General features: G+C 41.8%; 2 protein-coding genes across 2 annotated transcripts; both read left to right on the top strand.

Annotated features, from left to right (window-relative positions):
* Positions 1-5375: 5375 nt before the first annotated feature.
* Positions 5376-26169, top strand: kcnk9 (potassium channel, subfamily K, member 9). Its single transcript, XM_068747194.1, has 2 exons — positions 5376-5970; positions 25289-26169. Exons 1-2 carry the CDS (start codon positions 5376-5378, stop codon positions 26167-26169), a joined length of 1476 nt encoding a protein of 491 aa, XP_068603295.1.
* Positions 26170-40575: 14406 nt separating this feature from the next.
* Positions 40576-71383, top strand: col22a1 (collagen, type XXII, alpha 1). The gene is made up of 64 exons (XM_068747350.1): positions 40576-40666; positions 40750-41316; positions 43683-43763; positions 47061-47172; positions 47687-47810; positions 47912-48187; positions 48356-48436; positions 48990-49106; positions 49210-49254; positions 49359-49421; positions 49656-49694; positions 51139-51192; positions 51295-51348; positions 51428-51481; positions 52480-52533; positions 52619-52663; positions 54296-54349; positions 54458-54511; positions 55028-55063; positions 56037-56066; positions 57021-57074; positions 57193-57246; positions 58705-58758; positions 59262-59315; positions 59432-59485; positions 59622-59675; positions 59928-59981; positions 60117-60161; positions 60337-60399; positions 60625-60678; positions 60837-60878; positions 61014-61046; positions 61180-61233; positions 61547-61600; positions 61682-61735; positions 61831-61884; positions 61986-62039; positions 62251-62355; positions 63391-63435; positions 63935-64012; positions 64097-64132; positions 64211-64264; positions 64568-64612; positions 64925-64960; positions 65051-65164; positions 65416-65469; positions 65726-65779; positions 65914-65967; positions 66113-66166; positions 66339-66392; positions 66484-66537; positions 66642-66695; positions 66785-66829; positions 68578-68631; positions 68840-68893; positions 69014-69067; positions 69698-69769; positions 69852-69887; positions 69970-70014; positions 70183-70362; positions 70567-70633; positions 70720-70902; positions 71028-71105; positions 71190-71383. The coding sequence occupies exons 1-64, from the start codon at positions 40576-40578 to the stop codon at positions 71381-71383; spliced, it is 4869 nt and encodes a 1622-aa protein (XP_068603451.1).
* The last annotated feature ends 706 nt before the right edge of the window (positions 71384-72089 follow it).

Below are 72089 nucleotides of genomic sequence, written 5' to 3'. Positions count from 1 at the left end.
TCTTCTGTCATCTTCAGAGCAGCTTCAGATGCGGGTCAAATCAGCCTAAGCAGGAATTCAGCATGGCATTCGGCGCATCGCCACATATCACGTCTCACACTCATCAGCATTCCAAACAGAAGGCTCTGCTTTTGGGGTTGAAATGAGATTTCTTGTCAGAAAACACAAACTGCATTAGTAGCCACCATTAACTTGTAGCAACGCTGTAATTCCGATTGTAATCATCTAAACAATCGTCCATCAACATCTGCTCCTGCATTCCCCCTGCTTTCCCGCCTGATATTGTGTTTTTACAAGAGGGGAGAAAATTAGATATTTGAGCGCAAACAAGAGCCTTTCATTTAGTGGCAAAGAAATCCCCCTGGAGCCATCCTGGAGACGGTAGAGTGTCTCGGTCGGCAATAAAAAAAAAAACATTCATGGAAATGAATCTAAAAGAAGTCAAGCATCTGATCAAGCTTGAATTTTTTATGTGGTTTTTCATGTACTATGTCAGATTCCTGGTTGGTGTTTCTGGTATCAGTGCTGCAGAATGTGGCTGCAACATAAGGATTAAAAAAAAAAAACATTTAGAAAGGCAGATGAGGAAATAGACTGGTCTTGATATTATATTTTTCAAAGTCAGTATTTTTTTTTAATCCAAATATATTATTGTGACAAAAAAACTATTTATTTTCTTACTGATATTATCAGACAAAAATTAAACCTTAATCAATGAGCTTTAGCATTCAAGAACCGGGCATCAATGTTATTTTATGTTTGCTGAGGTCAATCATTAAATATTTGCATAGATATTTAAAGGATAGTAAGAAGAACTTGTTTTCTTGGGATATGTGAAAAGAAAATGACCTGATATGGTAGCTACACACTGAAACAACAAATCCAAAGAAAAGCTAACCTGACCAAAACAAATAAAAAAAAGCCTGCACTGTCGAGCAGCTTACAATCTAACGGTCCTACAGCCGGAAGGACCCAGAAACAGACTGAGGGGATAAAGTGGAATTAGGCTTATTGAATAGGCAGAGTGTGTCCTGGACCTGGAGATAAATGAGAAGCAAGCAGGTGATGGGTGACCTGGTGGAGATATGGCGCAGCAGCAAGGCCTGCAGGAAGACGTTTGGACCTGGAGCAGAGGGGATGCAAAGTTCAACAAATGTCAAAGCTCCAGTGGACAGCAAGGAAGTTTAAAGTCGGTCTGACGCAGGTAAACTGAATAATCTGATGAGGAGGAGCTTCAAACACTTCACTCGGACAAGATGAGGAGGAGATGATGCAGTCAGGAGGAGGAGTGGAGTAGATCAGGACCTCCACACCCAGAAATGAATAACAAATCACAGACAGGCGTGACACAAATGCTGGAATACATGGGAGGAGTCCAGGGCCATGTCATGAAGAGCCTAATACTGCATGGGCATTGATTATTATGGTGATGGTTCTCATTTTATAGGCAGAAAGATGAGTTGTATTTTACCAGGAGATGCTTTTTGGAGGCGCTGCTGACAGCCTGCTCCACGTGGTGAAGGCGTTGCGAGTGCTTCTGCTGCTCGTCTACCAGCGACAGCAAAGTCGAGTGCTGGTCATTTTTGACTGGAGGCGTGTTGTCGTAACAACACCGCAACATGTCACTGAGAGTTTGACAACGATCCTTGAATAAAACATCTCCCTGGCAACTTTCAAGCATCCTGGAAGGAAGAGGCGACACGTTCCAGTTTTGCTTTGTGCCTCAGGGACTCGGAGAAAACAGCCAGTTTAGAATCAGACACTCTCGTCAGCTGTAAAGTCGAGCGGCTTCCAGCTGTTACCGTTGTGGTTGTCACGTGTTGTCAGCTCGTTACCGGGACTCACTCTTTCAGTTCACTTCTTCTCCCATGATTGCTGATACCATAAGTGGCATGATGAGGGCTTCCACTGCCATTTACTGCTTGGCCCAGCAGCAGCTTAACCGTACTCTCACAGATCATTTGCCTTGGAAAGATGGACTTCAAATTTGGACAGATGTTAGATTTGGGATGGATATGAAATTAGAGTTGGCGCCAACCTCCAAATGTTGGAATTGCCTTATTTGGACATTATTATTGGACAGTTAGCAGATGTTGGGTTCTGGTCGCTGCGCCTCATTAGCACGGGATAATAGGGAGATGTTGTGTTCTGGTTACTTCATCACTATTTTATTTTGTATATCAAATTGACGTTGGTATCAGAGATTGGCTTGTTGTGGAATTCACCAACTGACTTTCATCCCACCAATCCGTCTCGTCAAGAACACGATCGCCATGGAGACAGTTGCAATTACTAAACTTTTCTCTCTGAGTTTCTCTATAAATGCATGAGGACTTCTGTGGGCGGGCTGAGCAGGGACTTGAGATGTGAGAAAGGGGAGCTATAAATAGAGAGGCTCCATACCGAGACGCTGTTTGTTAGTGGAACGCTTTAGACTCGTAAATGGCTCTAGATATGAAACACTGTGGCTGATGCGGTGGCAACTGCATGTGCTCATCTTATTATTGACATCAGCTCCTTCCTGTTTGTGTTTATATTTGTACACGAGCGTGCGTTCATGGATGAGATGGACAATTTGTTGTGTTACACTTCAGATCTGACACGTGCGGCAGGAATGAGGGATCCATAACGTCACTGTTGGAAAACTTTTAAAAGCTCAAATGAAAATCAGTGAAATTATGACATAGCACTTTTATGTTTGCTTCTCTAATCGGTAATTTCTCTGCAGATGAACATTGTTTAAATAGCCCAATTAAAATCCTGTTTTTGAGCGAATATATTTGCATGCTTTCATGTTTTTACTCCAGTGCATTTTGTGTTTTATCCAACTTCTGACTTTTCTTTTTCTCGCTTCTTAAAAAAAATACAGTGAAAATTAAACAAAAACATCCATTTGTCTTTTGAGAAGATTTTTCAAAAGCATGAAAAATTACAAGGATAAAAATAAAAAACAGTCTCTTTTTAGCTAGAATTGGTACAAATATGAATAGAAGTTAAATTCTAGGCACACATGTCCCTATGTGTGCCTGAAGCCGTGGGCCTTCACACAATTTTGTTATGTTAGCATAATGATAATAAAACTCTTGAATCTTGAATGCAGCGTTGTATGATTGTTTAAGCCTATTTCCTTAATGCTCATATGCTTTGGCCACCTCCGGGTTGGGTTGTGATCTCTGCTGCCAGTATTTTGCGGGAGAAATGTTTGGGAACCCCTAAGGTGTGTTTTCATGGTGTCCTGCTGCCTCTGAATAATATTAAGAGAATGTTTTGGATCCTTCTTCCTTGATAATAATTTCTAGGTTTGACACAGACTCTAAATCGTAATACTAATTAAAGCAAAGAGACATTAGAGACTAAAACCTCCCCAGACCATCCCTGTTTGTAGCTGTCTGTCAAAACACTTGATCTTCATCAATATGGCACGGATATTCAGACGACCGTGAATGAGGACAGAATCAATCTTGATTAAACAAAATTAGATTTATTCTTGAAAATATGATGAGTTGTGAAGGCTGCTTGAGCTGCTCGTGCCGTCTCTGGTTATTGCAGCACGACTTTTCAAATCTTTAAAATTCCTGTCTGTCCCCTGTTGATGCCAGAAGGTAAATTCAGCTGTCAAGATCATGTCTCAGTTGTGTAACAGCCGTCTTGCTGCTGCAGGGGTTTGACTGCCTTGCTCAAGAGCACCTTCAGGCTGACACTCTGTTGAGGGACACGTGTCTCGTATTCAAAGCTCCGTCCTGTCAGTCACACAAAAGAGAAAAGACTTCCACCTCTTTCTTTTCCGCAGGGTGGATTCAGCTCTTATTAGGGGCCTGGGGCAGAATAGAACCGTGGGTCCCCCATTGACCCCCCTCTCCTCCCATTTCTCCCATTCTATGCATATAAATTACTTATAAAAACTTGATCGAGAACTGATTAATTCAGAAAATGTACTTCAGTACATTGCATTAATATATATATATTTAAACTAACTTTTAGGACTTGTGTTTGGTGTGAAGATTAAAGCGGTGACCCCCTCAACATCTGGCTGGGCACTTTTCTAGCATGTGATACACGTTCTCTCCTTTTTTTCATCTTCTATCAGTGAATTCATGAAATTCATATAAGCGCAGAAAAAAAGAGAACTAAAGGAGAAGGATTTCTATTTTTTCAACGTGAACCCGGATACTCTGCCTCCTTTTAGTCTCTCTCTCTCTCTCTCTCTGTTTCTCTCTCTCTGTGTGCGCGCGCCCAATTACTTGGATACATCGCGCGCAGCAGTGCGTCAGTCTGTCAGCACCATGGACAGCGCAGAAGCATTCTGTTCAGACAAACACGGATCGAAGCGCTGATTTCCCGCTGTCCTGAATGTCAAACACGCGGATGAGACCCATCTGACGCCCCATGAACCCTCTTTGGTCATACAGTGGGTGGGGGTAGGGGGGGGGGGCGGTTTGGGGTTATAATAGTCAGTCAGATTTTTGTCCAAAAGAGCGCAGACACTCAGACCAGTATTTGTAGAATTCGTGACACTTCGTGAAAAAGGAAAACACAGCGCGTAGAAGCAACGCCCACAGATTAGAGTCTGGAGTGCGCAGACGTATCGTGTGGAGCCTCCAGAATTCATGCAGTTCGTGACACGCAGAGGGGCCCCCGCACTACGAGAGACAACCAATGTCTTTCCCAAAAAAATCAGTTTAAAGTGATCAGCAGACATCGAGTTGGACGGTGCGCAACAGAGCATGTGTTCCACTCGGGACGGCGCGCGCTATAGCTTTTTCCGAATTGTGTTCATTCTTGCTCCAAAGTAACCCCCCCCCCTCCCGCTCTGCGTTTCCTTCAACAGATGTGTGGAAACTATCCGCGCTGACGGGACCTGGATGATCCGCTGCGCGTTTGGAATATGATTTAGTACAAGGAGCGGTGAGGCAACAGGAACAAAACTATACTGCAAATGGAAACAGAAGTGTGAAGTGTTTGCATTGAGGATTGCGCACCGACCGGAGACATTCATCAACTTCCTTTGTGTCCTCCGTGACCCTCCAGCCCAAACGACGACTCGGCGCATTTCCGAGGAGGACATCGTCTCTTCGTGGGGCGCATTTGAAGATTTTACAGAAATCGGATTATTTTCGCGAGTAATGGCTGTTAAAAATAACCCGAATGCTCATTAGGTGACGCGATGAACAGGTTGGTGTTGTGATCAAACTTCGAGGCACGCGCGCGGGAAGATGCTCAGAGATGAGACGATTTGAATCACAGCATCAAAGAAAAGAAAGGAACCTTTCCGTCGGGCGCTCGTTTATTTGGCTGGAAGAGTTGAATCGGATCGGGACAGTTCACTTGAGGAAGGAGAACAGAGACCAACAGGCGATCTTGGCAGCAGCTTGTTGATGGCACTGCGCACCGGGAGGACTTGGCTTGGGCAGGTCTTGCGCAGGGTCTTTCGCCTACAGGGCTTGTGGACCAGGCGATCGAGCAGTCTCTTGTGTCTCTCCGCAAACCAGGAGCAGGATCTGGGCTTCTGTCACCGTCAGGTGGGGGACTTCCACCGGTGCTCTTACTCCAGCGTCCACCTCGACCACCGACACCGGAGCGCACCTTTCTGCGCCTCCGCCTGTCCACACGGATTTCCTCACGCTTGTAGCGCCTTTCCGGGGAATCCGAGGGGACATGAGCCCCTCGGTCGCCGGTTCCTGTTGGCCATGAAGCGGCAAAACGTGCGGACCTTGTCCCTGATCATTTGCACGTTCACATACCTGCTAGTCGGGGCCGCGGTCTTTGACGCCCTGGAGTCCGACTTCGAGATGCGGGAAAAAGAGCAGCTGGAAGCCGAGGAGAAGCGTCTCCAGGGGAAATACAACATTAGCGAGGCTGACTACCGAAAGCTGGAGACCATCATCATGGAGGCAGAGCCTCACAGAGCCGGGGTGCAATGGAAATTCGCAGGGTCATTTTATTTTGCCATCACGGTGATCACAACCATAGGTAAGTCCCGGTATAACCGAGCCGCGTTAATCAGTGCAGGCGCGTCTCACTGTCTCTGGATTATCACTTTTGCGCAACAGGACAGTTGACATTTGCATTCAAACAGAAAGTGTTTACGCAACATGTTGCAGCGCTCCAAAGTGATCAAGAGAGTCAAGTCCTGCTCAGACGGACATCCGGTCAAGTGACGCGAGGATTTAGGCTTTTCCATTTGACTTATAGGCGACGTGATGTCAAAGCGACCATGCAGGAGCCTCCAGACGCGCAGCTCTCACTCGCTTGTGATTGAACTTTGGCGATGCGTCATCGAACAGCACGACATATTAGTTTAGGGTGTTGGACGTGAAGTTGTACCCTGGAACAAGAAAGTGGGGGGGGGGGGGGGGGCGTGCTGACTGCGGCGGGGATCGGAGGGGAGACGTTGAGGGTTTCAGCGGTGGTGCTGAAAGGATAGCTTTAATCTGTCACCGGGTTGAGCTGCCGGGAGGAGCAGAGATGAGTTCCTGAGATCTGACCCTGGTTTACTGTGACATAAATGCAGCATCTGTTCCTTCAGTTTTTTTAGCTCGTGCGTGGCGAGTTGTCACGAAGCAATGCGCTCAAATGAGCTGCAAGTAAATACCAATATACTTTACTTCAAAAAGGAGAAAAGAAACCGAAGAAACTGGCCTCAATGAAAAGTAAACACGATCACTCCACTTTTCATAAACGCATAAAACGTGCCCCCCCCCCCCCTCCCCGACACCAGTTTGATGCTATTTGTGATGCGTCACAAGCATGTATTTCAAGATGTGAACGATTTCTCATCCAAATATGAAACCACCTTTTTTTTCCTCTCGCTCTCTCTCTCTCTCTCATGCTCCTTGAAGCGAAGGGAATCGGGTCAGATTTATTTGAAGCAATTCAAATGCGTGTGTGGAAAAAAAAAAAAAAAAAAGCCCCGATGAGTTCCTCGAACTTTTACGCAGCGGCCACGGACACGCGCGCTTCCTCCATTGTGGAAGTCAAACAGTGTTTATTGATGCCGCGGATTTCTAGACTGGGATAAATACTATAACGAGACTGTCGTCAAGTTCGTGCGTCCAGCATTTAAAAAAGAGCGATTGCGCACTGGAGCCACTGCTGCTGTTTCTGGGCTGGGTCTCCGCTTTTGTCCGCTTTGTCGCATTATCTGACACTTATAACACAAATTAATAATTTGTTAATCCCAAATTTCCCTTTGGGATTAATAAAGAATTCTGAAGTAAGAAGCGTTCAGGGGACATTTAGACTTTGCCTGTCAAATGTTCTGCAGCGACCCGCGTTGGGCTGCCTGCTTTCATGCATTATGCAAACAAGAATGGCCTAAAGATTAGAGCTGCACGGAAACGTTCTCATCTCAGTGACGACATTTAATTGGTCGCTGTAATCAAAAAACAACCCAGGAACATAAAGTCAATCTTTTTTTTTTTCTTCTTGCTGATTGTAAATGGAAAGTCATTTTGACTCGCACGCAAGAACCTGAACATCCTGCAAGCAGAAACATGCCGAGGACGCAGGGAGCATTAGAGCGCTCATATTGTTCGAGCTCTCAGTCGGATCGTGTGATGTGACGACGGCAATTAAACCGGATGAGTTTCTGAGAGGGTCGCGCTTCTAATAATTACAGCAATGCATGTAACAAATTACACTCATACTTCACTGCCAGATCTGTGCAGTTGATTGAAATCATGGGTTCTTATTTTATGTTCTTATTTATCACTATCATGTCCTATATTTTTGTATCTACAGTGCTCATGTTTTTAATAATTCATTTTAGACATCTAAAACAGGCCGAGGAAGAAGGAATGGATTAAAGATGGACTTTTCATGAGATCTGCATACGTAAATATTTTTAAACTACACATGGCAGTAAAATGTGGTAGTTCATCTTGTGCTAACTTTACTTTTGATAGCTCTACTTTACTGAATGCATATATTATGTTCATGCCTCTGACTGATCTCACTGCAGGTTTGGACAGATGGAATTTCCTCACTGCCTCAGGTCCATGAAGTTAAGACAATCACAGGAAAAAGTCTCTGCATCAATTTGATATATTTTCTGTGATTTGCCCAACTAGTCAGTCTTCATAAGGCAGACCTATTTTATCTGGCACTCCAATAGGTTGAATCAAAGCTTTAAGAAGAATTGTATGCAGCCAGTATTGGACGCAGCCAGCCATGTCTTCAGGTGGTGCGACTTTGATTTGGGCTCAATGATTGGAAGACTGTAATACATTATTCAATACACAGTGAGATTTAGAACCTGTTGATGCCCAAGAAGGAAATTCTCCTCTCAGAAATAATGAAACGAGATTAACTTCACCCTATCAATGGATTTTCATATGGTTCATTCCAGTACAAGACCTGAAAGTATCTTTGTGCAAAAAAAAAAAAAGTGAAACTCCGCTGCAAAGATAAGGGGACAATTTAGATGGTGTCAACCATGAGCTGTTTGTGGAAACTAATTAAATTTATCATCATGCAGGACTGCAAAATGGCACAAAGATGTCTATTAAGATACAGTATGTGTTTCACGTTCCCTGCTTGATGCACTTGTTTGCAATGAGATGAATCACAAGGGACCAAATGTTCCTGGAAGGTATAGCGGGCGGATCACAGCTTCTGGAAGAAACACGGGTTTGTTCGCTAAATGTTTGGCGAGCCGTAGTTTATTTTTTTGCAAAATATGGAAATCTATTGTTACAGTTAATTTGACATTATGATGCATTCGCATGATAAAGTAGCTAACCATATAAAAACCAGGAAAATAGAACATGAGGCCTTGCACTTTCTCTCAATGTCTGAATAATATGAAGCAATGCACTCAGTCTTTGTCTTTATACAACAGCAACATGTGTTTACTGCTAGCCATGCCATCCAAGTTGAGTGATCACAGTCAGGGATTTAAATATAAACACACGCCTCCACGAAAGGAGCTGCCACTAAAATATGAACTTGCATGTGGTTGAAGTAATAATAATAAATAACAGAAAAAAAATAAATATTAGGCTTAACAGTAATAGCAGTGAGAGTAGGACACATATCAGTGATTGTGTGTTATTGAAATGATGAAAAAAGCAGCATGAAAAAAAAAGATGGAATTGCAGGCTTGCATTTTAAATTTAGGATCTGCTCACTTTCTCATGGAGGATTAGAACGAGCTATAATCTGCAGCTGAGGGCCTCACCTGATTTTCCTTTATTGACAATTGGCTCAGTCATATCTCCAGTGGCCAGATGCTCATCATCATTATCATCATGTTTCCATAAACTCCCCTGCAAAAAAAAAAAAACAGAGCCTGAAACCGGAGCTCAGCTGCTCACACACGTCAGACCAGCTGTCACGAGGGGCCCAGGGTGGGCGCCCTGATTAGGCCATAAGTGCCTTCGCTACCACCCCTCCATCCAGGCTGACCCTCCAGGTTGACTATTTATCCCTGTGACTAATTGCACCGAATGTGACACTTAGTGATGACAGCATGTGGTGAGCGCAAGGTGTCCTTAGCTCTGCTCGGAGAGAGACAAGCGCCGCAGCATGAAGCGCATATACAGCTACCTTTCTCACAGGGTCCAGTTGCTCATGTTGCCAGGAGACTAAGGACAGCTTAAAAGGGGAAAGTCGTCTCTGCTAAATGTCTGGAAATATCAACATGTGTATGTACAGTAGACAGACATTTAAAGGCATGACTAGAATTGGATTTCTGAATACTGGGACCAGTGACGTTTGTCTATAAACATGTGATTTGAATTTGTCTCCAGTTTGCCTCTAAATTAGCATTAGGGATGTTTATTGCAGGTGAGCAGCACGGAAGGATGGACAGACAGACAAACAAACACTGGCAAAACCTTAACCTTCTTGTCAGAGGTAATAAAATGTAGACATGCACACTGTCCTTGCAGACTCAGCAGCAAACTTCTCGTGAGATCATAGGGGCTGACTGGGGGTGATGCTGACACAAAAGCTTCGGACAGCAGTATTTTTGATAGAATTCTGGAAGGATCTCCAGGCACGCATTGGTTGTGCAGGTAGATTTTCTTATCACGGAGAAGGATTTGGCCATTATTTCGCCACTATTTTACAGCGTTCTAGTCTAAATTACATTCTGGTTTCCTCAACCTCAGAGTGGTTGATGATTCGGACCCGTGTGGCTGTTCATTAGAAGACTTGTTTGTCTCCAGCAGCATTTGAATTGAAAGTGTTTTTACTTTCCGATTCAGCGCTTTAATGAAGGAGCAATGATAAAAACATCAAGCGGGATTATTTCCTGAATCAGTGAACATTCCTTTTGTTACGACACTGCCGTTAGATTACCTGAAGGCATCCAGCAGCATCAATCAATGATGAGCAGAGTGCTGCGGTTTTGTTCACTTGAGATTCTTTTTTCGCTGCCCTGAATTTGAGAGATCAAATCTGTGTTGTGAATGAACATCGCGGTGACGTGCAAGCGATCCATTTCAAGCAACAAAGTTGTTGCATCAACTGACTGCTGCTTATTGAAAAAGGATTCCTAGTTGCACCTTGTAGCCAGGAGATTATATTCACTTTGCTCAAGTGTCCTGCTGGGTGCTTGATGGACGTCTCCACATAAGGTCGATGGGAATGGGTTCCTGCTGTGTCGATGCTCTCTGTGGGAGTCACTGTTTATGTAGCTGGCTGGTCTATTTTCTCTTCTCTTAGGGAAAGCTGCGCTCCCGGTGTCCCTCGCTACTCCGCAGTTTGCCCCAGTGGCTTTTTCTTTAAAAAGAAAACAGCTAAAATTTGTCCTAAAGCGATATATCCGGTGAAGAACTATTGACTTTACAAATGCAAATCATTTTACTCATCATAAGAGGAAGGACTCAGGCTGTTGGGTTATCCTGTGACAGAGACGGGTGCACATGCAGCGATGGGGTGAAATAATAATCATGTTTTTACACAGCAGCCAAGATAAGCCACAAATCTCACCTAGAGAGAGGATTTTCTTTCTTTTTTTTTTTTTACAGCTACTGGAATGAACTCTCAACCTTTTGGCAGAACATGCATTTTTAAATCCTGTTGTGCTCCTATCAAGTACATTTGATTCCTGGCTCAACTCCTGTCAGCCAAAGAGATATCTACATCTAAACAGCAACTAGCTCGAGGCCGAGGTGTTCAAAAATCCTATCACCACAACCAGAGATGAGGCAGGAGCTAGAAAATGTAGGTAATCTGATACAGACATACAAATGAAATTGGAGTTTTTTAGTTTTAAACTATTCTCCATGACTCCAGAGGTGCTGATTTGACCTTTCTGCACTGTGACTGATTTTATGGATCTCAACACCAGCACCCTCTGGAGTGTCTTACCGTCTGCATGATGTGAGAAGCTTCTATCTCGGGAAAGTAAATGTGTCTGAATAGCAACAGGCTTTTCTCTCACCCTGTGAGTCTCTGAGAGGATTCAAGCAGCGGTGAACGGTTGTTCCACTCCAGCACAGACAGAGCAGTGTAGAGTTGTGATGACGGCGGTCTCATCGAGCATCAAGTGGGCCGATGTGAGTGAGGAGATTGGCCAGGAAGCTGCTGCCTGATGAACTGTAAGGCCTCTTTATGTGTTGGGCAGGGGGATCTGCATCTGGTAGTGGGGTTTCATACTGGCAGCACCCTGAGAAAGAAAATCGAGGCGTGACAGGAGTGAAAGCGATTGTGGGAGAAATCCTCAATAAATGCAGGGTTTGCTGTTATAGAATTAAAAGGAGGACAAACATGGTCTATTGCATCTGCAAGAGGTTCACGTGGAAGCCACAGTCTGCATCCTCGCTCTGCTGAAAAACCTCCTGGTTACAAATGGACAGTGGAATGCAAGAACAGCACGGGAGTTTGCTGTCCTGATACAATGCACTGCACAGAAACAGTGACTCAGTGCTGCAGGTTTACTGCTGTACCTATCTATGTATCTATTCCACAGTAACGTGAAGATCTGATGTGAGATCATGTGACGGGGCTTAGATGTTACTTATTGTACCCACCGGTATAGCTAAACTTATTTTAATGAGAGAAAGTGGCAAAAAGAAAATGTTCAAAATGTTGAATGACATAACTTCAATTGGTTTTGATGATCTGTCTCAACCACTTGTGTGTCCAGTCTGCTTGTCTTCCTTGGCTTGTTGGACCTGGAGGTAGTGATGTCATCATTCTGGCAGCAGGTGACAATTGTCCTGTTCCAGTTTCATTCAGTCCCATACAGACCACAACACCACAAATTCAGTAAACAACTAATGAAATAAATGCAACACCCTTTATTCCATCTCTCAAAATACTCAACCTGTTTAAGCAACTATTTTTAAAAAAACAATTAAGAAGATGTTTAAGATAATGAGACAATTTGACACATTATTATTATTATTATATAGTAATATAAATCTACATGTTTGTGCCTGAATAGATTTGGACATACCTTAGCAGCATAGCTTGAATTAGAGAACAACCAGTGCGTGGTGGGTTTTAACACACAAAACAAAGGCGTTAGTTACCAACAGTTACCAACCCCTTCCTCCGGTCTTGCTGAGGTAATCGCCTCTTGTCTCTTGCTCTGTAACATCATCCGCCTCGGATCAATCTTGTCATCTAACTGCTAGTAAGAATGGAAATAGGTTCGTAAAAATGTCAGACTATTCTTTTGGCTAAAGTGTAGCTGCTGTGCTCCTTCAGTGTCGAACCTGAATGCACTTTGATCTGATTCTAGCAGCAGTCTGGGAATCCAATTGGCTCTATACAGCACAAGCTCTGACTTTTGCCTGACGTCATCTTTTGGGCGCGAGTTGAATTTTTATCCAGTCAGGCTGTGAGTCAGCACGACCCAGTGTCCAGCGGCCAGAAGTGTTCCCCCTTGCAGCTCAAGCACAATGTAGTGATTTGCTTTTCTTTTATTGTTTTGTTCATACAAGGCTTCTGGAGATGCTTATTTCCCCCCCGTGGACATGTTCCCTCCCCTTGTTCATTAACATCCAGGGCATTGTGTGCCATTTGAGTACAGAGAGAGAGAGCAAATGACAATGCTAATCCATTACAACCACTTGCTGTTGATTCTCTCCGGCTGGACCATGACAATCATCTTCCATCCGTAGCTCTGCACTGAAATGGACTCCCACACTCCTTATCACGACCACTTTTCTCCCATCTGTGGAAAGAGTGGGAGTGTGTGTGGTCTCCTATATGAGTTATTGCCGTGGAACAGCAGCATGAAATCAGTGTCAGTGTGTGGTCTGCTAGCATTTGATACACCAGTATTATCTCTGATACTAAATGCAGTACCCACTGGAGGGTGGAAAGCAAATTCTGTGGATAATTCAGTGACGGTAGAATTACACAGGCTGGAAAAACCAGTCACACGTATGAGGACGACAATCGTCACAGCATCACCTTCAGCGGCATTTCTGAGGACTTGTTTTTGCTCTGCATTGTCTTTAATTCATAGAGAATGAAATTGAATATCAGAGAACTGAATTGTTACCATGAAACACAACATTTTGCGGTTGCGTGGTCGCTGCAGAGCTATGTGCGAAGAATCTGTGCTACTTAGAGTAATTCATTCTAATAGAAATATTAACTAATCTCAAGTCACTGGATTTCTAATCTCATGCTAAATGAATTGCCATGAAAGGGCCGTTGTGGGACGCAGTAAAGTGGAAACCAGGGCCTCCAGTTTGCAGGCTCTTCTGTCCGGCTGTCTTCAGAGGTCATGTGAGGAACGGGTGGCAGCATGGTGCTAAAGGGCGGTCTGCTGATCATTATTAAAGGCTGTGGGCCAACATCATCGCAAACCTGCTGGGACTATTGCACATACATCGCTGTCTTGAAAACAAAATGACCCCTCAGTCCACAGTGACCCTGTAACTACAGCAAAAGACACTCCTGTTACAAGTCGGTTGCAGACAGGCAGCAGGGCCACACCAGGCCAAGTAGTGTCAGTTTCTCGGAGGAGGTGATTTTTGTCAGAGCAGTGTTGAGTGCCTGTTGCTTAGCAGCACTCAGTGGCTGTATTTCCCAACACTGGGCAATGAGCTTCATTAGGTGAAGGCTAACAGGGGATATGCAGTGACACCAGGGACATCTCCGAGTCCTGCCAGGAGGAGGCTGCAGGATGTGAATATGACGCGACTTTAAATAGTTGAAGACATCAGCGTGTTTATGAGTGGAGGGGACTGTGATGGCAACGCAGGGCTGCAGCTGCTGCAGAAGGCATCGAGTGTAATATTTGCCTCAGAGGTTTAAATTGTCACTTTTATACGAAGCGCTTGGAGATTATACTTTGAAATTAATGGCAGTTATCACAACTGAACAGAGCTTAATGCTGATGCTGCGCTCCAGGCTGTCTCCTGTTCTCTACAGTTGTTCTTCTGGTAGAACATTACAATACAGGCCATACTGCATGTCACATAGTCATGTTTAAACCTTGATGAACACTCTTTTGCAAAGAATGCAATCCTTTTAATTATAATTTTTTTTAATTTAGGCTTAGCCTGATCGCGACAAAACTTGTAACTTTGTCTTTGCAGAACCGAACCAAAAGGAAAATGAGTCATATTGAAATAAACTAATATGAGATGAAATAAGCAGAAAAGGTGTGCAGGAATAACACAATTCTTCGACAAAATGATCCAATACCAAATTGGTCCTATTTAAGCTGAGGATGGAATGAGGAGCGGGATACACTTTGAGAAAAGACAGTACTACGTTTGTGGATATAATCATAAGGGCTAGCACGGAACAGGGGAAAACGTAAGACCTATTAAATGTTTTATTCATTAGTTTACACCTTTAAAACTAGTCATCTTTTACCAACTCATCCTTGCGTTTGGCTCCCCGCTGTGAAAGTCGTAGAACCACTTGAGCGTGGTGTGACAGCTCAGCATCTCGTACTGAACTCCTCTAGTCCAGTTAATCACTGGAGCGACTGTAGTAGCACACTAACAGTGACGGAGCAGGGACACACATAGACACACACACACACGCACACACACACACAGAGAGACGGGGGGAGCTTCAAAGACCGCTCGCAGCATGCATCTAAAGGAAAAAACACTGAAACATCCCTTCACATGAAATATAGAATTATAATTTGCCGCGAAGGTTGCAGGAGCACGAGTCGCCTTTGTTAAGACTCATTTTCCCTGACTGCAGTGTTTTCACCATTGTGCTGATGTGAAAAAAGGAAGATTGAAGAGCTTGGCTAAAATAACTATCTGATAAAGTGCTGGGTGACTCGTTGTTTGTTGGTTGTTCTCAGGTGATAGCGGGATTTTCATTTTCCTTGTGAAAGTATGTGTAACTGACTAAATGTATATGAGGGAGACATATATAATGTAGGGTGGCTTCCTATGTAGAATGACCGTTTTCTATGATCCTGCACAAGTAAAACTCCTGAACCTAAAGCATGTTCCATTAGGTGCATACATAGTCCAAAAACCTGAAATCCTGCAGCTGCACATTATGAATGAATACTTCTAAACTCCCAAAATATGAACGTGTATAAGAATCAGTTCAGACTGCATTGAAAACGTAGCATCACTGTTTGAGGTTCTGGTAACTAGTTTAAGCAGAGATTACGAGTCATACTGGTTCATCAGATACGTTCTGGGTGACTTGAATGAATGGTGAAAGATGTGTTCATATATTTATTTTACATTAGAAAATTAAAAACTGCATGGATAGTACACAGGAAATAACAGCATAGATAAAAATGGACGTTCAACAGGGAAAGACACCTGAACGACGTAAAGATAATTGTTAATTGCAGCACATGATATGTGACAATTAATCTGTCAGAATGTCTTTCTGGCTTAGACTGCTTGCTTGGGATTTCAAAGCATCAGTCCTGAGCAGCAGTGAGATAAATCCCACTGTGGAGTCCAGATACTGGCGGCGGCTGATGACTCTGCTGAGACTGAAGCGGCTGATGATATGAAGTGGGGGAATCTGCAAAGACTGGGTGGTGATGGGGAGGTGGATAGGACTCACAACGGCAGCATGAATGAAATACAGATAGCGAGTGGATGGTAATTTAAAAGACAGCAGCAAGGCGATAGACTAACAATAAGTGTGTGTCATTGCATAGATGGGACCAGTTATCTGAATTGACAGGCCCAGACAATGACAGCAGGAAATTAAAACTGAGTATGCATGACAGGTGTGAATGACAGGATAGTAGGGAGAAATAACATGCGGCGCTACAGTCTTCTTGTCAAGAACAAAACAGGAGCTAAAAAGATTCAACAATGGGTTAATTAGCAAAGTACAAAGATAGAATTTCCTAATTTAGGCCTTAATCTTCTGTCTTCTGCATTTCAAATGCTTTTAAAGTGAATTTTGTGATTTATTTTGGAAAATAAAGTCATTCAGGAAACATTAAAATTATATTTTGAAAGCTTCCCGTATGGAAACCGACTCAGAATGGATGGTGAGGTCACCAGTCTCGTAACGACAGCAGTGACACACTCCAAATGATCAAACGCAATGTCATCTGACATCCCTGACGCTGAATGCAAAAACAAAGACACGGACTTACAGAAGACTGACAATGCCTTTCTTTGTAGCGTCATTGTCCAGACCTGGACTCGGGTGAGGTTCACCTGGAATCATTGTTTCCTTGTTTGACCTCTACATATTTGGCCACTGATCATGTTCAACAAGCATAAAGCTATTCTTAAGACATTGTCTGCCTCCCTTCCAATGTTACTTACGTAGACTAGCGCTGGCTGCCTCTGGCTGCCTTGACTCATCCGTCTACCCAGCTCCCCACCTCCTTCATGTCTGCCATCTCATTACCATACTTGGCGATGGCATCTCTTGCCTTGTGCTTTCCGTGAGTCCCCATATCGCAATGATGCGTGACTTGTTGGCTTCTGTTCCGTTCTAGCCTTAGGGGGGTTGTTTGCTGCTCTTCCTGCCGGATCCTGCACCGCTGTTCAAATTCATCAGGGAGCACATAAGAGAAAAGAAAGTCTCATAAAATAAGAATGCGTGTCCATTCCTAGAATACATGCATGTACACCGTCTGATGCTAGCTTCATTGAGAGGTTTAGGATAGACAGGTGTTGCTTGTGAGGTGGATTTCATTACTGGCATATGCTTTTTATGTACCTTAGGATGGAAGGAATCTGGAATTCTGCGAGGAGCCACAGCTTCCAGCTTCCACTGAGGATTACCAGTTTGTGTGTTTAGACAGCTCAGCTTCTAGCTCAGAGTTCCTTTTTTAAACTATCTACCTTGCTCCTGATGGAGTTTACATTTGAAGCTGCAGCATCCTCTATGTAAACTGACTCTGTAAGGATCCACTTGTCTTACTTACCCACCTTTAATCCACTGTCCAGAAAATGATAAAGAGAATAAAGAAATTAAGATGTAAAAACTGAAAATATAGACATTTACTTGACAAATGTCCACAAAAACAGAACATTTTAGCAGTTTTGACCTCAAGGTTTTGGTTTCGCAGCCAGCAGTGTTGCCACCTTGTTTTCAGTCTCTTTTTGCACTCTCATTTTCAACCTCGACTGGAAGCTGTTTTGAGTGGAAAGTCTCTGACAAACCTGCTTCCCACTGGGCACCAAACGGCAGTCAAACAAAGCCAGCAAATGGATAGACACTGGAGCATTTAGCAATTAAATGATATTTGCCTCAGCTGATGGAAAAGAGAGAGTTAAAAAAATAGAAGGAATATTGGACCTGCAATCAATAAATCTGATGGATGTGACAAAAGGTGATCACGTCTGGTTTGTTTTTTTGTTTACAGGCTGTTGATTTTCCCCAAGTGGCCAAAAAATATGCTAATGCTTTGTTGACTCTTCTGCTAATCTCTTTTTCTTTCCAATTAGCCATAATCCCCTAGATTCACACAAGCAAGATTATTTGCATAAATTTAAAGTTTCACCATAAAAGTTGCCGATCAAATATTCTATAAATGTTCTCCGTCATTCTTTTTATCAAATGAAACCTATTTAAACAAAGCCGGACACCTTCTGCTTGTGTTGTGTGTAAACATGACAGTGAAACATTCACCGTTCATTTCACTGTGACTTTTTCGGAGCTTTTGTGCTGGATGGGAGCGCAGACACGATTCAATTCACCGTATCTTTTATTTATTCATTTGTTCGTTTTCTTGAAGACGAGACAATCAGCAATTGTCTCGCCTTCGGCCGCTCATCCGACTCCGGGTACCGGGTATACGCTGGAGCCTGTCCCAGCTGACATCGCCGGGAGGCGGGGTACACCCTGGATAAAGTGCCAGTTTATGGCAGGGCCACAAAGTGAGACATTTATTCAATTGTATTACTTTGACTCTTGATTGTTCTAAAGAAATGATAATGCTAGTAATGTTATTAAAATTCCTGCTTGAACCGGGGAATTTTCCTCTTGAATTAAAAAAAGAAGCAAACTTTAATTAGAATTATTACCCTCGCCGAAGAGGAGGCGAGGGTATTGCAATTGGATGCGTTTGTTTGTTTGTCTGTCTGTCTGTCTGTCTGTTTGTTTGTCTGTCCGAGTGCATAAGTCAAAAACTAGTAACCCAATCAACTTGAAAATTTTACACAAGCAAGGTTCTGTCCGTGGCTCGGTCCTCCCCGAGAATGGCGTTGATCCGGATCTGGATCCAGATTCTAGAATTATTTTTACATCTGGAATCGTGCCTGTGCTGTAAACTGCCACTTTAAGAGGGAGGGACACGAATGGCATGATGGGAAAAAGAGTCCAGAAGGAGTCTTGTAGTACGTTCCGGAGCAGCAAGCTAGAGCAGGTTTGGCCCCTCTGATCCGGAAGCCCTGTTTACTGTCTCACAAGATCCAATAGTCTATTGGAGGCGAGGGTCTGCAATCTCTGATTGTCGTTTTCTAGTTAGAATTATTTCTGTGTTGGAGTAGAGCGTCTATGAAACGGCATGCTGATTTTGAGGTTAAACTTCTCTTTGTTACGCTGTGTGATTTATCTCTGTGTAAGAGCATTGAGCTCTTACAATGTGAATCTTTGTTGGAAACACCTTTTTGTCCGTGTAGAATTGCATATTGGACATTTAACCACAGAGTTGCAATAGAAGCCTGGCAGCTGAAAGGCCACAGCCATTATGGTACAATAACAAAGTAGAATTGCGGGTACACTTTCAGAAGACACCGGTTCCCTTGCCTGTAGTAGGTGACCATGGTGCCGCCGCCACCCAGACGTATTAAGCCTTCGTTGGTGACGCGGTGGAGCCTTAGGAGAGAGCTGAACAAAGTGTTCTCACCTCAGTGCTCCCTGCTTGTCTTGACCTTCATTAAAATGCCATGTCCTCTCACAATTAATGCCTTCATAATAATATGGGGGAAATTAACCTGCGGCTCAAACACGCGAAAGGTGTCAGTTTAAGCAACTGCTTGGCACTTGTGGAGTTTGTGTCTCGTAATGAGGGACTTCCGCGGTGCCACGGATAACAATTCATACATGTATACAATAAAAACACAACCGTAGGTATCCTCTAACTCCTCTGAATTTACAATTCATTCCCTCTATCTCATAAAATATTTGCTCTTATTTCATGTTCTGTGTAACAATCTGTTTCAAATTTCATAACATTTAGAAGCATGGAGGAAGTAGCTCTGAGCAGATCATCAAAAAGGAATATAACCACCATCTTTCTCAGCCAGGTGATGCCACAAGGTTGAGATTACTCACTGTAAAGAGTGAAATGATGAACACTCATGTCAGGAGCCAGCGCTGAGGAGGAAGAGGAAAGTGACAGGCTTCCTTTGTGGTGAAGCAAGATTCCACTCTGATGTGTGGCATAATCAATTACTACAAATCTGAATCACCTCAGCTGTAACCTCAAGTGTTATTTTAATACGTTCAACCAACATTTCAACCAACAGAATTAATGCCTTAGTTTCAAATATTCAAGACTCCTAATAATCTTTGGTAATAAGAAAATAAGTTGAGCCAATCAATGCTTTTACATTTTTATAGGAACCAGTTCCCGGTTCCAGCAAAGCACCAGATCGATTATGCAACTTGGTATTTGTCAGTCCAACCAATGAACTTAGAGCAACTTCGCTGTGTTTGTTCATCAATCTTGTTTCGAACCACCGCAGGCTGCGCTGGGACACCAGCTGCGAGCTTCCCGGCCAGCACCAAATGTCTGACAGACAATGCCAAAGCTGCTTTGTGTTTGCTGGATGCATAAATAAGCGACTGCCAGTTCAGCCCTTACCTTTCATAACCAACATAAATTCATAAAAACACACGTTAGCTGATTAAATGAACATACCTTCTGAATGCCCTTTATCCTACTGGCAGTGGGGTGCTACACAAATGCGTCCCCTCCCAAAAACATTTATCATTTGTGCTTTTCTCTCATGTTTGAGTGGAGTCCATGAGAAAACAATGCTTATATTCTATAACCTTTCAATTTGATTGGATTCTTCAGTTATAGCCTTAAGGTGTTTTAATGGATGACGAGATGCCGTCAGATATCTGGATTATTTTAAGGTGTGGCCTCTTGGTAATTCTTCAAACCATTACAAGACTCTGATAGACACTGCTATTAATATAGGATGAAAATGCTTATGATATGACATGATATCATGATAAAAAGAAATGGATTCGGGAGACAAGCTGCATCATTTCAGACTTGGAATAACAATAGAAAACCCTTGACTTAACAAAACAAGCAGTGCAGCATTGCTCCAACATCATAGCATGTTTGCAATAGAATACTGCGTAACACACAGCAGCCTCTGTAGTGTGATTGTTCCGGCATCTTGTGCTGTCTCCAGAGCTCGAGCATGTGTTTGAGGCAGCTGCTAACTGCTACTAACTGCTTTTTAAATAATTTATTTGGGAATTGCAAACATAGCACACTGTGGAAACATCACACCTCATGTCCTGTCCTATCATTACAAGTCATAATAAAGGGAGCTAGAGGCAAACATCGGGGTTTGTGAATAGAAGGTTTGCTACATTTGATGTAAACTTGGAAAAGTTTACCCCAAGTGGAACCTTTTTTCTTTTTAAGATTTGTGAAAATAATGGCCATTTCCAGCAGTTACACTGATGAAACTGCCCAAATCTATGTTGGTGAGGTTTTCATTTATGCAGAGGAATATCTCAAGAGCATTTGATTAATGTTAATGAATTAATTCTCACACACTGTCTTTTTTTATCCTATCTTTCCCACTGTATTCACTGTATCCATTCCTCTGTTGTGATCCCTAATGTCTCATCTACAATGTTTCATTCAAATTTTAGCCTCAGTTTCTGCTGCAGTTCGGCATTTTGGTTACACGATCGCTGCATGTCAAGCCTTCCAAAACAAGCAGACTCTTCTCTACTGTCCAATTATTTTGTGGAGTGAATTTTGAATTTAATTCCACCAAACGTCTTCCTGGGCATGAATACAAAGTTTTAATTCATTTTATAAAATCCATGTGGAGGATTTTTTTCTAGTGCTTTATTTCAGCTCATCAGAAACTCTCACTTTTACACACCCTCGTGCTTCTCATCCAGATGCCTTCCCTTCAGTCCGTGGCCAACGAGCCAAACCCTTCTAACTCATGCTTAATGTGAACCAGCACCTTTGGTGAGTTTTAGCAAAAACAGTTACCAAATATGGTTTGGTTTGGGAGAGGATTAGTGTGAGTTTGCTTTCACACGGGACACAAACTCTTGTGAATGTGACCCACGCGGGTAAATTCTGTGTCTGCTTGAGACGCTGGGCGGATGAATGTCTTCTATACTTGTTGTGTTGTAATTACTGAAGCTCTATACACTACCAATTTACACTTTTAATCTCTCTTCGATCCACATGACTCTTTCTATGGTGACCTTTGTTCAGATAACTCTTACTTTCATTTATTCAACTTTATAAAGTAACTCCCCAAATGAGCAGCCATCAAGCAGACCTGTAATTGAAGCGATCGGTGCCAGAAGCCACTGCATCAATTTGGCCCATAATGCTGTACCTTTCAGTTCACATTAAGCCACACGGAAAATGACATTTGATTTATTTTCGAACACACAGGAATCCCAGCTGACCTTCTCGTTAGCAGGAACCCTGCAGCCAGTGCCACTCCCGAATGTCTTTGCATTAACAGCGGTCAAATTGTCTTATTGTTTATTTGGTTTCAACCTCCTAAAATATTAAGATGCACCGAAGCAGGCCAAAGTGAATTTGTGCTCAAAATAATTTGGGCAAATCTTTACATCATCTCAATTAGTGCATTGCGGCGCTCCCCTCTGCTGCACACACTCTTTGTGCTCCTGGCAGATAAGACCGATGTAGTTAGGAAACAATTGCCCTGCAGCTTGCCGGAGAACACAGACTGGAACATGTCACATGTCTTCTTCCCCTTCAGGATGTCTGCTTGAAGGGTTCAGAACACAAGCTTCCATTTTCAAAATGTCTCATCATGCAATATTTGAGTGCCGGCCTCTTTGTTCTACTTTTATCATTCATTAAAGAGTACGATTCTCTTTCCGCTGCACAATGCAAATGTGGAGCACATGGATTCACCTGTGTACACATAAGCACAAAAGTGTCTGTGTACTACAGGAGTGTGTGTGGCATAGCGAATATGTCTGTTCCCAAGACAACAGATAATAGTCATTACTACAGGACAAACAGATTACACAGCGCGGTACTGTCCGAGAAGACCAAACATCAACTCAATGCTTTGATAAACTAGTGTGGAAAAATAAATAACTTGTGAGCCTCATGATTTTTTTTTTTTTAATCTAATCACATCTAAGTATTGCCTGTGATGTGAAATGTTTTAGAACGTGAGCAGCAGAGGCTTGTAACTAAAAGAAATAGCGGCAATTACAGGAAACTGTCATCAGCTCCTCCATCATTGCGCATTCATGATTAACAGTAGCCAAGCGGATGCTATTTATTGCACAAATGTCTCAATTACTTTTACAAGTAGTAACTCATGCAAAAATAAATGACTTATCAATGATAATATTTCAGTGTTGAACATGTTAAATAATAAATGATCATCAATGTTAAATCATCCTCTTCAGATCATCTGCTTGAAAGCTGAGGTAATCTGCACAGTTGAATTGTAGCACACATTAAATCAAAGTTGTAATTTCTTCACAGCTGCCTCTGTGATTCATTATGTCCTAATTACTCTACAAGAACAAATTTAAGCAAAAATAATCAATATCAATTAATTGGTTAATCTTTAGGGAAGGAGGGAAGAAGACAGATGTCTGGGTGGAATACAACTCTGTCTTTAGAAATAATTAGAAATGACTAATATTTTAGGGCATTTTTGATGCATCTTTAACAACATATTGTGATTTTTCAACAGCAGCAAAAAGGCTTTTTAAATATTTTTCCTCTGCATATTGTAGATTACAGCTAATTCTATAGGAACAGAAAAGTAATGTTTTATAGCTATGGTCTTTTTTTTTCTTTGCTATTCACAGGTCACCATCAAATTTGATGCGAAACACATTCCCATTTGCAGTCAGCACAAAAGTTAATATTTTTAAAAATAAATTGCCTTTTAAATTTGTCCTGCAGCCAGTTGAGTGATTGATCTATAGGTAGCGATGACGTGTTCTATATGGGCAATGCAGAATCTTTATAGAGAGCTAAACATGATGCTGACATGCTTTGGGATCTGATGTGTGCTGATTATGGGAAGAAGCAAATTAAATGTAAATCAGTTAATCAAGTGAGTGAACGGAGACAGGCAAAGGTTATTACATTTTTTTGATGAAATGATTGTAAGGGGACATGACTGATAGTTCAGCATCGATCCATCCAGTCCATTCTTCCCAGAGGTGAACCATCATTGAAATGGCTCTGAAAAGTCTGCAGGTGTGTGTTGCGTATCAAATTGCATGCTATTGGACTTAGTTTTGTTCGGTGCAAGTCTGTTATTATAAAGCCCTCAGCTCAGTATGTGCTATCTGTACTAGTAAATGTAGCTGAGAGAGTTAAAACAATAACTGCTTTATAGAAATGACACAGAGAAAAACATAACCATAGCTGCTGTGGTCCGCCTGATAAAACAGCCGAGCTGCTGGGGTCACCTGTGGTCTATTGTGGGGCCGCTGTACACTAGGTAGCAGCAAAGGAACACTTATTGGACACCCTTTAACTGTTGAAGAGTTTCAGGGCTGGGCTTTGCTCACTAATGAAACAACAAACCGTGGAATAGAGTGGAATGGATTTTGCCCTGAATTGGAGTCATTTCACAGTGTGAGGTTCTTATTCACAGTCTGTTCATTCGAGACAATAAATAGTTTGGGGAGGAGAAGCGTGTAGGGAGGCAAACCCATCCATCCATACATCTATTTTCTTGTAGATGAGATGATCGTTTCAACTGCAGCCACTTCGCCGCCTTGTGGGTCACGGGTTTTGCTGTAGTGTCACCTATCCCAGCTGGCTATGGGCAGCAGGCGGGGTACATCGATAGCGCATTGCGGGGCCCCACAGAGAAGATGGGACAACCACTCACACCTATGGGCAATTTGGAGTGATCAATTCACCTGAATTGCTTGTTTTTGGAGAAACTGGAGAACTCAGAGAAAATGTTTGATGAGAACAATTGCCCTGGAATGCAAAATTCACCTTTGAGAGCACAAATCAACGAATATCTTTCAAATAATTGGTGAAAAAATCCTTGACAAATATTTGTTTTAGGTGGTTATTGGAGTGATTAAAATGCTAATTCATGGTGAGTGTTTTTACACTGATTTAGACCTTGAATAGAGTTACTAGCTGTGGTAGAATAGCTATAATCAACATGGCATTCAGACCTGAATAAGCAAGAGCAGCTTCATTCATATTGTCATTTCTGGGCTGTAAATCTCCAGAAAAGTATATCAAATCTTTTTAAATGACTTTTGGAAATGAAAACAAAATAATGGATGAAGCCCATTAATAGACCCGTAGGCTGATTTTCCAAAATGTCATTATGTGACTCAGCAGCTTGGGATCTGAAGCTAAAGTTTAATTAAACTAAAAGCTTCACTGGCTCCATCATGATGCCTTTTTAGACCATCCCCCAAACTCTTAGACATCTCCGGAAAGTGACTATTTGGCCGATCTTTCAGATCAAGTAAGATAAATTGAGGCAACACATTTTTGTGACATACAACTACTCCATACCCATTTTTGGCAGCGCTCGCTGATTCTCAAGGGTCTTTCTTGTTTCATCATTGTTGTAAGCAACAACATATGCTCATGATGCTGCCACTAATTCACAAACATCCTGGTCTGGGTTTTTGTAAAGAGGCCAGACTTTGGTTCAATATTCCTGCCGCACTAATTTCCAATGTCTGTCTGCTCTTTTCACAGGCTATGGCCACGCAGCTCCTGGAACTGATGCAGGGAAAGCCTTTTGCATGTTTTATGCTGTCCTCGGAATCCCTTTGACTCTCGTCATGTTTCAAAGTCTCGGCGAGAGGATGAACACTTTTGTCAAGTACCTCCTAAAACGTATAAAGAAGTGCTGTGGCATGAACATCACCGATGTGTCCATGGAGAACATGGTAACTGTAGGATTCTTCTCCTGTGTTGGAACGCTGTGCATCGGGGCGGCTGCCTTTTCCCATTATGAGGACTGGAGTTTTTTCCAATCGTATTATTACTGCTTCATCACCTTAACAACTATAGGCTTCGGGGACTTTGTGGCCCTTCAAAAGAACAAAGCCCTTCAGAAGAAGCCTGTATATGTGGCCTTTAGCTTCATGTACATCCTGGTGGGCCTGACGGTCATCGGGGCCTTCCTCAACCTGGTGGTGCTACGCTTCCTGACAATGAACAGCGAGGACGAGCGCCGGGACGCTGAAGAACGGGCCTCGCTAGCTGGCAACCGGAACAGCATGATCATCCATATCCAGGACGAATCGCTGCCGCGGGGCCGGCGGCGACGGGGGCCGTACCAAGCCGAGGTGACTGATTTGCAGTCAGTGTGCTCCTGTATGCACTACCACTCGCATGACTTCAGCTCTGGGGGAGGGATGGGGGGCCTGGGCTGTGCCTTCTCCCATCAGAATTCCTTCAGCTCGCAGCTGAATCCGAATCAATACTTTCACTCGGTTTCCTACAGGATTGAGGAGATCTCGCCCAGCACCTTGAAAAACAGCTTCTTCCCTTCGCCCATCAGCTCGGTGTCTCCGGGCCTCCATAGCTTCACAGACAGTCACCAGCTCATGAGGAGAAGGAAATCCATTTAACCCCAACCTAGACAGGACAAAAGAATCTCCATCTTTTATACACAAGGTCAAACGTTTTCAATGCTGCTCCTTACCAAATCTTATTTCAGCACCTTTTCCTCTTTTTAGTGGCGTGTATTATAGCAAGTATTCTTCAGAACTGACGGATATTACGCAGAGGGGCAAATTTGGACACAATGGAATGCAAAGCATGAAGCATGGATGTCTATTTTTTCAAGATATTGCGCCATTTACACAAACAATAAGAGAAGTCCTTATTTCATATTTACAATACAAAGTTGATATATTCACTTTGGTTACATACTAAATGATGCACACTTGGGGGGAAATGCTATTTTTCCAAAAAAAGGGAGTATGCTCATTTCACCTTGAAAACAAACGTTTACCGCTCTGTACGATTCTATTGCCTCACTGCAAACAGAGATCTTAAAACGACTTGAAGCATCAGGTATTCTTGTCTATAAGCAATCATAGGTTCCAATGGTTTTGCCACACACCAAGCCGAACAATTGCTGCCAACGTTAGCATGTGCATTAGATTTTATTTTATGAGCGTGCCATTATCTTTTTGTCAAACATCTGTATGAAGGGCATCTGTGTTCGATTATGAGGATCATGCGGCTGATCATTTCACTGCCGTGCAGAATCCCATCTGGCCACAAAAGCTTTAACATCACCCACAGCCTTTTTTCCACCATGAAAGTTCAAGTTGACCCAAAGGGAAGTCCAACAACTCCTACAAGTAAACCCATTTGTCGGTTTTAGTTTATCATGTGTTCCACACACAATCACATTGAGCATCAGTTGTTGTTATTTTTTTTAAATGTTAAGCATTCATACAGGGATAAGGCAGCATAGTGTCATGGCAATCAAACAAATGTGTGTACATGGAAACAAATGTATATTTTTCTTCCCCTGACTGTGTTTCAGGTGCAACTGAATGTAACGCTACATTTATAAACCAAGCTGGAATCAACAGCACTACATAAATAATTGAGTACAGATTCTGATTTGTGTCTTTGGGGACATTTAGACAGGAAATCAGCATAAACTTTACATAAAACAGCATACATTTTTGACCTGTGGATAAAAGAAAAAAAACCTGATCATTTTCACCACGCTAGAGAAACACAAAAGGGTCTTTCAGCGACAGATTTTTAAAAAAAGGAAGGTTGAGACTGACTGTGTTTTCCCCATATGGATCGACTTTAGTTTTCCCCGTATGGATCAAACTGCAAAAGATGTTGATCCTATAATTCCAATGACGCAAGTCAACGCCATTAATTTGCAAATATCCGAAGTGTAAAACTTGAATTTATGAGCAATGAATAATCCCTCATGAGATTACTTTGCTATAATCGTTTTTAACATACCACTTCATAATAAAGACATGATATAACTTTTATTAAACAGGCTACTGGGTGTGACAGTTAGTTAGCTGGCGAGGGAGCTGGAGCTGCAGGTTGTCAGAAAGCAATCCGACGACTCGGTTAAATAAATTGAGTAATACAAACCGAAACAATATATCTGAGAGGATCAGAAGGTGGATTGTTCCTTTAAGGACTTTTTTTCTCATTTTTCTTTTTACAAAATATCAATTAAATAACTCCTTTTGAATTTATAAACAGTGGGAATTTTAACCAAAGCATATGCAATGCAGTCCTGATTAGTTCATTATGCATGTCTGACCCTCCACATAAACCCTGCTCAGATCTAACCTGCTTGTTTTGATGGAGAACCATGCAGACCCAAACTGACAACTCTTGAGGTTTGAGATGTACTTTGGAGCCATTAGGCAACCTGCTAAATGCATCAACATGGAAGCCAGCAGAAACAGGAGTTAATTTGAGGGGACAGTTTAGAGCTCAGATGCAAAAAATGTCATTGCATCAGTATGATCCTCAAAGTCTCCCTCAAGTATTGGAATAAAACAATGAATGAGGACCACATCTTTGAAAAATAAGGGCAAGACCATTTTTGTGCAATGAGTCTGGAAAGAATCTAAAATTAACGCTAGTCATCTTAAGAGCATTTTGTCTGAAGAAAGATTCACAACAGGAGCTGCTTCTTTTCCAAAGCTTCTCAAACTGTAAATGAATGAATCACAACTTTTGAACAAACAAACACAATTTCAGAAGTGCATCAGTCAACCGATGCAAGGTACACAACACATATAGTGTGAATGACACTGAGATGCATCATCTCAATAAGGCCTGGCCTGTGCCTGGCCCACATATGTACACCAAAAGCCAGATTTCATTGTAGACCACGTTCACACGTAGCCGTTTTTTTTAAAACCGAATATCCTTTCCACTTCGCTTAGATTTTTTTTTAACCCACACAACCTTGTTTAAAAAAAGAAAACTCCATCCATACCTAACCGAATAAGAGCGTTGTTAAACATATTCATAAACATGCCAAACCAATCAGCGGCGTAAAAACGTGGTTCGCACATGTGACGTCAGAGTAGTTTTGGTCCCAGGCAGTGACTTTGAAACCTAAAACTACTACGTTTTTGGAGATATACCCGGCTACGTGTGGACAACATTTTCACAATCATCAAGAATCTAAATCTGGCAGGATTAAAAAGCAAATATTTATAAATGCTTTTTTAAGCTTTACATGTACAGTATATTTAATCAGATATTATTTGTAATAACTGTAGCAAAGTTTCTTGGCATTGGGAGCTACTATATTTCCCTAAGCAAGATTTATCTCGCAATAAAAATAAAAATGTAAATAAAAAAAAACAGTATTTATGGAAACAATAATTCTTACTCCAAATTTCTGGACCTATCTGGAAATGCTACATAGCAATTATTTGCTGGCTGTTTTTTACAGGACTTCCATTATTTTCCCTGGTAGAAGAGCATTCCTTTTTTTTGGCAGTTTGTGAAATGCCATGAATCCTCTTCATCTGTCACAAATCTAACCAGGCGTGGAGTCTGAAATTAACCCTAAAAGCATTATTTCATTATTGGAACTATAAGATTTGTCTAACTTCCCTGTACAATATGTTTATAACAACCTTTGGAATAAGAAGGCCTTTTAGCGGCTGAGATGCATATATGTATTTTTACACAGCAGCATACGTGCCTTGGAGAAACAGTGGTCGGTGTTTCTGTTGACGTGGGTACAGTTAAATACGGTGGCTGAGGATCTGTTTGTGCTTTAGCAAACATAATGGAAGATTATGGAAGTGTGGCTGAGAAGAAAGCAGACAGACCCTTACCCTAGCAACAATGAATCAATACATAATTCTCCGGGTTGCTCCCGCCACCAAAAATATGTGAATTAGGCAAATTGGTTACACTAAATTGCCCATAGGTGTGAGTCTGTGTGTGATTGATTGTCTGCCTGTATGTGGCCCTGTGATGAACTAGCGGTTTGTCCAGTGTGTACCCCGCCTCTTGCCCGTTGACTGCTGGGGTAGGCTCCGGCACATCCCCCCCCCGACCCAGTAATGGACAAAGCGGTTCGGAAAATTAATAAATGAATTTTAATCAAGAATTATGAACAAAAGTGCAAAAAATTAGACTAGAGTTTTAATGTGGTGGAATTATCCATGTTTTGTACTGATATTCACACACAATAAGTGTCATCTGCTTTCCGTTCAGTTCACACTCAAACCTTTCCAAGCTTCATTTTGGGGGAATGTATCAGCCATAATGGATCGGGTTTTTTTTAAAGGCAGCCGCACACAGATGAGCTCGTTTGTTTTTCATGAGATCCAAGTCAGATTGTTTTCCATATCCTTCCCACACAAACACACACACACACACACATATATTACTCAGATGTGTCTGCCATCATGCTACATAACTTATTGATGGTCCTTGACTGAATGTTACTCTATAACACAGGTGGCACAGAGAAACAACAGAGTAACTGCGTGAAATGTTGTTGTTTTTCCTCTTGGTTCCCTGCCACATGGCATTAAATGGCACAAAGGTGAATCCAATCCTGATGGCTCAAAGCTGTCGTTTGAAAAAAAAAGCATTTCTTATGTAGCTGTGCTTGGCTTCACTGCATGTGGCAGTATGCGCAGGCCATCGCTCTGTCAATAGTGCTATGTTTCCTTTGACAGAGACAAAACTTGCACTACAATCTGTGTAATACAATATAATATAAAGGTTGTGTTCCATAACTACTTGTGAAATATCATTTGCGATAGGTTCTTCTGTGGGTCTGATGAACAAAAAAAAAAAAGCCATGTATCGTAATCCTTACAGGAGATTATTTCCCATCTCATTTGCATCCATGTGGTATGATGGTTTAATTGGTCTCAATTTTAAACTGATGTCAGTAAAGAACACTCCCATAAGCGTTTCCTAACTTTTCAACACAGAGGAGAATGTTTAGAATACAGAAAATAATTACATATTTTTTCGCATTTTGTTTCTCTCCTTGGTGAGTGTGTGTGCATGATTTGGTGTGAGTGTGACTCACTGGGTTCCCATGGCCTGGGTGAAGCCATAACACACTTGAATAAAAATGATGAGCCTCCTTTTGAAATCCTCTGTCTTCTTCTTGGAGGCTAACTTAATTATCCAGCTGCTCCACTGACAACTTATTTATTTACTAATTAGTTGTTATTTGTTAAAAACAGTAACATTGAGGCCTGTGCAATAGCATCACTCCTTCATCGCGTTCTAAAATAGCTGTACGTCATTTTCACAAATGAACTATAGTTTCACCGAACAAACTCAAAGTGCATTTTTGTCATCGTTTCGGCTGAATCAAAGAGAAATCATTTCTGCAGCACATTTTAAAGCAGAAAAGAGGATCAACAGGGCAGACAAAGAAACCCATGCATTTATCCAAGCAGAGTTCAAGAAATCAATGAGCAATATAAAAGCAAACAGAAAATAAATCATCCTGGAGTATTTCATTGACAAATATTCCATTTTCACTAATGTTTCCAGGTTTAAAGTCAATGGTAGATAAGTATGGTTTTCAAGCCAGGACTATCTACTGATGAATACAAACACTCTGAACTAAACACGTTTCAAGAGGAAGATAACCTAAATAAATACCATTCAATGTAAAGTTAAAAACAAGCAATAAACAATAAAAGTGAAGTGAAGTGAAGTATATAATACGCAGTACGTATTATCTAGATAACACTGCAAGTGAACATTCTTAAAATTTAGCGACAGCAAGTCGCTAAATTAGTGAAATTTTGTGTTTCCTTTGTGCAACAAATACTGCACATATTGGGAAATTAGTCTTCTTCAAAAACCAATTCCGGAGCAACCCTGTATCATAGAATACCAGGAATTACACATTATGGCAGAATTTGGCTTAAAAGGAATCTTTGCTGTCCAGATGCCGCCTTCTCCTCTGCGAATGGTCCATGCAGTGCAGCTGGATGATCAGTCGGTGGGAGAATGAGCAGGCAACATCCCTTTTTATCCCTTCCCACACTGCAGTAATTACACTGTCAGCTGTGAACGTCAGGCAACGCAGAAGACGACACAATAAGAACAGTGGCAGAGAGGCGTTAAGGCCATTTCTTAGAGTCAAGCCTGTAATTTTGCATCTTAAATAAAATGTAAGTGCAGCCATGTTGTTCTGCAGGGGGACCATCTTCATACCAACAATATGATGGAGCTTTGCAATAAGCAGTTTCCGACACGATTCCTTTTCTGGTGCCCTAAGTAAACGAGCAAGACAGTGGAAGACGGGAGATTTTCAGCAATGATTGAGTCTGATGAAAAACGGATCTGCCGTAGGAGGCACAACTGCCCACTAATACGAGCCTCATCCATCGCAGGAACACTTTGAAGCCGCCTGTCTCTAAATATGATGAATGAGGCTGACAACGGAATGACGGGCGGACATTTAAAACAAGCAGCTGTCTGAACGTCATTAAGCTCTGCAGATATTTCTGCAGGCAATACACATCACATCATGTTCATATCTGGCCTGTCTGAATATATTTACCCGGACAACTCTCACCCGAGCCTGGACTTGGACACAATTTGATGCAAGTTTAACGGAGAGACTTTCCCCCACCGCCACTGAGATACATCATTTTTTTGTAATCACTTTTATTTATGTAGTTTGAAGGTTTAAAATCATTCTATAACACTGCTCATTGACATATCTCATTTGTGGCTTTGATTCCAGACAATTAAAAAAATATATATAATAATCCAGGATTAATCTCATAATTTTGTTCAAAAATAAGCATTTGAAATATAAATGCATTTCATATGGCAGGCTATAACACTATAAATGTGCTGCTGCAAATTAATGTTCTTAATTCACTTTTGCATGTCTTTGTAAAGGGACACTTTTGACTTGTGCTTGTTTTGGGACATTTGAGGGGTTTCTGAAATTCAGGCTGAGTGAGAATAACTTTCAGTAACATTTCTCCAACTACGTATGAATGCAACACGGCTTGTTGCGATAACTTCTGGCAACATTGTTTTTTACACCAACTGTTCCTGATTATACGCAGAGGAGGTCTGGCACCATCTAGTGGGATATAAATAGTGCTTCTCAGCCCGACTTCATTTTTTGTTAACATTACTTTTATAGCAATATAAAGTAAAGTCACATATGATGAAAACAAACACATGACAACAAGACCTTCCCATGTGCGCACATGCTGTCTACCAAGCTGGGGGCCATCAGAGAAAACTCTGACCCTAATCTACTTACCGGTAATCACATTATGGCTGCTAAAACCCTTGTCCCAGGGGACATGGACCAAACAAACAGGGAGGTCAAGAAGATGAACGACGGTGCTTCGAGAAGTGATTCGCGTAAAATGAAAGCCAGAGATATTTTCTAAATCTGTGAGTATATGATGGCAAAGAAACAAAGACTCGTTTAAAAATGGTTTTACAGCAAGGATTAAAATGCAGCCGGATTGTGCAGCAGCTTGATGTTAAAACTAGACTTCAAGCTGAATATCGATTGGAAAACATTTTTAATCTTTAAATTGTGTCGTGCGCTTTCGCTGAACCAGTTTCAAAACTGCTGTTCAAAGTCAGAATCTTGGCTACCAGTGGAGGATATATACGTACGTGTAAGTGAAGACACAATAGTCATAATGCCAGACAATGTATTTACACCCTAAGAAGCCTGTGATCCTTTACCGATGGCTCACTCATTTGAAATTCGCAATTAAGTCTGCAGTTCTAAATGTTAGCAAGATATGAGTTTCTCCATTTATCGAAAGCTGTGGTAGAAATAAACCAGCTGTTAATAAAAGGGCAGTTGTTCAGATGCTGCAAGTATCGTCAAATAATCTCTGGCAGGGCCTTTGTGAGGAATTAAAGAACCCTAAAGCCTTGATACAATATGTCATTTTACAAAGAAATGCTCAAATTAAACATTTCGATATAGACTGTCTATATTGTAAATTGTTAAACTGTCATGGTTTAGCGTACAGCATTTAAAAGATGGAATAGGTTCCAACAAGATACCTGGTCATTTTAGTTCTGATTTTTATGAGTCACCGATGTCTCCTTTGTTCAGGCGCCTCCACAGCGGCAAGAAATGTTGACCGCCCGACTTAAAAATACCATGTTGCATCTGAATGGTCAAAACCCCAGACTGGCAGCTAAAAATGGCTGCAATTCAGAACCACCTGGCCTCCATCTCTCAGCTACACATGGAAAAGAGGCAGCGGGTCGCCCTTCGGCCTGCTCACTGACCCAGGAGGGCGTGGCACAGTCGGACTTGCTGCTCAAGCCACCCGGGCCTCACCTGGAGAGGGAGCCTGGGAGTCAGCGAGTCCGACGCCCTCTGACGCTCGCTCCCCTGGAGCTGTCAGAGGAAGTGAGAGAGGCTCAGAGACAAAAATTGAAGTTCATACAGCAAGATGCCAAACCGGCCTCCTGTAAGCCAGATGGGACAGTGAATGAGGGCGGTACAAAGATGGCGAATTCCTGTGCGAGACAGAGACCATTGAAAGCAACAGTACACCCTTTGGCTTCTGCAGAACTACTCAAAGCCCAACGCAAATCCTCAAGACCTCAGCTGACACCGTCCAAACCCACAGATTCGAACAGGGACTCCCATCGAGAGGTGGTGTGTCGAGGCACTCCAGCTCCTTTGTGCGGCCGGCCTGCCCCTCCTTTCATTTCTCCCACCGCATCTGCTGCCGAGAGTGTACGTCAAGACCCCAGCACCCTCCAGCAGGAGATGGGGAAGAGACGATTGAGGCTGAGGAGAGCACAATGCCTAGAAGTGGAGGCGAGCCGTCGCAAGGTGTCCGAGGCAAAGGGGGGGGGGGGCAGTAATATACTGGGAAAGGCATCAAGAAGCCACTGCAGCCTCCCTGGAGTATGGAAATATAATAAAGACAAGCCATCACAACCAGCCAGCAGTCTGTAAGATGCATTTGGAATGGACGGTCGGCTGAAGGTGGAAGCAGTGAGCGTCTCCCAAATGGTGTTAAACCAATTGCTTCTAATTTGAGATTAAAAAGAAAAAAAAAAGCCTTGGTCACAAAGTATGATTACGCATCCCTTCTTGAACGCATCCAACTGTAATTAAATAGGATCTTCCAGAACATTACGAAATGTTTTTGCACTCACAAATGTACTTGTTTCACAAAGAAACCCACCAGAAGCATGCTTCAGTCCCAAGATGGAGCTTAATTTGTATTAAACAAGGATACAGGGGCATTTTTCTTTCTCAGCAGGTGTAAAATATGTAGAAATCAGAAAATGCTTTCTAAATTTGTACCATTGTAAGAGTTGAAGAATCTTATGAGTCTAATAACTCAAATTGTTCTTTCTACAGAAAAGGAAAATGAAGAACATAATAGAGATATATTATTTGCAATAGATTATTCATCCATGCTTTAATCAAATGAAATTAATCATACAAGGTATTACAGTAAACTCTCTTAGGAAAGCTACAATGTAGCAGATTTTGCTGGCACAAAGCAAAAGCCTCATTAATGGTCTGGTGCACTTTCTCTTGTGCTCCCAAAATAGGAAACAAATCAATAAATGAGAAGCCTTTAATAAAAGTGCACACCAGGTCATTGCTCTAAGTTATGGATTGTCCCGTTTCCAAAAATTACTCCTCAGGTCAGACGATGCATCGCTTCAATTACTTCTGCCTCTGGGAGAGTCACAATCGATGGTGATGATCCAAAAAGGGGAAATAGATCAGATATTTGTCTAAAATACAAAGTTTGAGGTGAACTTTTCTGAGCGAGCTGCAGTCAGTGAATGTTATTTTATAATTAAGTGATTATTAAACACAACTTTTATCAGTGAAACCATGCGTTTGTGTTAAAAATGATTAAAAAAACCCATGTAACTTTGAATTTAATTTCAATAAAACAAAGTTCAAAATGCCTCCACTTCTCTTAAGGAGTTTAGTAATTTTATCGGCTGTACCACAATTGGACTTGAAGCGTGCATCAGCATTGTTTTCTAATTCTCAATTGATAGGCCTCCTCTTTCACCCACAATGCACTGCACTCTGGATGTCGGCCAGTGCTTCGTTTGACCTTAAATAGATCTCTATAAATTCACTCACTGATTAGTCAGTCAATTTATTCTCATCAAATGCTTCAGCCTCTTGTCTGCTTTCCTCCTCCTCACTTTTCTTCCCACGCTAGACTTCACCGATGAAGATGAAAGTTTCCCCTTCCGTCTGTCGGTTAAAGAAATGAACACCTGTTAGGTGCTGCCGAGACAAATTTACATTACAAATCTGGAATGTCAAATATCACCCTTTGTGGAAATGAAAGGTAGTTTGGAACAATCTTTTCTTACTCTTTCACAGACGATAGCACTTGGTTTGAATTCAGGAAACGTTTCCATCGACCCCAAGATCAAAGCCGGCGTGAAAGTTGGCGAAAGAAGCATAAAAAATGTATTCTTGGCTGTTGAATATCAATGAAAGGATTAATGCTAGTGTTAAAACATTGAAATGGTGAATTTAAAATGCTTTTACCATGTAAAATTTATATAGCATGGTAGCAAATGGTTAACAGATCCAGTAGCGATTGAGCTATTATTGGGCTAATCTTGTGTCATGTTCTTGTCCTCTGTTGGTTTCAAGCATTTTGTCGGCCAAAAAAAAAATCAGACAGTTCCTGACTTTCCCTGTGGTTCGTCAGGTACGATAGATTTATCAAGTTCCTCTTTTTCACTGAAAACAGATTACTGCTGTCAGAAAAGATTTGTATCCATGTTGTGATAGCATGATAGATGACGAGCGAACTAAAGAGGCCCCGGCAAGATAATTTATTTTCATCTCCTGATACATAAACTAATTCTCTCACTCATTTTCAGCCCCGACAGATGCTGACTCAAGTGGCATCACTTGGAGCTATTTATCAAACCAGCTCACGTAATCCACACGGTCTGTATTTCAAAACCAGAATAAAATAGGACAAGGCTTTCCATCTGTATTTATTATTTGTTTTTATTAATTTCACATCCAAGATATCATACTGTATTTCCCATATTTTAATAATCCTGTTATAAAAAAAAAATGTACCAATCATTTGGTGATGTATCATGCAAGTATGTTGCACCACAAATTGATTTTTTTTATCCATGTAAAAAGAAAACACAGGTTTGAGTCACAGATCCAGTTTCAGTACAAGCACATTGTTAAAATCTCATATTCATACTTTGAACATATTTTAGCAGGGCAGCTAAAAGCTAGCTGTCAGTCACATGACCGATGGCATTCTTCTGCGCTACACGGCGCCTGCAGCCTCACGCTCAGCTCCTTAGTCCTCTCACATGAGGCGACAGACAGTTCCTCTGACTGACACCATTACTCATGCAGTGCATCTGCCCCGGAGCGTCAGCCAACTGCCCATCCATTTCACACAGAGCCGATACACAGTATGGCCCGCACTCACTTCCATTGGATTTAAGATGGAAGCAATTGATAACTTGTTTGTTGTGATCACTATGTTCAAATATTGAGGCTGTGAGAACGTGCCTGAAGTCTACGCCTGGTTTTTTAAAATCGTCGAAGGATTTTAAGGAAGAAAATATTAACCCGAGAGTTTCCAGCATCAGGTCACTTGACGACCAGGAAGGATGTCTGAAACAGAAAACATTAGGATATACTGGAATAGGAATTTCTGCGTCCCACTGAATGTGTGTATTAATTCACACTTTGATTTTGAGTGTGACATTTACTCTGTTTTCACGTACAATGTGTATCCTATGAATTATCTTCCATTATCTGTGTTTAATTGGAAAATTATAAGAAGAATATAAAGTATAAATAATATATGTTTACAATCTGACTACAAGTGAAAAGTGGAGGGAAGTAAAATTCAAATCACCAAGTAAGAATGAGAGCAAGGAAGAAACACTGAGGCAATACCACCATTAATATATATATATATACATATACTTTATAATTTAGTGTTACATGCTAAATTATTTTTTTTAAACTATAGATGTGTGGCCTGACCTGATGTAGTCATGTCAAAGTAGCACATTACAGATCATGCATTTACCACAAATCTTCAAGCACTGTGTGTTCTGTAATCATTTCCCAAACTTAAATACAACCTTTCACCAAAAGTGTGTGGCTGGTTGAAGCCAACGCGGCCTGGCCCGGCCTGGCCCGGCCCGGCCCAGCAACAGTCCCAGGGCGGCTCCACTGGAGGCAGGATACAAGAAGCTGTGCCTTTACTTTGAGGGCAAAGCTTCACATCAGTGCAGCAAAAAAGAAGAGGAAAAAAGGGACAAAAATATCCCGAATGTTGGGTCTATAATTGGCCGTGCCTCTCAGACACTTTTTTCTATGTGTGAGAGCAGCCCAGTCAGGAACAGCAGAAGTAGCTTCATCCCCCAGTGAAACTCTACACTTTCCCCTCACATAGTTCCCTCCTACTCTATCCACTCATCAAGGTTTCTCAAGATCACCTCACTTCTTAACAACACGGTACACTGGATTGTTTCCCTGGATTATATAATCTTATTTTAATTTTTGACACATGCAGTGGAAATATTCCGGATTATAGACACTTGATGATGATTCTCCTGTGGCGCTGATTCAGGCTGTGAGTCAGAGAGAAAGAGAGAGAGACCTCAGTAACAGCGACAGAGTGACAGGCCAGGTAAGAAATAAAAACATAAAAAAAGTCATCCATCTGTCAGTTTTATCTCCATCTAAAGATCAAATATTGATTTGTCCTGGCGAGTTTTTGTTGTTGTTGTTTCCAGATGATGTTTTTTTCTTTTATTCTTGGGTTGCTGAAGGGAAAATACATTTTTTTCTTTATATGTTGGAAATGATGAACGCGGTGCTTCTGTTATAGACATCAACACAGCACAGTCGTCCTAGGTTTACCATTGAGAGAGGAAGTGGAGACGGGCCTGATGGTTTAAGAAATCTGGTCTCAAGTGCAGATGTTGACAAAGGGAAACCACCTTACATTTAAAAATTACCTTGGATATAGAAAATGTTGTAGGACGGTACCTAGAAAGAAATCATACTCAACTGCCTTCATATGCTTGCAGATTTTTTTTCTTTCCTTGAAGCTTGGCTGGGCTGAATTTATCGGGTTTTAAATGCATAATAATTGGGGCAATTAGAATGATTAAGCTTCCCTCATGATTAGCACCAGCAAAATCCAAGTAGTGGAAATGACCTAAAGCAGAATCAGATATGAGAACTTGTTTTGCCCTCGCAGTAAATAATGCCCTCTTTATTTTCCGGGCAGTACAGGTCAAGCCACAGTCGTGCAAAAACTGCTTTAAATTTACATCTCTCCACAATAACTTGCACAAATTCCTTTTTTATTAAAAATAAAATTATACAATTACTTAATCACACCACTTATGCTTCATTTATGGCTCCAAATTCCCCTGACTTTTATAGTCATATAAGTCTGGAATATATTTATCCTTACAAATATTGCAATCAATCAGCATGTTGAAGTTAATCATTGTACACTGCATTGCAAGGTGGAACTTTTTAATTTAACTTTAACTTTCCTTTTAATTAACTTGGAAATACCCTTATTATTATTATATTCAAGTCTCTAATGAAATAACATTCATCTGTCTGCTGAACAAAGGGAATCTGCCTTTTAGCTTAGCACAACGCGAAAGACAGCTAGAGTCCCTGAATTAAGCATTTTTTTGTTCAGTGAGTCAAAGAGGCAACAAGTGAAAATGATGAACTCTTTTATGAGGGTTGTGCTGGAAATCACTCAGGAATATTATTTATATGTCCAATTTCCACATCTCCAAGGCATTTGAGCGCAAGCTGGGTAAGTCATCTGACGCCCAGTATTGGGATAAATTAATTCATCTCACAGGTTGCACTTCATATTTAAGAAATATTAAAAATGTCCAGAAACAATATTCAAAATAAACAGATTAAATGAATGGGAAGAGAACTCTGTTGAAAGATGGTAAAGGACTTGTCCAAACTCCCACATTGTTTATAACTCAGACTTTCCTCAATCTTCCAGTGTGATCCCCCTCACACACACACACACACCACACACACCACACACACCACACACACACACACACACACACTATCACACAGTCAGGATGTTATGTCTATAGCCAGTCACACATCTGCCCTAATGGCAGGCATCACAACCACTGGTGGGCAATAAGGGAAAGAATAGTTTTGTGTTTATAACGTGTTTCATGTCAGTGTCATCCAGGCACAACAGAAACAGAGACAGGCTGAGGTGTTCTATTCTGGGAGATCGAATTATTACATCACAACCTTTGACAGCCCCATTTAAAAAGCAGAGCTATCAGACTTAAATTCAAACTTTGAAACCTCAGTGTGCAGAATGCATGTAGTGCAACACCAACAAACTGCACTGACACCTGGGCAGATACCGTGTAAAACTGTTGAGCAGTTAGTTCAGAAAACCTTTGGTGAGTGCAATCCTTGAAGGTTGAATCTGAAGCAGCCGGACTTCTGTTAGAGATTTGAAGATGTTTCCCATCTTATCCAAAGGGCTTCTTCAGTTTTAACTGGCAGGTTGGGAGTACAGATATTTAAAATCTTCTGAGGCCGCTAAAATACTGACAGCCCTTCAGGTCTCACCTTAATATTAGAGTCAAAAGTTATTATTGTTCTTATAGCAGATTTGCAGGCAAAGTGGTTAGTTGGCCCGATGGGGCATCTTGTGATGCAGAGAGCAAAGAGTGAAGATGAAACACCTTAAACCAGAAATAGAAATCAATCTTCTTCAGATTCAACTTTTCTGGATCGTCATGACACTGAGAAAAAATATACGCCAACATTGAGTGAGTCCCGTTTTCTCTGGGTTTATATTTATTGTATTATAAAACATGCTCACTGATTAACTTCAATCACACTACATGTGAATTCTCGATGTTTTGACTAACCTGTCCACAGCTTGACCAGCTTGATGGTGGTAATAACTTAAACAGGGCAATTCCAAACCGAGGCTGAGATGGAATTTCGACTGGGATTCAGGGTCACCTTGGTCTTTGTTATCCTGGCTTTGAGTCTCTCCAACGGGACAGTGCAAGCACAGAGAGCAGGTATGGCCGTATCAAATTTAATATTCTGATTCTGGTTATTATTGTTTTATGTTGTTTAATCCTGCTGAATTTATTTATGACAGGATGTAAAAACGTCCACTATGACTTGGCGTTTATCCTGGATACCTCATCCAGTGTTGGAAAGGACAATTTTGAGAAGATCAGGCAATGGGTGGCAAACATTGTCGAGTCTTTCGACGTGGCGCCTGACAAAACGAGAGTCGCTGTTGTTCGCTACAGTGACAGACCCACCATTGAGTTCAACCTGGGCAGATACAGAACCCTGGAGGAAGTGAAGCGGGCTGCACGTAACATACACTACCTGGGGGGGAATACAATGACTGGAGATGCTATTAGCTACACCACCACCAACATCTTCACAGAGCGGAGTGGAGCGAGACCCACAGCCAGGGGCATTCAGAGGGTGGCCATTCTCCTCACAGATGGCCGAAGCCAGGATTATGTTCTGGAACCCTCGAAGGCAGCTGCCAAAGCTGGCATAAGGATGTTTGCTGTGGGCATTGGGGAGGCACTGAAGGTGGAGCTGGAGGAGATTGCAGCCGAGCCAAAGAATGCCCACGTCTTCCATGTGACGGACTTTAACGCCATCGACAAGATCAGAGGCAGGCTGAGGAGGAGGCTGTGTGAGAGTAAGTCAGCCGTCAGACTAAGTGCCGACGCATCGCTCACACTGCATGCCTTCTGATTGAAGCCTCACTTTGAAGATCTTACCTCACCCTGAACATGTACTTAATCAAATTAGACCCCTTTTTACCCTTTAAACACCACAGGGAGGAAAGACCCCGACCACCACACCCCGCCCGAACCACAAAGAGCTGCTGCACATGCACGCAGTGCTATTGTGGCTTCTTTGTGATTGGATGTGAAACATGTGAGGGGGGCTGTTGCAGAAGTTGGCCTACAAATGACAGTTCTCTAACCAATACATTTCTGTGGTGTAGCTGCCTTTTTGACTGCTGCTTTTTTGCAGAGGTGTTTAGCACTAGAAAGTCTGTCTTATGCTAACCTCAGCGGATTTTCCACTATGGTGCAGAGAAAGCAGCTTACTTAGCCAAATGAATTCGATAAAATTGCCTTTGCATTAAAGTAATAGCATTATGTTGTCCGTGAGCTGTGTAGAGAAGGATCTGGGTGTTAGTGTTTTCACAAGGATGAATGCTGTGCACTCCAGATCTTAACACCCCATCAGATGAGGATCATTAATTCATCTCTCTGTAAATCTGGATGTAAATAACCTGACTGAAGAATGAATGAATGAAGAATTCATTCATTCTCCTAGGTGGGATATCACCTTGCAGAGTGATACTGATGCAACACGAAGGGTTGCTACTGAACTTTGAACTTGCTTGACTCCATAGATTACAATCTGTCAACCAATAATGTAGGTAACATAATAAAATGTGCAAACATGCATGATCAGAGCACATCACTGTGTCGTGTTATCCAAAGACTACATTTACTTTCTAAAATCTCCGCGAGTGAGTCTCCAAGTATATCAGTGGTCAGCACATCTGGCTCACTGAGCAACGGTTATTTTCACCCAGAAATTATAGCTCTAGTTTCAAGTGAGTCCGTCTTTCATCTTATATTTAAATCTGTAGTTTTAAAAGTGCACTCTATTGATTTTGTGTGTGGCTTCACTTAAAACCCACCTGTATGATTACTGCATTACAGAAAACGGGTATGGAAGCTAATTTCTAGCAGCTATAACGTAAAAAAAATAATATGACGGCTAACACAAGTCACAATAATAAAGACTGGTGGCTGTAAGGATAACCTGAGTAAAACATTTCTTTCCAAAGGCAGGTTTTACATTGGTTCAATTTTAACTCAAAGCCATGTCCCTAAATTATAGCTTCAGGGCCACAAGTGCAGGGAGCAGCTCAGTTATCCAGCATGCTCAGCCTCACAGCAGAGCAACGACAGAATCTATAAAAAGCACTGACGTACCTTCACTCACAGAGTGGCTATTTCTTGGTAGACCTGCTGGCTCTCACAATAAGGAACAACTACCTTCTCTGAGATCTTCAGCTGGAATAGAATAACACTTTTAAAACACTAAGAGGGAAATATTTAACTGCTGACATGCACATCTGAGGACAAACTATTTGTAAAACACTTATTGACAGCACTTGCAGATATAAATAATTTTAATAGTTTTAATTATCAACACAACATTAAGAAAAAGTAGTCCTGATTGGTCAAGAGGTCACCAAACTGTTCTAAATCATTACTGAACATGAGCTACAGGTTATCTGTTCATTGCTCGGCTCAACTAAGAGGGATATTAATATTCAGACAAAAATAAATAGAGAGACAGGAAATGATCACAAGTAGCAAATAATGGGGCCATGAGAATAACAGGCATCTGTTTAGTTTGTTAGCATTCCAGATCACTGCTACACACAAAGGTAGAACAGACACTGGCAGGCAATTGGCTAAAGTAAAATTCTGACCTCATGCTGTCAGTGAAAAGATCTATTAGGGGGCCAATAAATCTGTCCTAGCTTTCAGCCATCTATCCTCTATTGACATCTCAGTCTGGTGAAGTGAAGTGTTAAACCTGCCTTTGGACACTGACATCTATCTGCTAACTGCAGGAAACAAAATACAAAAACAATGCAACGAGAGAATCATGAACTCGTCACCACCTCTAAGGGGGAAAAAAAAATATTTGTTACTAGTAATTTATATGAGCTGATACTTTTTAACCCTTTATTGCCAAATCATATTCCTTTCAGGATTTTGAGACTTCTACTTCAGAAGTTTGATCCAACCCCCACCCCAAATAAGATGATAGATACAAGACAACACATGCGTCTGCATTTTTCATGAAAACATTCCGGATTTTGCAAAAGTTACATAAACTTCAGACCTTATTTTCCAAAAAATAAACAGGGGGAGGGATGGAGGGAGTTCTGTCTGCGAGTGCTATTCAGATCACACATTTTCTTCTTCTAAAATTCACAAAGGTTTCTGCCTTTCTCTACCTCAGATGTCCTGTGTCCAAACATGAAGGTTCAACCTGATCGCTTTAAGGTCAACAGCACCAGTTACGGTCTTCAAGCGGTTCCAGGTATGTGAAAAGTGCTTGCTGATTGTCTTTATGCTAAGCTAAATGTTTGCTGGTGGTTGCTTCATGTTTACTACAAATTTCTTTTGTCTTCTAATTCCAATTTTCAACTAAGAAATTTAGTGGCAAATTTCCGAAAAAGAAATTCCTGCTGTCTTTTTGATGCTTGTCTGTTGATCCGGTCTTCCTTCTACCGAGCTGCTGTGAAAGTTTCTTAGAACTCAGAATAGTGATTATCCAGAGAGGTCGGATGTTTTTTATAGGAGTGTCTTTTGGGGATCTGAGTTCCTGTCTATGTCTTCCACCGACATCCATCAAACTAAGAGAAAAAACAGATGCCCTGGCACGATTGTTTGTATTCCCGTTATGAGGAGCTTCAGAGCATGTTTGACTTTGCACGGTGACATCAATCTGTATCAAAAAACAGGACAACTGAAATGGGTTTCTGACTCAGATTGCAGATATTGTGCTGATGAACTCATTTGAGCTTGGATCAAATGTCTTCTCTCCCAAACTGTTTCCTGAGAAATGCCTTTCAGGCTATAAAACAGAATTCCATCATACATGAGTCATTAAAACACACGGAACTCCACACAAGTGAAATCCTTCAAACGCCATCATTTCAAGCTGGAGTCCAATTAGCAATATAACAAGGTTTGACAAATCAAATAACCACCTTCTGCTTACCTTCTTATTGTGTTTAAGGTTGGGGGGGGGGGGGGGGGGGCATGAGTCCTATCCCATTATGCACTGGATGAGAGGTAGACACTGGGCATCAAACCCATCAGAGTCTGATGGAGGTCCAGCCTGATGTGTAATACATTTTTGACCTTCGTTTTATTTGCATTAATGAGGCGTTAATCCAAAGGTCCTCTATAAATTATTTTTAATGACAATATGCCAGCAGTAGTGGAAGAAGTGCAATTTTATTTACTTTAGGAAAAAACCCACAATGATTTGACACAATCTAAAATACTAAATTATTAAGAAACAATCCAGATTGAAATTTTTCATTTCATCCATAGTTATAAAAAGTAAAAGGATAATTGCATTTTTTTACAGTTCAAAGCAGAAATATGTCCCATAATCAGATCAAAGAATCTAAACCTGCATTGGTTCCCAGTTGGGTCAAGATGTTATCAAACATTGGTCTGAGCTTCCTGACCTGACAAAGATGTCTGCGGTTTTCCAGAATGCAGTGAGTCTGTAACTGTGGCCTCGCTTTAACCCATCCTTAAACACGTTTTCCAGATTTTCTGTCCATACAGCGAAGCACCAGACAACGCCATTTATCATCACTATTGCAGCAGCCGATGTACATTTTGAATTACGGCAATGTTAAGACTATTTACGGCTGATTGCGATTTGACAGACCTGTGGTTTGAGTCAGACTTGTGTTTATCGTGGGATGCCTAGCCTGACCCCTCAGGGCTCTGAGCACACTGGAGGCTTTTTTGAGACTATTTGCTCGCTATCTTCTGCACAAATATTACCATCTGCTGTGATCAAACGAATCCAGTCTGTATGCATTTGCTTTTCCCAGTCTGTGAACTCATCTGGTTTTTCCCCCGCAGATCGCCCCTTTGGTCGTTTTTGGCTGTCCAAAATAACTTTTTGGGTTGATTATATGCTATTCACCGCCAGTCTAAATTACAGCTCTGCGTTAAGATGACCCGCAAAACAGCCAAAGAAACAGTGTGGTGAGCAAATGTGCGCAACGCAAGCAGGGTGACAGATGGGACCAAGGCCAGCAACGTTCACAGCTGCATGGCTTCCTGCAGCAACCCTTCAATGAAGCTGATAATCTGCAAAATATTCAATTTTGTGAGCAAAGATAGGAATGAAAACTCAAAACCATTGATCTCTGGATCATTTTACTTGCTAAAAATGTATCCTGATTCAAAACAATAAGCAAATTTGCTGCACAAATATAGGTCCAGCCGTTGTGCTTTTCCAAGTACCAATGTGCCTTTTGCCTTTGAAGGTGAAGATTACACACGTACAATCAGAGAACCCATCGACAATTATTGTTCTAATTATTCCAATGCTTTCAGATATGCCAAACTGACTTGTTTATGCAGAGAAAGCATGTTGTGATAATATAAAAGCTATGCTGTCAATGACAAAAGTATAAGAACATGAAATTCAACTAATACTAGACTACCAAATAAAGGTGAGAAATATATGAGATTGAAGGGAAAAATTATGAGCATTAATTTTTATTATTGATTGCAGACCAAAATAATAATAATTAATCCAACCTGTAGGCTCGAAAAAACAGGCAAATTGGGAATCTCAAGGTGGGCCACAACCAGAGCAGCGCCATCTGTTGACGAGAAGGAGTTAGAGAATCATTGTGACGTACGAGAAAGTGTCCACCATCCAATATCATATTGATGTCCAAACTCTCCGGCTGAGTGTAAAGGGTAATCTGTCAACAGTAATGGTGCACCCGAAACACTTCCTGGCCTTTATAGGCACACAAAGTAGCTGTGGTGGATGCCTGAGGCCCTTCTTCTTTCAGACTGTTACGATGGCTCCAGTTTTGGCTGTTATTTTCTCTCTCTGTTGCAGAGGCAGCCTACATTTCTTCCCACCTGTTTCCAGGCTATTTCTACCAACATTTGCTCAGCTGCTACCAGACTCACATTTCCTCTATGGAAGATTACAGCACTTTGAAATATCTTGTCTCGTTTGATTTTGTTGCATCACTGAGGAAAGGCAGGATGTCGAGATGCTTCTCATGTCGGCCCACTGGCGACACAATCTGCTTTCAGATCCGTTCAACAGTTTTCAGCGAGATCTGCCGGACTAACTGGTAGCATTTGGGCTGTTTCCGAGCCCTCATCATCCTGGCATTGCCATAGCGACAGCACTTGTTTGTAATACAAGGGAGTGTCCCCTCAAAGCACCTAAATATGGTCTGTGGTTACACCACTTCAAGTCGCACACAGCAGGCCAAAGTACACACATGCAAACACACCCTCAGACTCACACGAGGACCTCACCAGCAATAGTAACATTTTTTTTTTTTTGGCCTTCTGGCAGCAAATCTAATAAATGCTGAATGGCAAGCAAAATGTTCATTTTTTTTAGTTTTTAGTAATACTGTGATTTTAATCTTCCCTCATAAAAGCCACAAACACAGTGGCCACAGGGTGTGGTGGGAATGACCCAAATAAACCCAAGCATACGCTGAGAAATCCGACAAAGCCGTAACTTAACCTCACGCCTTAACAGCCATGTGTGCTTTATGTGCGCGTGTGAGAGTAACACAGCTGTTTCACCATATCGCTGCAGGGTTCGACCTGATGGAGTACTTCAATGTGAGGGACATTCTGGGAACCAGAGAAGATGATGCCCAAAGTTCTTACGTTCGCCTTGGCACCATGCCTATTGTACAACAAACAGAGTAAGCGACATCCCGTAATATTGTTACCAATATTCCACACTAAATATTTGTCAAGATGGAACAGTCATCACATCAAGCTAAGTTAGCCTGATGCTGTGGCTGTTGCTTTTTTTTTTGTAGTGTAGAGATGAGGTCACAGAGGAAAATGTTCAGATGCAGTTGACATACAATTTGAGATTAATTTGGGCAGGAAGCGAGTGAAACATTTAAACATAACACAGCCATTAAAAGCAGAACTTCATGCTATTGTTGCTATTTCATCAACATGAATCAAATTCACTTCAGAATTCATGACAGATCAATGAGTGCATTCTTCTGCACTTCTTCCTGCAGACGTCGAAACGGTGAAATGTTTGGGAAGCAGGAAGTGCGTGCAGCAGTTGTAAAACACAGACACCTCATTTGGTTCTTGTATCTTAATGGCATCGGTGCAACGGTGTGTTCATTGTGCAGCCAAAGTGGAAAAATAAAGCCCGCTTTGTACTAACAATGACAATCTGCCGTTATTCCACAGAGACGTGTTTCCTCAAGGGCTGCCCGATGAATACGCCTTTGTGACAACATTCAAATTCAGGAAAACCTCAAGAAGAGAAGATTGGTACCTCTGGCAAGTTTTTGACAAATATGGGATCCCACAGGTGAGTCAGCCAAGTATAAATAGAAATGAATGTGACTTAGTGTGTGGGGTAACATGTCTTCAGCTCCTATCGTGAACAATGCCTTACCTGTGACTCATCAGGTTTCCATCCGCCTGGACGGTGAGAATAAAGCCGTGGAGTACAACGCCGTTGGACTGACGAAAGATGCTGTCAGATCTGTGTTCAAAAACCCAGAAGTTGACAACCTGTTCGATCGCAACTGGCACAAGATCGCCCTCAGTGTGGACGTCAAATCTGTATCTCTGTACCTGGACTGCAAACACATCCAGACATTGCCCATTGAAGACAGGGAGGACATCGACATCCAGGGGAAGACAGTGATTGGGAAGAGGCTGTATGACAGTGTGCCAATCGATGTGAGTATTCAGCGGTTTATGTGCTATTTAAATGCTCATTTAAAGAAATGCAGTCACATAGTGGTGCATCATCAACGTCCTAATCCTCATTCTGGAGATGCTGCAATGATTAAAGGTTATATTCTCTTGCACGTGCTCCTTCCATTGGCTGCATGTGTGTCCTTACAGTTTGACCTTCAGAGGATGATGATTTACTGCGATTCCAAGCATGCAGAGCTGGAAACCTGCTGTGATCTACCAAATGGCCCCGTGAGTTGTTGTTTTTTAGGCAACAATTGTTTAAATCGATTATGCATGAAAAAAGTATGCTAAGATAACAATCTCAAATTAGCTCAGCTTTTCAATGAAAAAAATATTTTGGTGAGGTTAACATGAGGTTCTGTTAACCTGAATGTTCTTAACTCTAGGATTACTTCTACAGGCGTCCACTACAGGGTTAATTAGAAGTACAAAACTTCTTGCCAGAGTTTATAATTTCCTGAAAAGCTGCTATTTTCAAATTAATTTTCTCAGTTGATTAATGGAAGAGGACCCGCCTTTGTTAGCTACAGCTTTAATGTGTAGGTAAGGTTGAACTCTGCAGTTGTAGCCTTTATGCCAAGCTAATTGTTTCTCTCTTGCATCCTAATTATGCACAGGCATGAGATGGGTCATAAAATTAAAAGCATAAAAAAAAAGTGTGACCTCACTTAGATTGTTTAGGTCAGATCAGATCACATCCGCTTGTCACATCATTCACATTGCAGTGCTTTTATTTTTTGGGTTTGATGATCACGGTTGGCTTAAATTATTCTCTTCTCAGTGCCCTAAAAAGGTTGTTACCGAAGCCCCTCCTGTGCAGATCCCCACCCCAACACCCACTGTTGTTGAGCAAAAAAGAGGCCCTCAAGTGAATTGCTCCTGCCCTTCAGGAGAGAAGGTAAAGCCCCCTCCCTTATCAGACTTTATCCTTCCCTACCGTGCAGGAGTGGCTATCCTACATTCAATGGCTTTTGAAAGGCGCATACTTTTATTTTTCACAGGGAGCGATCGGAGCACCCGGTGTTGCGGGTCCTCAGGGTGAAAAGGTCATCTTCTAATGTGTTTAAGTGTTCTGTGATCAATATTGTGTCATTATTTTCCAAAGTTGTCTGCTGATGTATTTTTATAGTGTGGACGTACATGTTTTTAGGGTGACTCTGGCTCTAAGGGTGCCATTGGACCACCTGGAATCAGAGGAGAAAAAGGACAATCTGTATGGAAACTTATATTTACATGTGCAGTTGTGTCAATTTTAATTACATAGAGAAATAGCATCTACGTAATGGAGCCTCCTGAACACATTTCACTCAGTGTAATGATATGATATAGTGGTTTCTGAGCACTGCTGGATATAAATAAACTCTCATGCATGTCCTTCATCTATTATTTCAACTGCTTTTCTTCTTGCCTCGATAATAATTGATCCTTATCGATGAATTATTTGCAGGGCAGAGTAATCTCTGTCAAAGGTGAGAGAGGTGTAAAGGTAAGTAAAAGCGCTCGGGCTGTGATGCTGCATGAGCATCGGGCCAACCTGAACGCACGCTTGCCTTCATGTATATTTCTATGCATGCAGATAACAGAACCTATTGTCTGATTTATTACTTTCAAAAATATGTCACGTCTATTTTTCCACATCTTTCGGTGTCTGTTTGCGCCAGGGAGTGGCCAAGAAAATACACAAAGCTGTTATTGTCGGAATTACAGGACAGGTTACCACAGATTGATTTTCAAGCAGAGAGCACGTCAGACACGGGCAGATGCCCACCCGGCTCAGCAGTGCCCGCTGTGAAGAGAAACAAAAAGCTTGCCGTGCATCTTCCAAGTTGTCTGGAGACAGATGCGTACTTAAAAGAGCCACAAGGAATGTGGAACACAAGACATTGTCCTCTTGCTTGTGTTATCTATTCTAGTTATGATAGTTCTGGATGGTTACTTAGAGTAAATCAGTTTGTTCTTTGTCTGTAATTTTAACATCACTATTTCAGTCAGACAGACAAAGGAATCCAGTCCCTGTTAAATTTATTATTTTGTTTTTTGCCACTGGAAAAAACTTGCTGGTTTCACTCAGCTGCATCAAATCAAACTTTAATGCAGGGCACCCTTGTTGCTTTTCCATCTCTTACCACCTGCATGATTTGTCTTGACTTTCTCCAAGTGAGGGCTGCAATCAGTTGCTGCAAACTTTCTCAGAGATGACGGAAAGCCAAACTAAATGACCATGCTTGGTCATTTAGTCGCAGGGGCTGACTGTGAATGTACTATAGCCATCTTTGATTGCTCCTAATTGCATCTTTGATCTACAAGGACAGGCAATTCCCCGTGCAGCAGCATTGTAATGTGTAATTTGCCTTTCACTAAGGGGCACAGCAATGCAGCGGCCTTTCCTCCTAATCTCTGATGAGAGAAATGACGTATACTAAAGTGATATAAGCTCCTAAAATAATGAAAGGCCTTCTGTGTCTTGTAAAGTGGTTTATGAACCTGTGGGAAGTCTTGCGGTGGGCAAGACTTTGTCGTGCTGTGTGATTTAACGGTCATCAGGGTGTACTCAGTTCAGCTTTTGAATTCCGAGGGATTCCTGTGCACAGCATATGACAACATCTTAAGTGTCTCCATGACGACAGTGGGTCACATTATTGTTCCTAAACATTGACTCAAACGTTATGTTTGGTTTTGTGTTTCTTTTTCTCTGTGTTCTATTAGTTAGGGTTAACCCCCCCCCCCCCCCCCCACAATGTCAGTGTCGATGTTTGTTGTGCTGTTAACTTAATTCATGTCACTAAAATGGAACTAAATGACGTTCTGCGATGCTACCAGGTCAACGCTCTGACAGCACGTCACCGCTGCCTGCATTGCCGGCCTTCCTGCATGCTTCTGTTCTGTTACAGAACGGTTGGGAAAAAAAAATCCTCACTTTCTGTTTGCAGGGAGATTCAGGCAGCAGTGGGTTAACAGGTGCGCCTGGACAAAAAGGAGAGAAGGTGTGGGAGTCGTGAACCCGGATAGTGGGACGGCCTTTCTAATGTGTTGCATCTTAAAGTTGACATGGTGGTGTTAATTCTGTGTTTTCAATCATCTTCCAGGGTTTGGGTGGAGTTCCAGGGATTGATGGTTTCACTGGAACTAAAGGAGATAAAGTAAGACATGGATTTTTTTTTGTTATGGTGCCTTCCGAAATATTAAATCTTTCATTTATATGTCTCTTTTTGCGAACAGGGTGAAGCTGGATTCCCGGGTGCTGCAGGGCAGCCAGGCCCAGTCGGACTAAAGGTGTCTCAATTTGGTCTTCCTAGATTTTCATACAGTACACATTTGCTTATTTTTGGAACGATTTTAAAATATAGTTGATGCAGGTAAAGCCATCTGGTGCTGGCACTGATTTCATAGTTGTGGTGGCATTAAGTGGAAGCACTTACATCTTTCAGGACGATTACCTCACAGCCGATTATTGATCCTATGAAATAATGGGGGCATTTTGGTTGCCTTTCCCGGGATGAGGCGGCAGCTGGTGAGAAGGAGGGGGATGTGTTGGCTCAGGCTTTGCCAAATGACAGGCTGCTCAGTGCTGGACTGGAGGAATTGATCGCCCCCTTTCGATGCAAATGCTTCTCACAAGGAGCTGTAGTTGCATGTGAAAGACAAAAATGCTCTTTCCAAACCCCAGCCTTCGTCTGGTAAAGAACACTACCGTGAAGGTATCAAGTGACATTGCCATGGCACAAAATAACAAAAATATTCTTCACCTTTCTTTGCTCACTTTGCAAATACTTTTGCCTGATCTGTTTAATTTTAAATGATTAAACTCAGTGCACAGATTTAATTACTAGGATTAATGCAGAAACATTAAAACAGGATACTAAGAAGGCCTATGAATGCATCGTGTGCAAAGTTATGGCTGCAAATATCAAGGCAACATTTACAGTTAAAGAAAACTGGACATGCTCAGTGGTTGGAAGAATTCTGGTGGAGAGCTGAGTAAAAAAAAAAAAATACATAGTAATTTTAAATGGTTGCAGAAAGATTGGTTTGTTTCATTCTCTGTAGAACTAAATGAGTAACAGTGAGGTCAAAGGTCAATGTGGCTCTCTGGTCTTGTCACGGGCCACTGCTTTTTCTTCCTGGGGGGGGGTTCTGGTTTCTTTATTGGTCAGTAAAAATGCTCCACATTGATTAAGCTCTGATTGCTGCACAATGCTGAGTCAGTGGTCGTGACACTTTTGGCGAGTCAATAACTTCCAATAATATAAGTTCCCATTTGTATGATATAGGGAATACAAGGGGATGCAGGAGTTCAAGGCGTATCAGGACCAAAGGGTGTCATGGTGAGTAGAATTTTCACTTGAAGTAAAATACGGAACATTAAACGGTCCATTTTATTTTAAATCAGGCTGTGATCTTCTGCTGCAGGGTGAATCGGGTGTAAATGGTGAAACGGGATTTCCAGGATCCAGAGTAAGTGACAATGGCAAGCCTGCCATGCGGCATCTCGTCCGACAGCGTTGAGTAGCTCATGCTGAGGGATGTTTTTTTTTTTAACTTTCCATGTTTTCCCAACAAATCCAGGGATTTAACCAATGCAGTTAGATTGAGTTAGTAACAAAACAGAGTTCATGCTGCAAATCTTGCAGAAAGGATTGACTTCTGAGAGAGACCACTCTTCTCAGAGGGGCTGACGACTGGCGGGGTGTAATTGTGCAAACAGATGTGGCCTCCTTGATTGACTCTCCACACTTCCTGTCTGGGACTCCGTGTGGGGGTGTTTTGGCTGCAACGCAACTCATTCAGACCCACCAAAGATTTGTTGACGTCTGAAATCGCTGACACCTTCCTCTTTTAGCCATCCCAGGGATGTCCGCATGCTCTTTAGGGTGTCTCCCTGCATTACAATGGCTTCCAATGGAATTCAAGATGTCAAGGTGGTTTTGAGATTTTGGGGGGGGGGGGGATTGAGTAATTACAGCAGCACAATTTAAGCAACAAGTGTTAATTACTTTTCTGTTTCATGCTGATATGTCCATTTCAGTTCATAGCATATATGCCAATGAGGATTCTTTGTGAAGCAGCAAAGAGAGATTCAGGACAGGGATTGCTTTGCCATGTGGCATTAGGATGTGCTACAGGTTCTAGGTATGTTCATGCGCCAGTCAAACATGCTGAGATCCAGATTGGTCATTCAACTGGTTGTTGGAAAATTTCTTGGAGGGGACAACTGGAAAATTACTTGCCTCTGTAGAGTGATCATGGGAATAGATGGTTTGGGGTTTGGGGTGTGGGGGTGTGGGGGTGTAGTCAGGGCAGTGATGACAGACTGAAAAGTCAGGAATGTGTTTTGGGTCCTCAACACTGTCCTACTGCTGTTCCCTCTGTCCTGTAACGACGGCCATTAAAATAATTCCCAATCCACAAGATCAGGATAACACGTTCTGGATTTGCAGCGATACGGATACTTCTTTGTGTAATCCCACATTTCTTTATCACAAATTTGAAAATATGAAATGATGGGAATAAACTGTAAATAATGTTTTTCACGTAAGATACCAAGACCAGAATCACGTAGCACCAGAAGAAGGAGGAGCATTGAGACAGGGCAGCGAGTGCTTCTCTTGATGCTTCCATTTTATGCAATGGCATTCAGGGATGAACTATAGATTCTGTATTACTTCAATATGTAAAGATCGAATAGTAATCAATCTTTTTTGTATCGTGTATCGCGATAAAGCCCCAAAATAATATTTCAATATTGGTTTTAGTCTTTATCGTACTGTATAGTGTATAGTCTCCAGGTGGCCAATCCAACTCCTAAATGATGTGTCGTAATGAATCCCATGATCCAATTCTTCTCATGACATCACAGTTTTGGATAATTCTCAACTATATGTAAATGACCATGTAATTTGGAGCAAACATTTCTATTGATGATATTTACTATGAAGAACTTTGTGAGCAGCCTATTTATTCACAGTGTCAAACACAATACACAAAAGTTGGCATGTTTTCATAGATGATTTTTATTACATGAACAAAGTACAAAACCTGACGTTTATTAATAAAACATGCTTCTGTGTACACTTTTCTCCAATGGAGGGCCTGACAGGTCTGGATGGATTACCTGGCAAACCTGGCATTCCTGGGAAAGATGTGAGTTGTGATCAGTTTAAAAATCATGCTGCAACAAGCAAACTACATATATCATCCTGTGAAAGATCACATTTGTATTAATGAAGCTTTGATTCAAAAACCAATTAGGGCTTGAGAGGACTGACTGGCACATCCGGAGCAAGTGGACTTAGAGGTGACAAGGTAAGCTCCTCTTTTGCTGCATGGGGGAAACTGATATTGTTCACTTTGTTAGAATAACTCGAGGATGATGCTGCTGTTTGTGAGCAGAACGCTATTAAACCGTGATCAAAGCGGTGTCATCTGTTTCTCAAGCTACTGTCTGCACTCTCCAGACATTCCTGGCTCCTCTGTGTACTGTCAGAGTCAGCCCACTCGTTTGTCTGAGAAAATCAAAATGCAGAGCTCATTTGTCTGTCTGTAATTACTAACTTTGATGTTCTTCCACTGGAGCATGCATGCGTATAGCACACCCTTATGCAAGATCATGGATACAAGCGCACACACATACACAAACAGGATTTCTGTGCCACTTCACACACACACACTGTTCACTTTTGGTCTAAAATAAGACCTCTGCTTAAAACACTTAATCCTTTAAATTATGATCATTTGCTGTGTCATTATCTTACTGGCTGAGGCACCAGCGTCTCCTGATTCTAATGATGGGCTTTCATCGTTGTCTGTACTGTGCCACAGGGGGCCAGAGGCCTTCCAGGAATACCTGGGGATGCGGTAAGTGGCAACAGGGGGAAAAAAATGAAATGTCAGGATTATTTTTTTGAATGATTGCAGGTTTGTTCATTCATCAAACGTCATAAAAATTGAAATGCTGTGTAATTTATTCTTAGCAGGATTTACTAGAATCTCAACAATGCAGATTATAATGACAGATTTGTGATTATCAAAGCAAAATAAAATATGTTGTGTTTGATAAATGACCAAGTGAAGGGTCATTAATTAGCAAAATTAAGTTAGGAAAAAAAAAACAACAACTTCATTTACAAAATGTTTGTTGACAAAAATGGGGATTCGCGTTGAGTGATGACCAAAGGACGCCCCAAGAGGACACAGGGCGAATGAAGATCCAGCAAAGAAGAGTCTGCAGAAAAAAAAAAGATATGGAGATGATTAGGAAGAAAGACAGAAAGAAACAGACCAAAAGAAACTAGCTACTCAGGAAGTCAGAGCGATGCATTATTCATCAGCAGTGTGCAGACTGTTGGACTTGCATTGACAGGACTAACATAGCTAGAAGCACTGAGACCGGGAGCAAACCATCAAATACTTACCGGCACCAAACCAGGTGCTGGCTCAGCAGAGTCAGACTGGCCGGTGTCAGTATCGTTAAGTTATTCCAGTGGGATGGAGATTTAAAAAAAACCCAGCTGACTTCTTCTTTACTCTGAGATCTGTGCGCTCGCTGGCTAATTCACAGGGTAACATAATGAGGTCAGCGGGGTTTGAACAGCGAGCTCATTTACAGCTGTGTAGGTCTTCTGACACGCCCGATCTGATAAGAATACTAATCCATGTAGAGAAGCTGATGTTGGCGTAATGGAGCAGCAGCCATTTTTATAATCAATTTAGCATTTTAGTCACTTTCAAGCAAAAACAACCTCAAATGGTGGCTGACATGCAAATAATGATGAATCATTCGGAAGTGAGATAATGACTATTTATTTATTTTCATTCATATTTCTTTCAGGTTCAAAACGGAGGACTGCGGGGTGAAAAGGTGAGTCAGTGACTGTTGCATAATAATGTATTTTATTTTGTTTAAATCATTAACAGGTACATTAAAAAAAACACCCTCACAGTATTAATTACTAGAAAAGCGCTCAGAGTCCAGACCTCCACCAAGCCACTCACCCCCCTCCTAATTGGATTTACACTGTCCACATTGTGATCTGGATCATCACCAAAATGTTCTAAATTGCTCTTGGTATCTTTATACACCAACCATGAAAAGTAAAAGTGAATCGGAGTTCATTTATAACAGATTTTTTAATCCATAAAAGGAGTTTTAAAAGTAAAATTGTTTTCCCTGACCTCATCCTGGATCAGATCCAGAATACATTTTTCATGATAGTGCTTATTGGACCCCTTCATGACTGTGAAGGGGTCCAGAAAGGCATTCAGATCACTCTCAAAATTGAATGAGATCTAAATTAGACCAAGACCCATCTTCAGATTTTTTTTTCATCAAGATTCATCCAGCAGTTTTCCTATAATCCTGCTCAACGCAAGTGTACCCCCATTTTAAAAAAAACAGAAATTGCGACACTATCTGCATCCGATCCGGATGGAATTTGTTGGTACAATAGAGGTACCCATCCTACACGACTGTGTCAAATTCCATAAACATCAGTCAATAATCAACCGAGATATTGAGGAACAAATTCTGAATCTCCATTGACTGCAATGTTAACTAAAATTTCAAAGTGATCCATAATTCCAGGATCTCATCTGGATCATCACCAAAATGATTGGTGACATTCCCAACATTTCTTCAAGATCCGCCCGTAACCTTTTGAGTTATTTTGCTGACAAGCAAACAGATAAAATGCTGGCAAAGACTTAACCTCCTTGGCGGCGGTAATAAGTAGAACAATTAGCTGGGTAGCAGATCATTAGTGCAGTGTTACGCTCTAATATGAGTTAGCTGACTGGTGTCTTTGACCTGCTTTAGGGAGATATTGGACCTCATGGACCTCCAGGGGCTGTTGGCCCCCCAGGGCCTCCTGTAAGGTTACAATTTATTACATCACACGTATAACTTTTCTCTCTCCTGCGCTTTAACATTTCTGCCTTGTGGACAATAAAAAAAACAAGCTCATGAAGCTGAACATTTTGTCCCTCAGGGGCCTCCTGGATTCCAGGGTCTGCCTGGGGAACCTGGAGAGTTTGGTCAGAGGGTAAGATCTCACCTTGAGCTGAACATTGCATTGATCCTTTTTTTCCCCCCAATACTGAGGCGCAATGACTGTATCGGGTGATGCTTAAAGCAGAGATTGGATTCACAGAGCTGTCTTCATGTCTGAACTGGACTTGTAGACATTTCTTTTTAAAGAAGCAAATCTGCTCTATGGTTTGAACAAATCCCCTGTGATGGGGAACGATAGCTGAATGTTGAATGAGCTTTATCTCAAATCATGAATTATTGACACGAGAGGTTTTCAAGAAAGTTATACTTTTCCAAAACATGGTAAACCCAGAAACATTGCAACAACAATAAGGAAAACAATAAGATACTGTCTGATCTCTACGAGTACAGAAACTGCAATGTATTGTATTTACCATCATTTCAGTCTTAAATCTTGACACAGGATAAAATTATCTTGTTTTTAAATTAATTCACAATTAATGATCTTGCTGCTTTGACAGATCATTTCTTTGGTGGGTTTAAGACATTTCCTCCTTAAATCCAGGGCTTGTAGTTTTGACTTGTTTTTGGGTGAAGTGACTTCTGAGTTTATCCAGATCAGATCCTGTTAAATACAACTGTATTCACCACACCCGACTGGGGTTCTCTAGACATGACAAAATGTATTCCACATGCTAATACAAGCTGATGCTCACTGCCCTCAGTGCATTTGAGTGCTCTACAAAACCTGCCCCATGTCTCTCATTTCCTCGTCCATCTGTCTCACTCTACACGGCCCCCGTCGCATCGCTGTGTAATGTGGCGGCGATTCTACATAATGTGTTATTCTGAAACATTAGCAAAGAAGTTGACCTCCATTCCATTCCTTCTGCTGGGAGCAATTAAGTCCTCATTTGGCAATATGCTGGATTCAACTCTTGCAGCTGCTCAGTTGAATAGCGGAGCCATCGTCTCTGCCCACGGATGACAGAATTAGCTCCTCTGGGATAGATGGATTTGTGTTTATTAGCATGAATTCAGATTCCCACAATATCTTGAAGATCTGATTGTCTTAATTTTATCTTTCTATAAAAAAAAAATGTTTTACATTCAATAAGGATGCTTTAAAAACTGATTTGTAAAGGGAAGAAAACAGATGGTGAGGTGAGGTTGTACTGAGGATGTGCAGGGGGAGTGTGTGTATGTGCAATAATAGGGTGATCTCCACTGCTGCCAGCACTGATAGAGGGAGCTTTATGGTTGAGCTGGTAGAAATTGAGCCACTCCACACTACTGCGAATCTCTCATTGCTCGTCTTTCAGCTCTGAGGAGGCCTCTGTACTGGTGTGACAGCCTGTATCTGAATGTGAACAAATGAGACAATCTGAATGGAACGTGTGAAAAATGTGGGGAAAGGAGAATATGTGTGTGTGTGTGCGTGCATGTGAGAGATGTATGTGGAAAGGAGAATGAAGTAAAATATTTTAAAGCGATACATGCTGTCTTTCAGGGAAAGAAGGGAGAGAGTGGATTGCCTGGAGTGGATGGCCTACCTGGAACTGCTGTAAGAACAGTCCTCATGTCATTGCAGGCAAACTGCATGCACTGTTAATAAGCTTTTTGTTTAAATAACTATTGTTTGTCTACACCTGTTAGCATGTCATTTATTTCTGTGGGAAGAAAATTGCATTGGTATTTTGACTGTGGGTTTGTGTGGGGAGCAGATCAAAGAAAAAATCACTGTATTGTAGGAAGGGGAAATTCAAGACACAGAAATCCACCTGTCTTCAAGTGGTATCCGAATTTAAATGAGTCGCAAACGTTGCTATCACCTGCCCTCTAGTGGCTACTTTTAGGTACCGCTGCATGCGTTCGTTCAATAATCTGCCCAGATAAATCTCTTGTAATGTTTTTAACACAAGTGACAAAATCATATTAAAAATATCTTCCTCATTGGCCAGATGCCTTTGTTATTTTGATCCCCCAAATAATAATGCTATCAAGATATTCCAGAATGAGAATATGTATGCCTTGAATAAGTAATAGATACTGTTTTCTGTTGTGTAGGGTGTGCAGGGTCAACCTGGGCCGCCTGGGCACCAAGGACACACTGGGCCTCCTGTGAGTGACCAGACAAACAAATAAGGAAACATTCCTTCAAGGAAAATTGTCTTTTGTTTTGGCATCAAATATCTGTTTAAAAGGGACGTTCTCCTGCGTGTCCTTTTTACATGCAGGGTCTACCCGGTGAAATTGGATTTTCAGGAAAACCTGGAGAGCCTGGAAAACCCGTGAGTTGACCTATTTATTGTTAAATAAAACCAGGAATGATTATTAATTGTTCTTTCAGACATTGGTGCTCCACTTCTGCTGTCATTTATCTCCTCGTGTCACTACATGTCAACCTTTCATCACTGATCTCCAAAGGGTCTTCCTGGTAAAGATGCTTCAGACGGTCTTCCTGGAAATGATGGTGCCATGGTCAGTATGACCTTTAGAATGACTTTTCCTGTTTCTTTGTCTCTTCTTTGGCCTTCCATACCCATAGTGAAAAAAAAACACACATTTTAATTCAATAAGCAAAGAACACAATTTATGAACAATGACAAAGTCTAATGTGATAATCAGTAAGTGAGCAACATCTGCAATTCTACTCACACATATGGTATCTGGCAAATGTTTGTGACACATTGTTTGAACGGTCTCTACTTTGAAATCTTGCGTTTGCACAAGGGGCCCAGGGGAGAGCGTGGGACCGATGGGTTTCCTGGCAAAACTGGATCTAAGGTACTGTGACTTAGTCATACCCAGAAACACACAGAGGACATGACTGACTAGATGTGTACACTAAGAAGACAAGAAGTGTATTTGTTTTATTTTTTTATATGCACATGTGACATTTTAACACCTCCTTTCTCCCAGGGTGATGACGGGCCTCCGGGACCAAGAGGGCCTCCAGGGGAGAGAGTGAGTTCACAGTTTGTACGTTTGTCTGTCCATGCAATCATCTCGAATCATTTCATGTCTATAGTAAATCTTTATCAATCATAATTCGACAATTTGTTGGATAGTTTTATACTGGAGCTAATGGGACACGTTACTTCAGCTATTAGGTGAATGAAAAATACTTTCTTTTTTTAAGGGAGAAGCAGGTCAACTTGGACAACCAGGTGTTGATGGAGTGAGAGGAGACAAGGGTGTCCCGGTAGGTATGACTACAGTAATGCCATGGTGCATGTGGCGGTGTCATCTCAACACCACTAGACTATTTTAACCTGGAGTGAAGTCAAATGTTCTATATTTGAAAAAAACCCATTGAGGACTGCTGGATGTGTCAAAAGACTTTCCACTTCCAAATAGAAACATCCCATCCCATGATGTGTCCTCTTGGGGCGTCCTGCTCTGTTTAAAACGTTGATTTTGTGCATAGGGAGAAAGAGGTCAAGATGGACCACTGGGACCAAAAGGTGAAAAGGGCGACAAGGTAAATCAACCTGTTGGTGGATTTCCACTGTGGACGAAACAAAGTTACGGCAGCTATAGGATCGTCCTCCTCAGCCTCGTTTATGGCCATCCTGCAGTAGCATCAATGATGCAGTAATTACTATGCAGACGCTATGAGCATATTGTCTCTTGCCTTAGGGTGAAGTGGGAGCAAGGGGAGCACCTGGAACTCCAGGAGATGTAAGTATTTTCTGTTTCTATTAATCATGTTAACATCAGGCTTAGTCAGAGCCAGAAGATACATGAATGAACCATAATGAGGGAAACAGAGCGAGCTATAGCGTTTGACTCAGCATTATGTTTGCTTCTTTATAGGTGGCAAATGTCATCCCTGAGCCCGGTGAACCTGTGAGTACATACACAGATATTTATGAATGTATCTGGCGACCCGTAGGTGGGTGTTGATTTTTGCACAGTAAATGATCGTGTACTGTATTTTTGATCATTTAAAATGTACTGCCTTGTTTGTTCTTGGCTTTAGGGAATTCCCGGGGAGACAGGAGAAAAGGGAGATCAAGGAAAACCAGGAGCGATGGTCCGTTTTGTCACGTCTTCTTCACGTCAATGAAACACGTTTGCAATAGGCAAAGGTGTCCACTAGATGTCAGCTGAGATTCAATAAAGCGTTGAGACAAATTAAACAGTATGAGAGTTTAACATACCAGCTCTCTAGATAGTAGTTTTCGAATATAGTATATTAGTATATTGGGATAGAAAGAAAACAAATGCATATTTAAGCTGCCTGCATACACTCCCATAGAATCATTGCATTTCTTCATGAAATGATCTGCAGCCTTCATTGCATGAATCATTCATCCTAAATTCTCACTTATGCGTCTCATCTGAAGGGTCAAAGAGGATTGCCTGGTGAGCAGGGCTTCAAGGGACCTCCTGGACTCATGGTATGATGCAACTTCCTGCACTTCCAGTGAAGATGTTGTCGCATAAATCAGATTGACTATATCTATTTTTTTCCTTTTCAGGGTCCAAAGGGAGAAACAGGACTTACAGGAGAGACTGGCCGAGTCGGAGACCCTGTAAGTTGTCTGATTTCATACAAAACAACGTTTAAAAGAAATGGGAATACATCCTTGAACCGGAATAACTATACAGAATGATGTGATCCTCTCAGGGTCCACCGGGCATAGCTGGGCTTCCAGGTCCGAGTGGATTACCAGGGAATGCGGTAGGTATTTTCAAGACTTGAACATGAATGACTCAAATAATTAATGACATTTAAGGTACAAAGAGCTTTGTGAAACTTGAAGGAAGCTGTCTATTTTCTAGGGAACACCAGGGACCGCCGGGCCTCCTGGTCTAGCCGGACAGAGAGGAGACAAGGTCAGTCACCTGTTTCTGAAAGCTACATGATATGTTGTCGGTTTTACATGTGAAAATCTTCAGATTATTCTAATCCAGGACACCAGGGCAGTATAACACTCACAATAAACACGTAAGGAGTCATTTAAATATATATGATCTGAGACACCTGCTGACACTGAGTCAATAAAAGGCTTTTTTTTTAAATGTATTATTATGACATCCGTTTCAGGGTGATTCAGGTCAACCAGGACTAGCAGGCCCCACAGGCCCACACGGAGAGCCTGGTTTGATTGGACCTCCGGGACCACCTGGGAAGGGGAAAGACGGAAAAAGTGTAAGATGTTTTTTTCCGATTGATTTGATTTGAGTATAACAACATATTGATTAAAGGTTGAACGTTGTAAGTTATTGTTCATGTTACCTGGCATTAAGACAGCTAAAGGTCATCTAAAGGACATCAAATTCAAGTGCTATTGATTCTACATCATTTCAGTAACTATTTGCAAACAGAGGATTTAGGGGCAGATTGCCTGGGTTGTATAGATATTATTTACTAGCATTTGCAATTAGAAGCTCATTTATAACTTTGAATTGGACAGAGAAAAGGTTATCATCTTCCCCCATTGTCTATTATTGTAGTCGCATGTATGAATCAGAGATAATGGTAAATTAATTATTTGTGCCATAATTACAGTCGGACCTCTGTGGAGGAGATCTTACATAATTAAGAACACGTTGAGTCATTTCTCCATGCTCATTATACTGTGGAAGGAATGTTAATATGATAATATGATAATCAGAATAGAGAAAATATTTTATTATAGTCAAATTAAGTACTGATCAAGTTACGCACAATTCATACTTTTGAAACTTTTGCATCTTTAGTAATAAAAAATAAATAAACCAGTCAGTTTCAAGAGAGAAAACATGTCAGGGATTGACTTTTAAAGAGAAACATGTTTATCAGATTATGTCTCCTAGTTAGAGATTATTTATGTGCAGGCTGTTGCAGGCCACATGTGCTCTGCTGGTAAACATCTCCTGCCTGTAATCCGCATTGACCCACAACACAACGTATGGGAAGTCTCAGTGAGCACATTCTGCTCTGCGGCTCGACACGTTTCTTGATCATTTTTTTAACCTCAGGCATGTGTGTGTGCATCCTGTTGAGAAAGCCGGTACAAACAGGAAGAACATTGTTAAGCGCAACCGATTTAGCTCACAGCAGCTCTGGATTTTTACAACTGCCAGGTGTGGCCCTGAGGCCTCATTACGCCTGTGTTCATGAACGCTCCAAAGATAAAATGTCACTTTCAAAGGAGCGTTTGAGCAGCAAGAGAAACGGTTAATGTCACTTGTGTTGTTACAGGGAGATCCGGGACAACGGGGATTTCAAGGACCCCCGGGGTTAAAGGTAATGTCATTTTAGACGATTTCAAGAAACTTCATGCATGCATATTCGTAGAAGCTTCATAGTTTGCCTGAGGTACTTTTTTTTTTTTTTTATCATAGCACAGGTGCTGTTTTGTTGATGTGAAAAATATATTTGGCAAGGATAAGAGAAACAATTCATTTTTCTTGAAAGCAGCAAAAGTAATTTCTATGTCCAGTGCACTGTGACCGCCGCACCGATTATGACCCTCTCCTTGCTATGAAGAGCCTGATGTCGAGGGCAGAGGCTAGGCAGGGGCATTTGCTGGATTAATGGTGTCAAGTCACTCACCCTCATCATCCATACGTTCTGTCTTCTGGATAGCAAAATGTCAACAGCAGATTGCATTTTTTTCCCCATTATAAAAAAGTGACGTTTTTTGGGGGGGATCAGCAGGCATTGCTGATCCGTAATCAAACGTACGTGACATTATCTGAGCAGGAGGGTGGAGGAGTAAACAATTATTTTTTTCTGCCACCAGGGCCAACCAGGATTGAGAGGCGAACCGGGGTTACCAGGGGACAGAGGTTCGCCAGGGGAAGGCAAAGTTGGCCAATCGGTATGACTGTCGGTGCCAGGAAGTTCAATTTCCTCCAGTTGATTCATTCACATATCCTTAAATGGGTAACATGTCTCTTTGCAGGGTCCTCAAGGAAATGACGGGGAACCTGGACCGGCGGTAAATATCTTGGGAAGATTAATATTGAGTGTGTTTATTGAAATGTGTTCCTGTAACGTCTGACTATCTGGATTCCAGGGTTTGAGGGGTCTACCGGGAGTTGCCGGTCCTCAGGGCCCAGCAGGACACAATGTGAGTGTAAAAATGATTAAATAAGTGAATGAATGAGTCAATAAACTAATTAAATAATTATAATTATACAACAAATACTAGTCATCTGGATTTGGAAACCAAAGGTGGCTCTTAAAACATTCAGATTTAATGCTTAACTAAAACGCTGTGATTAACGTGGAACCTTGGAATAACATTTGAAATGAGCACGCATTGATATTTTTATGATTGCACAGTTAAAATAAACAACTTGGCTGTATGCAGTTCCTTTTCTTCATGTCTTGTTTGCAAAAATGTAACTCCTTGTCTTTGCTCCACATGCAGGGTTTACCGGGAAGGCCAGGAGAGAAGGGATCACCAGGAGAGCCCGTGAGTTCAGGAACAACAAGCGGATAGCGTCGAGTCGAACCTGTTTTCCTGGAAGTCATACTTTTACACGCAATGCAATGTGCTTTTGGCTCATCGTTACACAGAAGTTTAAGGAAAAATAACTCTTGCCTGATTGGACTGATTAATAACACACATGCTGTTTAGTCAGACATCTGTAAGCACATCCTCAGAATGAAGGCGTTGACGTATATTAACTAAGGACAGAAGGACATTTTTTATAATAGTACACTGATAACATATGCTACTTTTGTGTTTTTCGAATGATTAACACTCTTGTCCGTTGTCCCTCAGGGAAAGGCGGCAGACCTCACCAACTTAAATCTTAAGGTAAAGATTATTTCGACAACTTTGAAATGACAAAAGTCTTTATGCTTGGGTGGATCACTTTATCGGGAACACATCTCTGTTACCCTGTAGGATGTTTGCACAGACTGCCCTGCAGGTCCATCTGGACCACCCGGTCTCCCGGGAATTCCAGGGGAAAATGGCCACGTGGGAAAACCAGGAAAAAACGGTCAAGATGGTTACCAGGTAGGACAGAGTAATTAATAAGGCTGTTGTGATGAGTCGACTAATCTAAGGGGTGTTATCAAGCTCCTACCTCTGCTGTATTAGCTCTAAGTGAGGTGCGAGGTCCCGTCTACATCTGTGACATCATTCATCACGGTTTGTGTGACTGATGAAGAGGCGCTTCCTGCACCATTAGTTTGGCCTCCTCTGGGGGCAGCAGGGCCTAGTGACCTGCCTGGACAGAGACTGATGCTCTGTCGGTGTCATTACAGGGCCAACCAGGACCAACCGGTCCTCAAGGGCCCCCTGGAGCTGACGGTGGAAAGGCAAGTTTGCACACTAACTACGACCATATGGCTCCCAAAGGGCCGGCTGCTAATGAATTGCTTTTATCAACATTTTTTCTGGCAGGATTCAGGTAATTGGGTGAAAAGCTAAACACGTTTCAAAATAGTGAATGTGTTCCTTTCTCCTCTTTTTTCATGCTTTGAGATATTTTATTTCCTCTTGGCCAGTTTCTCAGATGCTTTCCTCTTGAAATATGACATTTCACATGATGTCTCTCTTTTTTTTTTACCACAGGGTATTAAAGGTGATCGAGGACCACCTGGGGGCCCCGGAGAGAAAGGGGAAAAGGTATATTTATCATTTATGACTAATGGGTCGATCACTTTCCCTCTTTTCCCACTGCATTTATTATTTAGATTTCATCACAGAATCTGATATGAATTACATTATTATAATTTAATCACTTTCTTCTCCATTAACAGGGTCACCCGGCGCCCCCAGGACATCCAGGTACTCCTGGCTTGATGGGTGCACCTGTAAGTTTCTATTTTGGGGATTATTTCTTACATTTCACTATTTTTAAACTCTTTTGTGTCAGCTCATTACTCAATAGTTTGGGTTCCATATCAGAAGCTTTCTATTTGGGTTGGCCTCCAATCACCCTGTCTTATTCCTCCTCAGGGTAACGATGGACAGCCCGGCACTGTGGGCCCCCCAGGGCCCCCCGGAGATAAGGTCAGTTTGCACTCTGTGTACTTTCCCCTCAGAAAACGTATTACCCGTGTTTCATTATTGTACAAGCCTCCACGCTCCAGCATGTAGGTCAGCCTGCCTGTGTACTAATCGTGGTCATTAATCATTTCTTTTCTTTTGTTGATGCTGACCTGTTTGCATTTGTTTTCACAAGGGCAAAGAGGGCCTCAAAGGAATTCAAGGACCCCCAGGTCTTCCTGGCTTAATTGTAAGGGATATTTATATATAGCCAAGTTGTAAATGGATTTGTAGGTCTTACCAGATGCATCCACTAATTGATCAATTTCACTGATTTTCAGGGTCAGCCAGGAAAAATAGGAAAAGATGGCAGACCAGGTGAAACAGGAGAGCCTGTAAGTGGATGGAGAAATGTATCCTGCCAGTGATTCAAGCAGAGCAGAACAATATATTATAATATTTGCAGACAGTAAGTACAGTATGTCTACTTTCATTTCAGGGCAAGCAAGGAGAACCTGGACCCCCAGGAAATTCAGGGCTCAGGGGAGTCCCGGTAGGCAACCTCCACCAAACACATCTGACGACTATGCTGGAGATGCGAATTCCTGTTCCTTATTAATTTCAATTTTTCCTATTATGCAGGGATTTAAGGGCCACAGAGGAGAATCTGGAGCTCCAGGAATGAAGGTAAATGTGTTTGTGAAATGTCTTTTAATTCCTGCCGATTCAAGCAAGCCGGTTTGCATTGAAGATGCACAGCTTTGAAGTGCAGGCGTTTGTTTCTTGAGTTCCGTTTTCATGCTTTAAGGGGCCACGCATTATTTTCTGGCTGAAAAACAAAATCTGACATAGCCACGATCAATAGTCCGATAATTTATACAAAGGGATATAAACTACTCTCTGTACTTCTTACATTCTTATTTTCCCTGTGGTGTTCTATCTTTCAAAATTAAAACAATTTGTAGCTCAAGATTTTGATGCTTGAATTTCTTGCTTATTTTATGTCACTGTGTTCATCAGACTAAATTGTGTTGGAGAATTTGACATCTTAAAGAAAAGAAGAAAGTCCACCAGAATATCTCATATCCTAATGCTTGCATACCAAGCAGACAGCACTGTCATTAAAATACTTGCTAAATTGGAAGAATATTCTTTCTTACCACTCATGAATAAAACAGTCACATTTTCAGATTTACAGTAATTGTAACAGTGAAAGTGATGAAGAACATTACAATATGTATCCTCCTCTTCTCAACCGCCAACAACCGGAACTGTTTGCTCTACCAGCTCAGGTAATAGTACGAAGCAACGCTTTCCACGTTGCTCTGCATAGTTAGGATATGCCTGACACTTTCTGCACAGACCTTCTCACCTGCTGGTGTAACAGCACACACTTTCAGAAAAGCATTTTGCCCCAGCACCAACTGTGACTCAGCTACGGTGAGGCAGAAAGCTTCCCAGCCCTGCAGCCTGCGCTCACACACAGACAGCAGACGACTTATTAGCGGAAGTATGAAGCGTATCCATGGACATGCACAATTATCCTCCAGCACTTACAAATACTGACACCGAATGTCAGGCCTACAGAAATTACATTCAGAATTATTCAAGGAATTCGAAGTTGAACTTTAAAATAGGAAGTACACATTTAGCTCAGTGCCTCAATGATGTCGAAGTGTCATATAAATCCTTATACTTAATTTGCAGGTACTTGTTCTAGAACGGAACGTCCAAACTAACAAACAGCGGTCAAACATTATCAAATGAAGTAAGAACAACATACAGCGCTAATATAATATAATATAATATAATATAATGTAATAGGTTTAGTACATTTGATGTCTCTGATAATAAAATGTGCATACTTTAACAACATGCAGAGCAGAGGTTCCAAATGTATGCAACATCAAGGACCCCTAAACTGACCAATTGGACCAAGGATCTCAAGTTCATGATATTTTGATACACGGTTTCTCCATCTGACGACAAAAAAAAAGGGATTTAGATTCGTGATCCTTTCCTGTCCCTGTCTCCATTGGATTTACGTCCATTAGCCTTCATAGCTGCTGGAGTGAACGATTTATAATTTATTATTTATTGCCAGTTATAGGGCCTGTCTTGCAAATGCTGCAATGTATGCCTGTATATCATGTTGTCATAGAGACCAACTTTACTAGTATGTATTGTTTATAAATGTGTAATATGCTGCTGTGGATAACACTGTACAGCAGTCGAGGTAATATAGACATGGACCTGCAGTGGCAAGCCGGCTTTATATTAAATGTGCTAAGAATATTAACATGACTTTTAAGGCCTTCTGTAAAGTATATTCATGATTGTAATAAATATTTCTCTGATAATCCATCCTCATTACTCGTATCAAATTAGGCATGTTTGTCTTCATTCTTTCTTTTGTTTTTTCTTGTGCTGAACAGGGAGAAGATGGAAAGCCTGGCTCATTGGGGCGTGATGGGAAACCTGGGAAGGAGGTCTGTTATTAAACATTAACGCATTATCGTAATGATTCGAGACAAAATTTTCTTAATTCCCAGCCACTCCTTTCACTGGAGTTCTACAGTATTTACTTCAATAAAGCCTCGATAATGATGTTTGACGTTTGTCCTGATGGTGACAATATTCTTTTTTATTATGTATTTAAGATGTGATTGAAAAGCTACATGCATTTTGCTCTGGCAGGGCTCTGTGGGACCTCCAGGGCGAGAAGGACTCATTGGACCAAGAGGAGAGCCGGTAAGTCAAGTGACAGATGCAGTGCTGTGTGAAGTAGAAACCTGGATATTGACATAAACTGCCACTTGAATCATTTATCTTTATGGCCTTCTAATTCCATTCTTGTCTTTTGCTTTCCAGGGCAAGCCAGGTGAACCAGGGCCGTCAGGAAAAGCAGGCCTCGCTGGACCACCAGTGAGTAAATTCTGTCGACTGTGCATAATCCTCACAGACTGAGGAGCTGTATACTGATCTGTGAGTTGAAGGCAAGCTTCCCATGGGGAGGAGTAACCAAGACAAGGGCAGGTGATACATTGCCAGCGATCAGAGAGAAGTTGATGATATCAGTCAGCCGATGGAGGAGGTCCTCAGAAACAGCATAGAGAGGGAGGATGAGGGGCAGGAACCAGAATCAGAAAGAAAAAAAACAGAAGAAATTGCTGAGTTCAGGTAGGAAGGGCCAGCTATAGCTAAAGATGCTATCAGATGGCTACATTAAGCACAAAGGAAAAGTGGGTGAAATGATTGGAGAGACGATGAGGAGCAAAACTGATGCAGTAATACTTGATTTTTTAAATACTGAAATTGACAAAGTGAACTAAAATCCCTCTCCTGCAAGCATTCATGAATTCATTCACTCTGCGGCTGCTGTGAACAGGCCCACTCGCCTCTTCTATATAAGAGTTTTAATTTATCTTCCACTGCAAGTGCTGATGCATGCTTATAAGAGCTGCAGCTAAATGTTAGTCACATGGCATCCTCAGGTATAAGAGAGGCAATTAGAAAACAAGTGTATTATGCCTGTGTGCCTCTGCTGTGATGCAGGGTCTATGGGGAGACAAAGGAGAGCCTGGCAACCCAGGATTACCGGGTTTTAGTGGGCCTAAAGGCCCTGGGGTGAGTGTTAGATTTGACATATTAAACATTTCTTGCAACACATACAAATGGCCATCTGGATAATGTTCATCTCAATTTCCAGGGTCCACCTGGTCCGATTGGCCCAGAGGGAAAGCAGGTGAGTAAACAGCTCCAAGTCTAGTATGATGTAAAGTATGAAGAGTTCTTGTTTATAGCCACTGGTGTTGTGCACTTCGTAGGGGATGCCGGGCAGATTTGGTGACCGTGGCCTCAAAGGAGATAAGGTATCAGATATTAATGGCTCAAATTTTGCAATACACTTAAAAAAAAAGGATGTAAGACTGGAGTAACAGGAATAAATACATAGGGATTCCACTTTTCCTTTCTTATTTTAGTCAGTAATCCATTTGTTATTTTTAGGATGACTTAACATGTGCTGTCATCTAATTTAGGGAGAGGCAGGTGTGAAGGGAGATAAGGGACAATTAGGAGATCCAGGTATGCCTGGAAACCCTGGACCCTCAGGCAGAAAAGGCCACACAGGAATGATGGGCATGTCAGGACCATCGGGAGAAATGGGACCTCCTGGGTCACAAGGACCTTCAGGAAATCCTGGTGTCCCGGGCCAGCGGGTGAGTCGTATTCCTGATAGCCATGATTCGATTTTAACCCTGGAGAACCCATAAGGGTCAAATTTGGCTGCCTTTGGTTGCTGCTATCCAAAGGATGAGAAACAGGTTCTTGGGTTCTCCAGGGTTAAAACGGCTTCTGTCATAATATGGAAATGAGAAGGCCTAACTATTAAGAACTGAGCCAATTTTCCCGTGTTGTCCCAGGGAGAGTCGGTGTCAGTGGAGCAGATGAGACGACTCATCCAGGAGGAGTTGGCAAAGCAATTAGATGGTATCTGTCTTCCAGTGAGGCGTTTGCTTCATTCATCTCATTTCAATAGCTACGTGAGCTTTAAGGAACCTTTCTCTTTTGCCTAGTCAAACTGGCTTACATTATGGCTCATATTCAGCCAGCCCACGTGAAGAGTACAGCAGGCCGTCCAGGATCTCCTGGTCTTCCAGGTAAGGATGGCAGTACCGGACGAGCTGGTCCCCCTGGAGAACCTGGCATGCCTGGACAGAATGGAGGAGAAGGACCTAGAGGACCCTCGGGCCCTAAAGGTAGGCTAATGACTCATAGCCTACCTTTTTAGCAGTTTTTGTAATAGTCACAGTATTGCTCACAATTGTTCTAAACCGTTGATTAGTAAATATCTCGGATGTCATCGAGATCATTCTGCTTTCAGGTGAGAAAGGAGCAAAAGGAGAAATGGGAAATCCTGGCATTGGGGAAAGAGGAGAGACTGGACCCCCTGGCCCAATAGGTGACAGACAGATCTTTCACCCTGCATTCAGTTAATTGGCTTCACTGAGCTTGCAGCGCTTAATCCTTCTCCTTACCTCTACAGGCCCAGCTGGCCTACCTGGTTATGGAAAAGACGGAAGCCCAGGACAAGCTGGAGCCCAGGGAGAACCAGGAAACCCTGGCCCTCATGGGCAGCCTGGATCTTCAGGTCCTCCTGGCCAATGTGACCCCAGCCAGTGTGCCTACTATGCGAGTCTGGCACACAGACCCCACACCAAAAATGTCAAGGGGACTTAAAACAGACAATACAGAAAGAGCTTGAAGTACGGCTGTATTTATGAACTTGATTGTGTCAGTCTGGATCAAGAACTTTTCTATTTCAAGATAACTTCACTGTAGAGGGCTGAAAGCACGACATGCTGCCGGTCGCATTCTCTTTGTTTTTGGTATGAAGCCTGAGGTCGGCGGGGATTTAGTGTGGAGGCACAATTCAAGATTTGAAATGGGTAAAGAGGGCAGCTACCGTTTCTTTTTCTTCATTTTCGTTCTTCGTGTAACATATTTAAGGGGATAAGGATAAAGAATTTTCCTCTTTTCAGGCTACGTTCACATTACGAAGCAGAATTGACTCAATTCCATTTCTTTTTACTTCAATGTGAAAAAAACTTACTTCAGGACTCTTGTGAACACAATAATCTGATATTTTCAACTCTGATTTAAGTCACTTTATTACGTGGTTGTAGATCAGATGTATTCTGTATCCTACTAGTGGACTGTGTACCTGGAGGGGTTTGTGCATATATGCATGCATTAAACCTGTCATCACTAGCAAGATTAAATGAAATGACCAGAGAGAGGCCTGCATTTGCTTCCTTGCATTTGTTGAGCTGACTCAAACCCCCCCCCCCCCCCCCCCCAAAACAAAAACAATTAATCAGTGTGTGCATGTTTGCTGTTCCTATTAGACCAGATTAGAGCCAATTGTAATCTGATTTGGAATTAA

Source organism: Brachionichthys hirsutus, chromosome 13, assembly GCF_040956055.1.
Source record: "Brachionichthys hirsutus isolate HB-005 chromosome 13, CSIRO-AGI_Bhir_v1, whole genome shotgun sequence".
NCBI classification, from domain to species: Eukaryota; Metazoa; Chordata; class Actinopteri; order Lophiiformes; family Brachionichthyidae; genus Brachionichthys; species Brachionichthys hirsutus.
Note: the sequence above shows the minus strand (reverse complement) of the source record. Positions and strands in the feature narration are given on the sequence as shown.

Bases quoted from the DNA above. Each gene is read 5' to 3' on its own strand.
- kcnk9 (XM_068747194.1), top strand. From the start codon at position 5,376: ATGGCACTGCGCACCGGGAGGACTTGGCTTGGGCAGGTCTTGCGCAGG. The intron at 5,971-25,288 runs GTAAGTCCCGGT...CTCTTTTCACAG, and splicing joins CACGGTGATCACAACCATAG to GCTATGGCCACGCAGCTCCT.
- col22a1 (XM_068747350.1), top strand. From the start codon at position 40,576: ATGGAATTTCGACTGGGATTCAGGGTCACCTTGGTCTTTGTTATCCTG. The intron at 49,422-49,655 runs GTATGGAAACTT...AATTATTTGCAG, and splicing joins GAGGAGAAAAAGGACAATCT to GGCAGAGTAATCTCTGTCAA. The intron at 60,400-60,624 runs GTAGGTATGACT...TTTTGTGCATAG, and splicing joins GAGGAGACAAGGGTGTCCCG to GGAGAAAGAGGTCAAGATGG.